Source organism: Raphanus sativus, chromosome 9 (genome assembly GCF_000801105.2).
Source record: "Raphanus sativus cultivar WK10039 chromosome 9, ASM80110v3, whole genome shotgun sequence".
NCBI lineage: Eukaryota > Viridiplantae > Streptophyta > Magnoliopsida > Brassicales > Brassicaceae > Raphanus > Raphanus sativus.
Genome location: NC_079519.1, coordinates 17,570,675 through 17,629,704, shown reverse-complemented (window position 1 = coordinate 17,629,704; position 59,030 = coordinate 17,570,675). Strand labels below are relative to the sequence as shown.

At 38.8% G+C, this 59,030-nt stretch overlaps 5 protein-coding genes across 5 annotated transcripts; 2 read left to right on the top strand and 3 right to left on the bottom strand.

Annotated features, from left to right (window-relative positions):
- The first annotated feature begins 2,412 nt into the window (after nt 1–2,412).
- LOC108824199 (protein WHAT'S THIS FACTOR 1 homolog, chloroplastic) lies at nt 2,413–4,002 on the top strand. Its single transcript, XM_018597572.2, has one exon. The coding sequence runs from the start codon at nt 2,457–2,459 to the stop codon at nt 3,678–3,680; it is 1,224 nt and encodes a 407-aa protein (XP_018453074.1). The 5' UTR covers nt 2,413–2,456; the 3' UTR covers nt 3,681–4,002.
- Nucleotides 4,003–7,977: 3,975 nt separating this feature from the next.
- Nucleotides 7,978–10,867, bottom strand: LOC108828289 (cryptochrome-1). Its single transcript, XM_018601927.2, is given in 5 exon segments — nt 7,978–8,237; nt 8,397–9,894; nt 9,980–10,045; nt 10,048–10,197; nt 10,355–10,867. Coding segments are annotated over 5 exon segments (2,049 nt in total). The 5' UTR covers nt 10,686–10,867; the 3' UTR covers nt 7,978–8,233.
- Nucleotides 10,868–22,373: 11,506 nt separating this feature from the next.
- On the bottom strand, nt 22,374–25,538 carry LOC108824849 (uncharacterized). The gene is made up of 2 exons (XM_018598225.2): nt 25,265–25,538; nt 22,374–25,174 (listed from the first exon to the last, which is right to left on the bottom strand). Exons 1-2 carry the CDS (start codon nt 25,536–25,538, stop codon nt 22,374–22,376), a joined length of 3,075 nt encoding a protein of 1,024 aa, XP_018453727.2.
- Nucleotides 25,539–39,360: 13,822 nt separating this feature from the next.
- Nucleotides 39,361–40,613, bottom strand: LOC108826924 (probable long-chain-alcohol O-fatty-acyltransferase 7). Its single transcript, XM_018600269.2, has one exon. The coding sequence runs from the start codon at nt 40,475–40,477 to the stop codon at nt 39,437–39,439; it is 1,041 nt and encodes a 346-aa protein (XP_018455771.1). The 5' UTR covers nt 40,478–40,613; the 3' UTR covers nt 39,361–39,436.
- A 13,074-nt stretch (nt 40,614–53,687) lies between these two features.
- Nucleotides 53,688–56,142, top strand: LOC108829766 (deaminated glutathione amidase, chloroplastic/cytosolic). Its single transcript, XM_018603365.2, has 9 exons — nt 53,688–53,883; nt 54,467–54,603; nt 54,694–54,819; nt 54,925–54,983; nt 55,136–55,248; nt 55,336–55,428; nt 55,502–55,604; nt 55,685–55,767; nt 55,884–56,142. Exons 1-9 carry the CDS (start codon nt 53,725–53,727, stop codon nt 55,905–55,907), a joined length of 897 nt encoding a protein of 298 aa, XP_018458867.2. The 5' UTR covers nt 53,688–53,724; the 3' UTR covers nt 55,908–56,142.
- The last annotated feature ends 2,888 nt before the right edge of the window (nt 56,143–59,030 follow it).

The following is a 59,030-nucleotide window of genomic DNA, read 5'->3' as shown; positions in this document are numbered from 1 at the left end:
AGAATACATTTTAGAAAACACATTCCGCGAAATTTAGAATACTTAATAAAAGTAGAAGATGCATCGAGACAAAAAGTAGATAGCTTTAGGATTAGTAGAATGCGCATTCCACTTATTTAAAAATTTAGTAAATAGTAGAATGTACATTTTAAAAATAGTAGATGAACGTGTTTATTTTATAAATCGTTTTCTACTATACCATTTTCCGTAGAAGTCACATTCTACTTTTAGTAGAACGTATTTTCAAATTTTAATTTATCAACTTTTGGAAAAATAAAAAAATACCAGCTTGTGTATATAGGTGTTTTATTAATTGTTTATATTTTTAATATTTTTTTATTCACAAAACTATTTATTTCATTAGTTTTCAGGAATAAAAAGGGTAAAAAAGAGAAAAATTGGACAAAAAATGATTTATACCAAAGGGACAACACCCTTGTTTTTTTGTTTTCTATTGGCAATTTTCCCTTGATTTAAATTAGCTAATAAATTTCTTATGCAATAATTAAAATATTTTAGTTCACATATCAGTCCAATTAATTTAAAATTTATAAAACAACAAAATTCTATCATTTATGAGCCCAACAATTTCTTCTCATGAGAATCTAATTAAATCAAATAGAAGGTGATTACATTGTGATTACAATTTAACTGATTGTTTATGTTTTAAAAAAAACGGATTGTTTATTCATTGATATTTTCCAAATTTCCAAAATTTGTAAGTTCTTTACAACAATAATCAAATAATTTTATATATTTATAAGTTATACACATAGATAATTTGCGCGTAGCACGGACATTGACCTAGTCATAATAAAAATTCTACTTTAATAGTATATATATTGTATAAATATTTTATATTCTTTATTGTGAAATTTAGTACTTATTATTATTATAGTTTCATATCTATATTATTAAAAGAGGAGTATCATTTAAAATTTTCCCTTAATTTTTACACTTATTTACACTACCATGCCACTAACATTAAATAATATTTCATATTTTAATGTTTTGTCTTTTCCACTTAGATTAATGTGTTTTCCAAAATTAAATTTGAATTAAATATAAAATTAAATAATATTTCTTATTTTAATGCTTTGTCTTTTCCACTTAGATTAATGTGCTTTCTAAAATTAAATTTGAATTAAATACACTTTTTAACTTCTAAATTAAATCAATGTCAAATTCAAAAAAAAAAAAATCATTTTTATTGGACAAACAATTCATGGAAATTATAATATCAACTCTTCATTTAACAAATCTGAACAAAAAAAAAATTACCAAATTTGAACCGAAACTAGATAATATCCAGACGGAATTACCATTTTGGTATCTAGAGAACCATAATCAAATCTTATCCGAACAAAATATTTCGGATATTCGAATGTATTGTAAATAATATTTATATATTTCAATATGTTAGCTATTTTCGAGTTAATATCCAAGATATAAGTTATTTTAAGTTGTTTAAAATATTTGAAATATAAAAAATAATCAAAAGTAAACATCTAAAGTAAATAAAAAATAATCAAAACACCAAAAATACTTAAAATATATATTTATTTTTTATCCAAATATTCAAGTTAAACCTATTTTAAATTTTTAATTTAGGTATTTTAGCTTATAGTACTCAAATTTACTTGTTATATTTTTTTAGATTTAAAGAAATTTTGAAAATTTAAAAATAATTTAAACGGGTTATCAAACCCGCAAAGATCTCTATCAAACTGGAACCAAAGTTTATAAATATCCGAATAGAGATAAATTTTTAAACTCGGAAATCTCAAACTCAAATAGATTTTAGCCGAATTCGAGTGAATACCCAGATACACACTCCTAACTTAGTCAATATAAAACGATCAAATACTACAAAGACATTATTTAGTATAAATAAATAAAAACTAAAATTGAAAATTGATATCCGTACGGTCGCGGATCAAGATATAGTAATAGTTTATTTAATATTCTAAGTGAAAATTTGAATTATTAATAAATATTTAGCGAGTTTTGTTAATTAATAATTCAAGTTAAAGATTTAAAATGTAAATATTAAATTCGTTTAAAAAATCAATATGGAGATGTTGGCGCTGTTCGTTTGCTGGTCGCTAGCGTCAGCGACCAGAATCAGCGACCAGCGACTACGACTTAATGTCGCTGATAGTGTTCGTTTGAAGGTCGCGCGTTCAATTGCAGCGACTGTTTTTTTTTAAAAAAAAATTTGATCGCACGATTTTGATTCCACCGTTAGAATTTCTAGCGTCCAAAATTTTTAATTGCTGGTCGCTAGCGTTTGGTCGCTGCGACCGGTCGCTGAACCCGCGACCAGTAAACGAACAACGTTCAATCGCTGAAGTTGGTGGCTGATGCTAGCGACCAGCAAACTAACAGGGCCGTTCTTAGTCCCATAATATAATACTCAGCTGCTATTTCGATTATCAAAGCTTTAATTCACAGAAATGGCTTGTCTCCGTCTCTTGTCAAGAACCCTAAAATCAGACAAGCCAATACTCGGACCACTTGCCAAACTCTCCTGGCCTTTCCCAAATCCAAACCCTAGTTTCACAACCCGACCTTTCTCCACCTCATTCCTCATCACCAAAACGCCAGACAAGTTCAAAAAGAAGCGGAAGAAACCCGAATCCGCCAGAACCAAACCCGTCCAACACGACTCGACCCGGCTCCAACATTTCGAATCCCTCGTCACGCGCGACGCCCGTTTCCGATTCCTAACCCGATCCAAAGAGTTCATCACGAAGCAGCCGGATCGGATCCTCCGCCTCGACGACGCGGGCAAGCTCTACCGCGAGCTAGGGTTCCCACGCGGCCGTAAGGTGACTCGTTTCATCCCTAGACACCCTCTCGTCTTTCAGACGTATCGACACAGCGACGGGAAGATGTGGTTAGGGTTTTCGGATCTCATGGAGGATTTGTTAGAGGAAGAGAGAGACTTAATGGATTCGATGGAGCTTGATAGAGTTAATCGTGTACGGAAGCTCTTGATGATGACCAAAGATAAACGGATCTTACTTAGCAAGATCCATCACACTAGATTGATTTTTGGGATTCCAGATGATTTCAGAGACCGGGTCGGGAAATACCCGGATTATTTCCGGGTCGTGACGGGTCAAGATGGGAACCGGATTCTTGAGTTGGTGAATTGGGACCCGAATCTTTCGGTGAGTGAGCTCGAAAGAACATTCATGGTGGACGAAGATAAAGCGAGGAGAGCGTTTAAGTTTCCGTTGAAACATGGTAAAGAACTGGAGCTGGGAGAGAAAGATACGAGGAAGTTGAACCAGTTGAACACGTTACCTTTGGTTTCGCCTTATTCCGATGGTTGGAAGCTGGACGTGTGGACATTGGAAGCAGAGAAGTACCGTGTAGGGATCGTGCACGAGTTCTTGAGCTTGACGTTAGAGAAAAGAGCTTCGATTCATCACATTGTGGAGTTCAAAGACGAGTTTAGCTTGACTAGACAGACTTACCAGATGCTTAAGAAGCAGCCCTCAACCTTTTACTTGGCTGGTACGGAGATGAACTGGACCGTGTTTTTGAAAGATGGTTACAACGGGGATGGTGTTTTGATCAGTAAAGATCCGCAGGTTTTGTTTAATGAAAAGCTATATAAGTTTGCAGATATGCAGCAGATGGACAATGATTCTCGCCCAATAAAAAGATAAATCCTTTTAGCAGAAGGACATTTATAGTCCCTCTACAATGTGACATTGGTGGCATAAAAACTAGTGGCTTGATTCATGGAAGGTGGAAGCAGTGATGTGGGCAATCTTGTGCATGGCCCGGCCTTGAAGCCCTCTGATTGATAAACTTACTCCTGCTATTTGTTAAGCTCTGATATACGACTTTGGTTACAAGCTCTGATCGAGTCATCGAGGTGATTAGTTGTATCTTTCATTTTCTAGATTAGTGAAATCAATGTTGAGACGAAAGGGGGAGACACTATGGATAAATCTTTTAGGACAGTAATAAGTTTTAAAATCTGGACATGTTGCTGCTATACAAACGAAAAAATCTAGAAAGCACAATCCTAAAAAGCGTGTTTTTGCCAGCAAACCTGAATTAATGGTGACCAGGGATTAATAGAAGCGAAATGAAATCGGGTGACCGGAGAGGAAGAAGAAAAATAACCGGTCGAATTATAATCGTGATATTGTCGGACTATCAAACGAACCGATGTATAGCCAGTAAAGAACCGGTGTAACTTTAAAACTAAACTAGATTCTGATAATTTTTTCTGTTGTTTTTTCAATATAAAAGATTGATAATTCTTCGTTTTATTATATAAACTGTGACATTATCAAGTTTTAATTATACGGGTTTGTTATAGTGTGTACATTATGACGAAATTTAAAATGCGCCACAGCCGTTTTATGTTTGTAAATAAATTAAACAATAGTTTTATCCAGTATTTTGAAATCCGACCCGGACCCGCAGTTGAACCGGAAAACCCAGTGACCCAAAATAAATTCGGGTACAAAACCAAAAATTTAAAAACCCGCAAAAACCCGCTCAAACCCACTAAAACCCAAAACCCGGTACCAGTCGAACTATCGGTTGAACCAGTAGAATATTTTTTTAGTTGTATTGTATATCAAATGAAAATAAAAATATAAAAAGTTAGTTAAGTATTCTAAATGTTTATTAAACATAAAATATATACATATCCAAACTATTATTTTATGTTTTAAATATATTTAGAAAGTAGTAACTTTAGTTTTATGTATTTTTATTTTTTTTATTTTATTAGTTAATATATTATTATATAATAAAATTAATTCATTTAGTAACATGTGGTTCACCCGCGGTTTACTGCAGTCGACTCAATGATCCAGTAACCCGGTAAATTGTCCGGTTCAGTGTTCGGGTCAGTTTTCAAAACATTGTTATCCGAAATTTTTATTTGGGCTATTATATAATTTTAAAGATTTATAATTTATATAAAATATTGCTAAACATATAAACTGGCCAATAATATTTTTGATTAAGTCTTATCCCGTGTATTTACAAAATTTCAATCTCTAATATCAACTTATTAAAATTATTGCAGACTTTAATTTGTGGTATTGATATTAAAAAGTTTATGAAATTTGAATTTGATTATATAAAAACATAACCCATTTAATTAGTTAGCAAGCCCATCTAAATGTTGAAATAGGCCCACAAAATCGAAAGACCATAATGCCATTAATGAATTTTTAGTTTGTTCATTTCATTAATGACATTTTTGGAAAATTTAAAATATTCATTAAGGGTATAATTCAGGAATGATCCTGTTTTAATGGTATTGATTTTAAAACCTACTCACATCACTTTATTAATCATCATTCCCCCAAATGCTTTTTTTTTGTGGTTGGGTGATTTCATTCCACCAAGTGATGTGAGATAGGTCAAAGCAGTTGGGTGATTTCATCCCGCAAAACTGTCCAGTAACCGTTCTCGTTTGTTCTCTACTTTGACCAAAATAGAAAACCGTCATCCTGAGCTCAAATGCATTGCCAGCGCGAATTTTTCAAACTCCGCCAATAACCATTCCTGCCAATTTGACTTAGGCAAAAACTTGCGCTTAAAGCTGATTGTCTGAGCTAACAAGTCAATCATCTTTGTCTAAATCAGACCATCCTCATTGTTTGGATTAACTCATCCCAATTCGGCTGACAATCTCATTTTAACTGATTTCCAACAATAATTGTCCAGCCAACCAGCTCAACCACCATATCTCAATCCGACAACACCTCTCTGAAACCCGACATAACTACTATGACGGATATGGTATGAAATATCAATGGGCTTTATCAAGGGTCTTCCAAAATCAGAAGGGGTTGACATGATTTTGGTCGTGGTGGACCGTCTAAGCAAGTAAACCCTTTTTTTTTTGGATTTGAGATATCTGTATCCAGCTACTACGGTTGATGAGAAATTCATCAGAGAGGTTGTAACATTCCATGGTTATCATATTTCTATCATCTCAGATAGAGATGGAGTCTTTTTGAGTAAAATTTTACGTCAGTATTTCAGACATGCGGGTACCAAGCTGAAGTTTAACACAATCTATCATCTTCAACGCGATGGCCAAACATAGGTGGTTGACAGACGTTGGAATCTTACCTTAGATGCTTCACATCAACTCATCCTAAACGTTGGTATAAGTTCATCTCAGACAGAATTCTGATACGATTCCAGTTTTCATACATCAATCAACACAACACCGTTTAAATTGGTCTATGGAAGAGATCTACTGAGTCTTATCTGGTATGAGGAAAGCTCTACAGATAATACTTAGTTGGAAGGGATGCTTAAGATGAAAGATGATATACTACGAGATGATAAAGGTCATTTCTTGAAAGCTCATGATAATTAATATGAAAAACAACGCCGATAAGACGAGATGCGAAATGACATTCCAAGTGGGTGCAATGGTTTATCTCAAACTAAGACCATTTTGTCAAATAACACTTTCAAAGTCATTTTGTCAGAAATTAGTGACCAAGTTCTATGGACCTTTTAAAGTTCTTGAGAAGATTGGTCAGGTGGCATATTGATTGGAAATTCAAGAGAGTTGCAGGATACATCGGTGTTTCATGTTTCCCAATTAAAACATGTACTGGGCAAGGAATATGTTGTCACAACTTTACCTATTCTGTTGGAGGATTCAGCCAGAACATATACAAGGCACTCGTTATGATGCATAAGGTCATCTTGAGGCCTTGGTTCAATGGAAGAGCTTGCCTATTCATGAGAGTGCATGGATTAGGGTGAAGGTTATTGCGAGGGATTACCCTGAGTTTGAGCTTGAGGACAAGCTAAGTCTCACCGGGTGGGGGAGGGGGGGGGGGGGGGGTGGGTGCTGGAGATGCTATTATCGCAAAAGACTGAAGAGGAAGAACATGGGAGTTGACGTGGAAGAAGTTCAAGAAGAAGTTGATCAACAGCTCTCTTAAGAAACGGTTATGGCCGTTAGAAAATTTGTTAGAGTCGAGTAGCTCTTGAATCTGTATTGAACTATAAATAATAACCTTAGAGTTGTAATTGAGAGGGCTTGTTTCAGTATTCATTGGGTTAATGGGTTTATCTCGTTCTATTGACGAGTTAAGAGCAGTGATACATTTTGAGTATCATATTCCTTATCACAGCAAATCGCCTTTGGATTGGTGTCTTCAGTGGCGGAGGCAGGATTATTACTCACAGGGGTCAAAATATTTTTTCTTAGAAAACTGCATATAAATATTAGTGAACTGCCTTTGAATTAAAATGTGATAGGGGTCAAAAAAATTATTTGATTGGGGTCAGTTTAAGCAAATGGTAAAAGTAATGGTATATTTTTAAAGTTTTATGTGGGTCATTTGACCATCTCCTTGATAAGCTGTCTCCGCCACTGGGTTCTTTTGAGGATCAGTTACTGGTTATATCTTTGTTGCACATAAACAAGAATGGTTCATGGAGATTTTCTGTCAAAACAAGATCAGAGCAGCCACCATAAATGCTCGTTGAACACTCTTTTGTAGTATCTGGAACAACTTGTGATTGTGTGTGTAACGAATCTGCAATTGCATGATCGCCAAAACCTCGTCCATGTTTGTAATCTTCTATTTTATGGTTTTGTATTAGGCAGCTTTACTGGTATTTTCTCAAATATATGTTGGCTTGAAAATGCATTGACAAACTTCTAACTATTCAAATTGTAGCTAGAATAGGCACAACTGTGTCAATACCGTGACCTCCAAAAGAAAATGCATTCACAAACTTCTAATTAATTACCCAATGATAGAACGATGTCGAGATTGTCTGATTTGGGCTCCTTAATCCCCAAGAGTGTGTGGTCTCAATAACTGATATTCGCATACTGAAAGAGAAGTGTTCTACATACACTTACAAGCTATTAGTTAATCATAAATATACAATACTAGATGTTTTTTAAAATGATTATGAATCGGCATGAGTTTTTTTGACTATAACCAAAACTTGAAAGCCAAGAAGTATGAGATTTGGTCTATTACCACAATCGAGATACTATACAGTATTTTATTACAAGATGAAACCCGATACATAACAAGATGTACATCAGATAAAGCTCCTACAAAGTTTCACTGCAGCTCCATGACCGGAAATACATTAATTACATAACAAATGTATACTTGGTTTACAAGTCCACCCACGTTTAACTGAAGTTACCGCCCTTATGAAGTTCCTCTCCTTGTGCACCTTCAGTTGTGCCTTGTTACCTGTAAAGTCAGACAGACCACATCAAGTTTTCTCGACATTAAAATCCACACTACTTGGTTTAACAAGTGTTACCAGGTACCAAACATGTCACATATCATGTTACTTGAATAATATTAGGAAGATCGAAAATATAAAAGTGAGATTTGCAAGTTACATACCCGGTTTGTGAAAGCCGTCTCCAGTTAACTATTTCATGGTGGTTCTGCAAGTAGCTAGATGTTGTACTTCCTCCTCCAATCCCATTCTCTTCACTAGCAAATTGTTCAGAGTACCCTGACCACTCAGGGACTATGCCTCCGTCCCTCTCTCTTCTTCTGCTGCTGGAAGATTCTGCTGTCGAGTCTTCAGTGCTTTCTGCAACAATTCTAATATTGAATTCTGGAATCATAGCAGTGACTTGGTTCGAAACCGGATCTGCTCTTGCCTGCTGCTGCTGCTGCTGAGCTTGGTTGGTGTTGACCATGTTTCTCGGAACCTCTGCTCTGCTATCTCCAACTGAATTTCTTACATTCAGAGACGACTCTTCATCCTCTTCAGGTCTGATCAAAGAAGTAGTAATGCTTGGAACCATTTGATCCTCATATCTCCTGACTGGGTTGAGTCTGGTTGGTTCAGTCTCTTCCATCGTGATGTCTCTAGGGAACTCGATAGGAGCTTCCTCAAACTCAGTAGAGTCTCCAAGTCCTTCCTCGGATCCGTTCTCTATCGCAGCTCTTGCGGCAGCTTCTAGTTGCCACATCTGTGAAAGCGCTTCGTGAAGCCGTGCTTTTGCTTCATCTAATCCAACAATTGGTCGAGGATAGTTTGATCCGAGCTCAATACCAGCAGCTTGAAGCACGGACTCAGGTGCGTTCCACGGATGATGTATCCACTCTGTGGGGAGTCTTGAAAGTTCTGGGAGCCATCTCCTTACGTATTCACCGTTTGGATCAAACTTGTATCCTTCGAACTGAGGGTTATCTATGCGGTCAAACTCCCGGCTATCCGGGAGAGTACCGGTAATGTACTGCCAGCCAAGAGCATCGCTCTCTAAATCTGCATCAAGAAGTGTGTCCCAGAAGTACTTCATCCCCCATCTCCACGGCAGTTGAAGCACTTTCACAAAGAAGCTTGAAACAACTACTCTTATGCGATCGTGCAACCAACCAGTAGCCCATAACTCTCTCATCCCGGCGTCGACCAAGGGGTACCCGGTCCGGCCTTGCCTCCACGCCTTGAAGTAGTTCTCATCAACAGCCCAAGGGAAGAACTTAAGATGGCCGAGAAGTGGTCTTTCATGAGAGTAGGGATGGTTGAAGCTTATGTACCTAGAGTATTCCCTGAGACCAATAGACTTGAGGAAAAGATTCACGCTCTCTTCCCCGGCTTGGTTTCCTTCGTTTGCCCATGCAACCTGTTTGATCCGAAGAAGATGGAACACTTTTCTCACACTCACTTCCCCGAAATGCAAGTGTGGAGAAAGGAAAGAGGTTGTGGCACTATCAGCTTTTCTCCGGTTCTTGGAGTATTCAATCAATGGTCCGTTTATGAAGGTTGTGAGAGCCTTGTCAGCATTACTCCAACCGGGAGACCAGGCACGAGCTAGAAGTGCATTGCTTCCTTTCTCTGATTCATCTTCGAAGATCAATGTATCCGCAACACACTTGGACACATCACCTGCAACATTAAAAAAGAGTGAATCAAAAGTGGATAAGATATATTTCAGATAGTCACAAGTGTGTGGTGGAGAACAAAAAAAAACCAGAAATGATCTTCTTGGGTGGGAGAAGAGGAGACTCAGGGTCATAAGGCATGCTAAGGCATCTTTCCAAAAGGCAGCAAACATTGAGAAAGGACGTCCTAATTCATCAGTCACTTCCCATGGCTCGTAAAGCAAATCTGCGTTGAATGATTTAACCGCTATCCCTTCCGCTGTCAGAGCGTCCTTGGCACGATGATCACGGACCAAGGATAAGGGATCTGTAATATCAAAACTTTTATCTAAATTTTCATTTTTTGGTTATTTTCTACAAAATACAGAACAAGAGATTATTTCAGTCACAAAAATGAAATCTTTTAAGCAAACCATTAATCTAGATTTTAAAACCAAGAGAGGGAAGGGAGATGGAACACAGACCATACAAATGGTTGAAGAAGATCTGAGAAGCACCGGTGGATTTAACAACTTCAAGAAGAGAAGCAACACTATCAGTAGATCTCTTGGTGATGAGACAAGTACCAAGGCTTCTAAGAGAAGAATCAAGCTGAGCCAAACTGTTCTTGAGCCACCACCTTGAAACCCTACCAGGCTGATAGTGTCCTTCTTCCTCTGGTGCCCATACAAACACAGCAATTACAGGTCCAGCTCTTACAGCTGCAGCTAAAGCTGGATTGTCTTCAACTCTTAGATCTCTTCTAAACCATACAATACTACACCCACCACCACCACTTGAACATGTATTAGACATCTCTCAAAGCTAAGGCTCTTATGGCTGCAGGAAACTGAATTTTTTTTAATTCAATCTCTGCAGAAGAATCGAAACCCTTTGGTGTATATTTTTGATGAGAAAAAAGCTTATCTTATCGAATATCTTTGTGTGAGTGCCCCTCTGGCAAAATGCAACTATACTTTTGGAAATTATTCACCAAAAAGATTTTTTCCAAATTTTGGACTGAAATAATGACCAACAAGAAAGCAATATAAGCGTTATTTTTATTGCTGCTAAAAAACGTTATTTTGTTAAATTTTTAGTATTCCTCTTTGTATTTAATATTACGTTACAGATATAATTATAAATATGAATTAATAAAAACTAAACTAATTTCAGTTTCAAAAAAAACTAAACTAATTATCTAAATTATTTTGTAGAGAAAAAAACAAAAAACTTGGAGGTTGATAGAGAAAGAGAGAAGCGAATAAGATTGGACATTAGGAAAAATGATTCAATTCACACGACGAGATTTCTTAGAATTATTTTCCACCACAAGTTTTATTATTATTTGTATTTGGGTTGTATTTCTCCCACTTGAATTATTATCCCTATCCAATGGAAATCAAATCAACTGTGACTCACAAATTTTCCATTCACTTCATCTATAAATTTCCCATTTTCTATATTCAAAAATAACAAAAAGAATCTTACACCTTTTGGTCTCTTTTTTTTTTTGGGCAAAACACCTTTTGGTCTCTAGAATCAATTCTAATCAATTTATAAGAAGCATGTAGTATATATAATAAATAGTTTACTGACTCCAACGCATGGATGGAAGCATTGTTGGTTAATCTATATGAACCCTCATAATTTAAAAATCAATATTGTTAACAAGTACCCTTGTTCAGAAACTCGCTAAGCGCTACGCGTGCGGCACACAAAGGCTTAGCGATTTATTGGAAAATCGGAAAAAGTTCAGGGAATACGCGGGGAGGAATTTTTCATACTTTTGTATGTAAAATATCAGATTTTGTACATATAATACAAATATTATATAATAAATATTTATTAAAGATACATTACTGATACTAAAATTCATAGAATGCTTACAATATCTATATGCTAATAACATCAACCTTTCTCTATGCAAATAACAATAAACACGTCTATATAATAAACTTTGCATAGAATACTAAGCGTGTTATCCTGGTCTAGTGGTCTGTTTCTTCTGAAAGATTCTTGCATGTCGGTGGTTCGAGCATGGGAATGTGCATTTTTGACATTTTATTATTTTTTCTGTAATGAAAGTAAAATGACCAATACACCCTCATCCTCAACCTTGCGATTTTCCAGACCTATACACGCGGCCGTCTTTAAGTTTTCTGCGATTTCACCATCTTAAGAAGCAATTCTTGTGGGATTCAACTTCATATAGAAGATCTATAAGGTATAATCTGATTTCTAACTAAAAGCTTTGATATTTTCAAAGTTTTTCAGATTTGGACAAATCGGTTTTACAAAATTAATCGGCGGTTTCTCTATATCTTCGGATAACGCGTTCATTATACGGCTCAACGCCTAGACACACCGATCACCTCCATTTCGCCACGGTGACCTTCCGATTTACGTTTAACCGGACGAGTAATCGGCAACTAGGCCGAGTTTTAGAACAAGGACAAGTACATGTAGTAATAACAATATTTTATTTTATTTTTTAACTATTAAGGATAATGATGATATATGTACCGAGGATTGTTCTGAAATTTTATTGGCAGATTAGGATATGAGAGAGAATGACGTATTAGCAAAGTGGACGAGGGATGGATATGGTTGGCCCTCCTCGGCTCCTCGCCTTTTAGACATTTTGTTTTACTTCTATTTATTAATATTGTAGGTTATCTATAAATTTGCTTCTTCTTTTCAATTCTTTTTCTAGGGAGGTGGGGGATCATTATGAAAGAGTTACACGCAGTTACAAGTCAAAATAAGTTACTAAGATCATTACTAAGATCATCTTAGACGGTTTACTTTATTTTTTACTCTAAAACAGAGTATCATTGAAATTGATAAACAAAAAATAATAATTTACTCTATATTTGGAGTAAATCTATTTTCACTCTATTTTAGAGTGAAAAAAGAATATCATGAGAGTAAAATAGAGTAGGATTAGAGTTGCCTAAAACAATCTCTAATGGTTTACTCCATTTTCTACTCTAAAATATAGTGGCTCTATAATAAAGTTGGAGTTTGCTTCAAGGGTACTCTATTTTAGAGTAGAAAATAAAATAATGAACAAAAAAATAATTTACTCTATATTTGGAATAAACATATTTTCACTCTATTATAGAGTGAAAAATAGAGTATTATTAGAGCATTTTTACCCTAAATTCTATTTTAAAATGAAAAATAGAGTAGAATTAGAAATATCTTTAAGAGGGTGGTATACTGAAAAGTTCTATTTATATCTTTTTGTTATTAGTTATTGATTTTTCTATTTATTATTTCTTCACTAAAATGTTTGAACTCTATCTATCTTACTAAAAGAAATACGAAAATAATCATGCATTTTCGTGATATATTACATAATCTAACACTGAAGTTTTAACTATCCTTAGATTTTTAATTGTATTTTTTGGATATTACTTACAATTATATTGTTTTAATAGAATGCACAATCACACATATGAATATCTTATACTAAATGATATATATATATATATATATATATATATATATATATATATATTTTTCTGTTAAATAATATTAAAATTATAGTTGTTATTAAAATATATTATCACTAAATATTAATTTAGCTTTGGTTCTAAGAAATTATAAAATATTTACATTATCAAATAAGTTAAAATATTGAAGAAATAATTAATCAAAGAGGAAATCCTTCTGTATAGAGCATGACATTTCCATTCCGCTTCTATATTCCAGCTTCCGACATCTGGATTGTAAGGTATTCTATCTCCAGACCGAAAAATAAAACTTTTAGATGATTGAGTTTTTCTGTATCTTAAAATATTGACTGATATAACATAAGTCTTGTCTAAGGATGAATATTAAAAGGACTCCAAACCCCTAAAATAGACAATGGGTGACTTGAAACACTTTCAACTAAGAGGCATGCAACTAGAACTAGAGTTTATGCACCAATATATTCTATTATTGTTCTTAAAATCACTAAAACGATTTTAAACACTTATTTTGATCTATTTGATTATAGTGCTTCATGTTTCGTAGTAGCACAATGAATCTTGCATTATTTTACCCAACAGTTTTTGCTAGAAGGAAGAGGATAACCAAGACTCTGTGACAATGGCCGGAAGTGAGAATGATTGATCCATGGCCACAATGACCGACACCGACTTGCAAGTTCAGTTTAAAGCCTTAAAAAGACCAGTCACCAAGATGAATTCTGCCAGGGGAAACAACACCAGCCACGTAGGTTTCCATCTCAGAATTTTGAACTCCGAAAGAAAGAATGGAAGGATATTCTAAACAATTGGAACATGTTGTGCAAAGGCTATCGCAACTTGAAGCAGAAAACCTAGTCCTGAGGGGAGATAGCTCAGTCCTCAGCACAACATGAAGAACAAATGCAGGCATCACACCCGTGTTTAACCTATGTAAACTGTTAGAACCGAGTTCGGTCGAAACTAGTAAAGAGAAGACGAAGAACTCGTCTGTGGGTCTAACAAAGACGTTTTATAGATGGAGATATCAGGAACTAGTTACAGAGTAAGTATAAAGAAAGAGACAAAGCGGAGCTCGAAGAGCTAGCCGGGAAACGATACAAGATAGCGGATAGAGAGGAGTAAAACCCTAGATCTAGCCGCCTTGTGAGTGTGTAAAAGTGTGGATCCCCCTCATGTCGTTTCCCCTTCCCTTTTATAGGCTGTCTCTGCCTGTTCGCCCTAGTGTTCACCAACCTGGATGGGCTCCTATCGATGGGTCGGCTAAATCGGCTTAGTCTTCTGGTCGCGTAGTCGACTAGAAGCGGCTTACTTGGGCCGTTCTCTCGGCCCATTTCTATACCCTAGTCCCTTAGATCGACGGGCCATGTGTCGCTGTTCGCCAGGCCTAGGAAGGGATGCGATCCTCCTCCTACAGTAAGTCCCCCCCCCAGTTCGTTTGTGGTTAGTAGTAACCTGAGCCTGACGGACTGTTATGTTATAGAGGTTTGGCGAATCCGTGATCACTAGTCTGGAGGTCGCTGAGCGTTGTCCCATTCATAGATTTTGTCACCACATTCGACCCGGACTTGGAAGGAGGGGGGGGGTACTCGCGCATTCGGCTTGTTTAGTCGCGGACTCCGCTGCTTCCAAAAAGTGATTTTTCTCGCGATGTTTTACCGCCTCCCAAGGGCAAGTTTTCTCGCTTGTTCGCCCTATTTAGTCGCTTATGTTTAGCTGGTGCGTCAAGGATGAGTTTTACTCGCCGACTTTATTTTAGTCATCTAGTTGCTCGCCCTTCTATCCGCGATTTTATTCGCGGGTATCCTCTCGTTTTGTCGCGAAGTTTCATCGAACCTTCATAGGTAGATTTACTCGCGTGTCTTGCTTGGTTCGTCGCGTTGCTCTGGCCAGAACTCCGGACGCGAGTTTACTCGCTGGCTTGCTCATCTGGCCGCGGTTTTCCTCGGTTTGTCGCGATGCTCCCACAGGGCTTCGTAAAGCGCGATTTTACTCGCTGGTGCGCCGGTCTGGTCCCCTTCAAGATGTGAATCTACTCGCCAGATGCGACATTTCCTTGCGTCCTCAAGATGCGACTTTACTCGCCGGTTCGGCCTACCAGGTCGTGGTATAGCTTCGCGACCTCGAGGTGTGAGTTTAGTCGCCTGTTTCACCTATCTGGTCGCATCTTTCAACGCTGCCTTCCGAGGCGAGTCTAGTCGCTGAGTTCGCCTCGATTTAAGAACAATTTTACTCGCCGGTTTTGGTCTGGTCCCCTTCAAGATGTGAATCTACTCGCCAGATGCGACATTTCCTTGTGTCCTCAAGATGCGATTTTACTCGCCGGTTCGGCCTACCAGGTCGTGGTATAGCTTCGCGACCTCGAGGTGCGAGTTTAGTCGCCTGTTTCACCTATCTGGTCGTGACCTTCGACGCTGCCTTCCGAGGCGAGTTTAGTCGCTGAGTTCGCCTCGATTTAAGAACAATTTTACTCGCCGGTTTTGGTTCTTCGCGCTGTCGACGTGTGATTCCAGGAGTCGATCTTAGTCGCCGTTCCTCTCCTTTAGTCAAAATGCCTCTTTACTCGCTGAGTTTTGGCCGTCATATCTTGTTTTTAGCCGAGTAAAAGCACCTTTTGAGCTTTCACGAGAGAGGTTTTAGTCGCTGACTAACCGGTTCGGCTCCGGTTCGACCGCTTTCAGGTTTGCGGTTTGATCTCGATCTAATTGATCCTCCTGACCGTTGGTTTAGTTCCGGTTTGATCAATCCCTAATCTCCGATTTAACTGGTTAATCAGACCGTCGCGAGTTAAGAAATAGGGATCAGAGGCCTGATTAGGGCCCATTTAGGCCCTACTAGACTTAATGATGGTGCTTTGGGAGTTGTGCTCCTCCTTTGCTATAAGTAGGCAGCTTTGCTCTTCTTTTCTCATTCTTCTCTGCAGTCTCAGGTATCCCCTTTTGCTCTCCCTTCTCTCTACTTTTTGTTTACTTTCTCTCTCTAAGTTCGTCGGTAGGGCGTAGCTTGTTTGTTTGCGTAATTGCGATGTCGTCTGGAAAAAGGCTATCGCGAGAGGAGAAGGGGAAGGCCGTCGTCGGCGCTTCCGACATGAGACAAGCGGGGACGCCGGACGACTTACCCGCGAGCGATTCGCCGTGTCGCGATGTCTCGGGGAACGCGACCGACGAGTCTTCGAGCAGGAGTCCGACAGTCGGTGACTCGCGTGGAAGAGAGAGTGCAGAGAGAGCTCGAGGGAACGTCGGTTCGTCTCGCGAAGGTACCGCGAACGACGGACTCGAGGCGCAGGCACGCGCTTATAGGGTTCCGATCAAGCGACTTCGCAAAAAGAGCGTAGATCCTCCGGAATATAGACCTACGCGTTATCACTCCGGCGATTCTTTCGAGGTGCTCCCGGCGATTCCTCGCGACACATTACGCGACCCTGGGATCGAGGGACAGTCTTGGAGGAACGTGTTTCCGAGCTTCTCCACCCATAGCAGTGTAAAACATCTTTTGAAGAGTTGTGGAGCCGGTGGAGTGACTTATCTTATTCCCTCTGTGAAACAAAGGCCCTGGTCGCCGCCCGTGGGGTATCAATGTGTTTACGAATCCTACTTTGGTGTCGACACGAAGCTTTGGTTCCCCATCCCTCGTCTGATTACAGAGTACGTGCTCCGTCGGGGAGTCGCAATTACTCAGTTCTTGAATGGATCGTTTCGGATCGCCGTTGCTTTGATGGTCATGGCAGCTGAAGTTGGCATCCCGATGAGTGTGAGGACTTTTGAGGAGTTGACCTTCTTGAGGCCCATGCCTCACGGTTTGCATTCGATAAATATGCGCCCTTCCTACAATGTCTTAACCGGGCATCCCAATAAGACGAAAGATTGGCAGCGATATTACTTTTATGTTAAGTCAGATGAGCACGCGTTTGATGAGCCACCGAAAGATGACTTCCCGATTCTTTGGGATCGTGAAATTGGTAGATAGTAGCTTACTCGCGTTTTCTCGACTCCCTTTGGTATTAACATACTGATTTGTTTCTTTTATGCAGTTCGTCATCCAAATACGATTGCGTATCCAGAGAACTTTTTTGAGCACGCTCAAGCTATTGCTACGCTCAGCCATCGTCGGTGGGCTGAACTTAGCGCTGATTGGATACGTCGCCGCCAGGATCGCGTAGCGAGAGGTACTTGACCTTCTACCTCCCTTATCGGTTACTCGTGCTTTTCTTTTGACAACTCATCGGATTTTTTTTGTTGCAGAGATTTGGCGGTCTGGTTTGCCTTGCGTAGTTATTCCCGGGAAGAAACGTCTGTCGTTATTCACGAGGAAGCAGCAGAAGCTGGTTAACAAAGCGAAGAAGATGAAGCAGACTCCCGATCTGAGCGCTATCCTGAAGGGACAGCTGAAATCGCTGGGTAAGAAGAAGTCTGTTCCCGCAACTGATAGTGAGTCGGCGGATGCTCAGGGTGACGATCCTCCCCGAGTTGCCACTCCGGTTGCAAACGATGACGGTCCTGTTGATGGGGAGTCTACCTGTCCCGATGACGAACCTTCTGAAGTGCATGATGGAACGGCGCAGCAGAAGTCGTCAAAAAAGAAGAAGGGGAAGAAGAGGTCTCGCGAAGCTCCTTCTGGGAAAGAAACTGAGGACTCGAACGCGAGTAGAGAGGATCCTGTTGAGCCTATTGCAAAGGATCCTTCAGAGGAGCGTCCCAAGAAAAAGAGAAAAGAACCGGCCGCCGCGACCGAGCAGAGCTTTTCTCGCCAGGAGGATCCTCCACTCGAGGGTGTCACTCCCAACGACCCCGAAGACACTTTCGCGCGTAATGAAAGAGAGGGGGACGAGTTTGTTCCTGCTCCCGATGATGCTCCCGACGCCGCTGTTTCAAAGCAGAAGAAGGTTTCCAAGAAGAGAGCCGCTGTTTCGCGAAGTGCGCCGCCGAGTGGAGGAGCCGGCGGGAATGCTTCCGTGGGAGGACTCCAGATGAATTTTCCCGATTTGGTGAACTTCTCTTACAACGAGAACACTCTCTTGATCTCTAATCCGATCAAATGCGCCGAGTTGACGCGACAAGTGAGGAGCGGTCCCACTGCTCTTCCACCAGTTGATAAACTCTTCTTCAAGGACGAGTACATTGAGGCTGCTCATATCAGAAAACTGGTAACTTCCTCTCCTAGGATCCACCTTGGTTTGTTGCTTTTTGTTACTTAGGTTGTTTTCTTCTTTTTTTTGTTTTGCAGAGCGACGGGGTTATGAATCGCATGGTGGAGAGGTACGAAGCCGAACTGAGGCATACTCAGGCATTGCTGGGAGTCTCCGAGAATTCGGCTCGTGCCGCGGAGGCGGAGGTTGCTCGCGTTCGCAGGATGCACGAAATCGCGGCAGCCAAAGCCGTTGAAGACAAGGAGATCCTTCGTGTGAAGTTTGAGAGTTTGCAAACGAAGTTGCTGAACTCTCGGTCTGCTGCCAAGAACCTTGGTCGCGAGAAGATTTCCTTAGAGAGAGAAAAGAAAGAGTTGACAGAAGAGAGGGACGCCGCGGTTACCAAACTTATTTCTGAGAGAAAGAGGCTCAGGGATTCTCGTGTCTACGAGGTGACTCTCGAGAGAGCTAGGGTTGAGACAGCCATGGTCGTGAAAGCGCAACGTCGTTTTGACAACATTCGAGATTACTCTGTTCGTCGTGACGAGTTCGAGGAAGCTCACAACTTGTTTGGGCAGGCGTCTGGAACGCGGAAGTGCTTTGATGGAGCTAAAGAGGAGGGTTTTGAAATTCCTCAAGAGTTGATTGACCTGTACAAGACTCAGGAGGATCTTTACAAGGCAAAGATGGATGAGCTTAAGATCGGTGACATTCCTGAATCCGATCTTTCTCTTTCCCCGCTTATCCTTTCTTCGACGTTTGTGAGTGAAGAGGTTCTCGCCGGCCTGGACAAGTATGGGACTAACGATAGCTTTATCGATCCGGAGACCTTGGTCAGGATGCAATCTCCCGACGATTCTTTCGACACCATGATGAAGGAGCGCAGTAAGGGTTCTGGTGTCGCGACGCAAGGGGCGACTGAGGAGCCGGGTGATGTCCAAGGGAATCCGATGGAGAAGGAGGCGCCGGACGGGGGGGATGCAGCTATCGAAAAGGAACTCTCGACTGCGGAGCCGGCTGGATCGCAGGACCCCGCGGGGCAGGGAGAAGACACAGCTTGCTGAACCCTTATGTTTGTTGTATGCTTAAATACTCTACTTTCTCTGTTGTCGTTGTTTCTTTTCTTTAGGTAAATTCCTTTTGCTTGTCTTTTCTGGTCCTTGAGGTTCTGTGTAGCCTCTATTGTTGTAATATTTCGAACTTATTATGCTTCGGCTTTTACTGGATATCTTCGGCTTTATCGTCTTCTTTGATGACTCTCGGACCAGTGACTTGATGGGTTTCTTCTAAGTAGTAAAGAGTAACTTGCCTTTGGGTGTTAGTCTTCAAGTTTGTTGGCTCTGGTTTTACTCGCGGATTTTTTAGCTCCAGGAGGCGGTTATGGTCGCGGGCTTTATGGCCTTCAAAAGCAGTTTTTTACTCGCTGCTTTTGATCGTTAGATCGCGACCTCCCTTCCTTCTTTCAAGATGCGATTTTACTCGCGGATTTTTTGCTCCGGGAGGTGGTTATGGTCGCGGGCTTTGTAGCCTTCAAAAGCAGTTTTTACTCGCTGATTTTGATCGTTAGATCGCGACGTCTTCGTTTTGAGTCGTGGTGTCGCTGACAAACGCGCACTCTTTAGCCATTCGCGGGAGAGAGGTTTTATTCGCCGGGTTGGACCGTCGGGTCGTGCCCTTTTCTCTCTTTTTTTTTTTTGTTTTTTTTTTTTTTTGGTTATAGCTGCGCCGGTTAAGGCTGCCTACGTATCTCCGAAGAGAATCAAGCCATCCGTAGTTCGCTTGGGTCGAGTAAGAGTGACGCGGAGGGTGCACTTACTCGACTCCTTTTTTTTTTTTTTTTTTTTTTTTTTTTTTAGAACAATAGAGCAAGAGTGGCTCATGATGCGCACTTGCACGATTGTCCGGTTAGTGAGGCTCGTTCATCGCCTGTTATGTCGCAACGGAGCTAGGCGGAGTAACGCTTAAGATGCATGGAATTCCATGCTCGAGGAACTGCGTCACCGGTTGAAGTTTCGAGACGATAAACCACAGGGTTTACTACTTGTGTGATTCTGTATGGCCCCTCCCAATTAGTTCCAAGCTTGCCAGCCTTCCACTCCTTAGTGTTCTCAAAGACTTTTCGAAGAACGAGATCACCTTGTTCAAGAGGGCGCGACTTCACCTTCTTGTTATAGTAGCTCTCAATCTGATGTTGGTAATTCTGGATTCGGAGCAGGGCTTGATCACGGTGTTCTTCGATTGCATCAAGGGCGTCGAGTAGCATACTTTGGTTGAGCTCGACGTTCTGGGGCATTCGGGACCTGCGGAGGCTAGTGACATTGACTTCTGCGGGAGCCATCGCTTCAACGCCGTAGGCCATGGAGAATGGAGTGCACTTGGTTGCGGAACGTGGCGTTGTGCGGTGAGACCAGAGGACGCCGTCCAACTCGTCGGCCCAGCAACCCTTTTTTAAGTCGAGTCGTTTCTTCAATCCATCAATGATTGTACGGTTAGACGACTCAGCTTGGCCGTTACTCTGCGGATATCGCGGTGTCGCGGTGTTCAGGCGGATCCTCCACTTATCGCAGAAGCTGATGTGAGATGAACTGCGATCCGTTATCCGTCACAATCTCGTAAGGGAGGCCGTGGCGGCAGATTATGTTGCGCCAGACGAACTTTTGAACTTCCTTGTCGGTAATGTTGGCGAACGCTTCTGCTTCGATCCATTTGGTGAAATAATCGGTGAGGACAAGGACGAAACGCTTCTGTCGTTAATTCGGCATTGGTCCGATGATATCCATTGCCCAACGCATGAAAGGATACGGTGCTGTAAGGGTGCGAAGCTGCTCGGTGGGACAGTGGATCGTGGGCGCGTGTCTTTGACACTTGTCGCAGCGTTTAGCGTAAGATTCGCAGTCTGTGTTGAGAGTAGGCCAGTAGAAGCCTTGACTTCGAACTTTAAGTGCTAGAGCTCGTCCTCCGGAATGATTACCTGCCGCGCCTTCGTGATTTTCAGCCATGACCAGTCGCGTTTCGTCACCTGAAATGCATTTCAGGAGGACCTTGTTGGCGTTCCAACGGTGTAGTTCGCCGTCGATGACGACGTAATGGGCACTGCGGGCCTTCAGTCTTCGCGCTAGCCACTTATCATCTGGAAGGTTGCCGTGTGCTAGGTAGTTGATCAAATCGGTACGCCAATCGGGGGTCTCGTCTGATGAGGGATCGGTGTCCATATCGGCTGTAACAGCTACCCCAGAGACAGAGGAGGTACTCGCGCCTTGTGCCGTTATGTTGGGGCTCTCGATCCGATGAATGGGAATTGTCCGCTTGATCTGATCGTGTAGCTTGCTCCCAAGGGCTGCTAGAGCATCAGCGCAGACGTTCTCTCTTCTCGGGACTTTGGTAAGTTCGAAAAATTCGAAGTCTTTCGTGAGGTCCTGAACAAGCTTGAGGTAGGCGTCCATCCTCGCATTGTGAGCATCGTACTCGCCGTTATATTGACTGGCGACGAGCTGAGAGTCGCAGTAGGCACTGAGGCGTTTGGCTCTGACGGTTTTGGCGAGACGTAATCCTGCGAGGAGGGACTCGTACTCAGCCTCGTTGTTGGAAGCGGGAAAGCCGAAACTGAAAGACTGTCTTATCAGTTCGCCGGTTGGGGATTGAAGCTGAACGCCGGCGCCGGATCCTTTATTGGTTGAGGAGCCGTCGACGTGCAGAATCCAATTGCGAGATGACACGGCCAGATCCTGCTCGAGTTCGGGTGTGAGTTCGATCAGGAAGTCAGCGAGGACCTGGGACTTGGCTGCTGTTCGGTTCTTGTATACGATGTCGTGCTCGCTGAGCTCCATCGCCCATTTCGTTAGCCGCCGAGAGTGGTTGGCGTTCTGCATGATTGTTCGGAGAGGTTGATTGGAGAGAACTTCAACCGTGTGAGACTGAAAGTACGGGCGGAGTTTCCTCGCTGAGTGTACCACTGCAAGCGCCATTTTCTCGAGGGTGGGATAGCGGGTTTCGGCTTCGGTCATGCTTGCTCGTGTAGAAGATCGGTTTTTGCTCCCCCCGATCTTCGCGTATGAGCACGCTGCTGACGGCGATAGGTGTGACGGCAATATAGAGGGTGAGAATGTCACCAGCTTCTGGTTTCGAGAGTACTGGAGGAGTAGTCAGATATTGCTTGAGTTGGCCAAAGGCCTCCTCGCATTTGTCGTCCCAAATGAATCGTTTGTTTCCGCGCAACAATTCAAAGAAGGGAAGGCACTTATCGGTAGATCGCGAGATGAACCTGTTGAGCGCTGCTATTCGGCCAGTGAGGCGTTGCACTTCTCGGCTGTTCTTGGGGCTTGGGAGATCGAGGATCGCCGATATCTGTTTGGGATTAGCTTCGATACCCCTCTGAGTGACGATGTATCCAAGGAATTCGCCGGACATAACGCCGAACGTGCATTTAGCCGGGTTCAGTTTCATGCCATACTCGTTGAGTGTTGTGAAGCAGTCTTTGAGGTGCGTGAGATGATCCTCGGCTCGGAGCGACTTGACCAGCATGTCGTCGATGTAGACTTCCATCGTCGAACCTAGCTTGTCAGCGAACATGCGGTTGACAAGGCGCTGGTAGGTGGCTCCCGCGTTTTTAAGACCGAAGGGCATTACCTTGTAGCAGTAGGTTCCTCGATCTGTTATGAACGCCGTCTTCTCGCGGTCCATGAACGTCAAGAGGGCGTTTCCGGCAGTCGACTCGACTAAACGGTCTATGTGTGGGAGAGGGAAGCTATCTTTTGGGCAAGCCTTGTTCAGATCCGTGAAGTCGACACAGACTCTCCACTTTCCGTTCTTCTTTTTGACGACGACAGGGTTAGCGAGCCAGTCGGGGTATTTGACTTCCATGATTGAGTCGGCGGCGAGCAGGCGGTCCACCTCGTCGTTGACTGCCTTTGATCGTTCAGGTCCTAGTTTCCGGCGCTTTTGGCGGATAGGCTTAAAGGTGGGATCGACGTTTAACTCATGAGAGGTAATTGCTGGGTCGATCCCTTTCATGTCGGATGTAGTCCAGGCGAAGGTGGAGACATTCTGACGGAGAAACTCGGTGAGTTGCTGCCGCATATCGTCCGGCAGGGATGCTCCGATGCGGATCACTTTGCTATGGTCAGCGACGTCGAGGGATACGTCGATGACCTCTTCTTGCTGGGGAAACGCCTTCTGTAAGGGGTTTGAGACGGTGTTAACATGCGAGGTTTGTCGCTGAAGTTTTATGGTTGCGATTAACAGGTCTCGAGCGGCTTGCTGATCGCCCCGCAACGTTCGGATTTTGCCTTCTGGTCCCGGGAACTTGACGCACTGATGGTAAGTCGATGGGATCGCTTGCATCGAATGCAGCCAAGGCGTGCCTAGGATCGCATTATAGGGGGCCTTAGAGTCGACGACCGAGAATTTCACGGTCCGTGTTGTGCCGCATGCGTACACCGGAAGGCGGATTGTGCCGATCATGGCTTCGGAGGAACCGGTGAAGCCTGTAAGGGAGCGGGATGACGGTTTCATACTTCCCGTATCGACGCCCATCTTATCGAGTGTGTCTCGAAAGATCAGATCGACCGAGCTGCCAGTGTCGATGAGGATTTTGGTGACCTGACAGTCGCCGATTCCGAGTTCGACGAGGAGGGGGTCGTTGTGTGGCATGTGGATGCCAAGGGCGTCGTCAGGCGAGTAAGTGATTTGATGATCGTTCTCGGGTTTTGTCGGCCACTTACGCGAGGAAGTTGCCTGGCGACGGTAGTCTTTAATGGATCTGACGGAATCACCGCAGGGTGGGGATCCTCCCATAATAACGTTGATGACGGTGTCTTTGCCTTGGTCAGGATGCTGAGTTCTAGAGACGTTGAGCTTTTGTCGAAGATCGGAGTACAGGGGGCGATCGAGCTGGCTTCGCAAATCTGGTTTCCTGGAATTGAGCTTTTCTCGCAGATCCACGGGGCGGGTCTTCACGGGGCTTGGGTTATTTAGTCGGCGAGTCTTTGAGGAGTTGATCTTCTCGCGGAGATCGGGGGCATGATTGACCGCGTCTGTCGCTGGTTTCTCCTTCCGCTTGAGGATGTTCCGTAGATCGCCAAGTGATGGGCGGCTCAGCTGAGCGCGCAGGTCTAGAGGAGAAACTTGTTCAGGTTCGTCGCTTGGGGAGTCCGGTTGCGTTAGGACGACGTTGATGCGTCTTCTCGCTCTCGGAAGTTCATGATCGCCAGTGCCCTTGGCGGGTCTCGTGAAGACAGTCTCGACTCGTTGCCGGTTTCTCGGTGATTCCTCGTCGCTAGACGAGTTACCCTTTTCCGGGGATGCTGGAGCTGCTTCTTTGGGCGTTGCTCGCCTCTCTTGCTGAGGGGCTTTACCTTGCGACTTGCTGGTTTTCCTGTCTTTGTTCTTGCTCCAACTCGCCGGTCCTCGGGCCCTAGGTTTCGGGGGTTCGATTTCGAGTTTTCCGTTCTCGACAGAGGAAAGAAATTGCTCGAAGAGCGTCTTACATTCCCTGGTGTTATGCGACTTAGCGTTGTGGTAATCGCACCATTTCTCGGCTCCCGGGGGCCGAGAGCTCACTGCTGCTGAAGAATCCGGCGGTTTTCCGTCGGTTTCGCGGTTGTAAACGTTCCATCTTTTCTCGCGCACAACAGTCGTTGACGCCGGGGAGATTTCTTCGTCAACAGCGTACACGAAATTCTTCTTTTGGGCTGCTCGGTCGCCTGATGAGTGTTGTCATGGCTCATGTCGACTATCTGCGTTCTTCGCGCCGGTTTTGTCGGCTGTTGCAGCTTTAGACGCGTTTAGCTTGCCTATCAGGGCCTTCGTGTCCTCTTCCATGCGGATAAAGTTATGAGAACGCGCGATGGCGTCAGAAAGAGACGTCGTGGGGTTCCTGTAGAGGTCATCGCGGAAAACCGAGTGGACATACAACGTGTTTTTAAGCGCGGCGACCGCGACGCTGTCGGGTAGGACGACCTTCGAGACTATGGCTTTGAACTTCTCCATGAAGCTGCGCAGGCTTTGGTCTTTTCCTTGGGCAAGGTTGAAGAGATCAGATACCGTCGCGTCTTCTTGAGTGAACATGATGTAGTTCTTCAGGAAAACGGACGACAGGTCGTGGAAATCTTTAATAGAGTTCTCAGCGAGGCCCGTGAACCAAGTAAGGGCCGGTCCTTTCAAGCTTTCAACAAAAAGTTGACAGTAGCTGGCGTCGCGTTCTTCGTCGGAGAAGTTTGCACGGCGCACTGCGATGTTGAAAGACGTGATGTGAGTCGTCGGGTCGGTGAGACCTTCGTACGTCGGTAGTCGGAGCTTCTCGATATGTCGTAGTCTGACGCCGGTTATCGCCGGGGAGAATGGTGTTCGGAGGGTGTTTGCCAGAACACGTTCTATCTGCGGCGCAGAGGTGGTGACGCAGTGTATCTTGGAGTTGATATCTAGGAGCGACTGTTTGAGCGCTGCTACTTCGCGAGCCATCTGTAGATCTGGATTCGCAGGGGTGAAAGGCGCGGCGTCCGGGTTAAGAGTACTGGGAGGAGCGCCGTGACTTGTCGGGTTAGCAACTATGTCACTTGCGAACAGTTGCCTGCGGATGGTGTCGGTGGCTGCGTCTGGAGCACCTGCGAGAGGAGCGAGTAGTGCTGCGATTGCGGCGATTTGCTCGGTAGCTGCTTTTTGGGCGGCGTCTTGTCGGGCAAAGCGCTCCATGATGGTATCAACAAATGCGGGGGCTATCGGGATAGCCGTGACTGGGGTTGGACCCGGCGCGTCGTGTTCGTCGCCGGAAGTGGAACCTTCGGGGTTCTGACTCATCTTTGCTAATGTTACTTTGCTAGCCCCACGGTGGGCGCCAACTGTTAGAACCGAGTTCGGTCGAAACTAGTAAAGAGAAGACGAAGAACTCGTCTGTGGGTCTAACAAAGACGTTTTATAGATGGAGATATCAGGAACTAGTTACAGAGTAAGTGTAAAGAAAGAGACAAAGCGGAGCTCGAAGAGCTAGCCGGGAAACGATACAAAATAGCGGATAGAGAGGAGTAAAACCCTAGATCTAGCCGCCTTGTGAGTGTGTAAAAGTGTGGATCCCCCTCATGTCGTTTCCCCCTTCCCTTTTATAGGCTGTCTCTGCCTGTTCGCCCTAGTGTTCACCGACCTGGATGGGCTCCTATCGATGGGTCGGCTAAATGGGCTTTAGTCTTCTGGTCGCGTAGTCGACTAGAAGCGGCTTACTTGGGCCGTTCTCTCGGCCCATTTCTATACCCTAGTCCCTTAGATCGACGGGCCATGTGTCGCTGTTCGCCAGGCCTAGGAAGGGATGCGATCCTCCTCCTACATAAACCCTGGATACTCCAACTAGAGTTGGAAACATGAACCTGAAAACTTTCACATGCAACAAAGAGCCAATTGTGAGTGCTACAGCTGTAAACATATATCATGCCACCTTACCAATGGATGACAATGACACGACTAGATACCCAGACACAAAGATACATGAGGTGGCATTAGCCGAGGAATCGGCAGAGATGACTTACATAGAAGAAGTCTTCTCAAAGAAGTTAAAGGCAGTATGTTAGTTGATCGAACGACTCTGAAGCATTCTCCACCGATCCGGAAGAGCGCCCTCGATTCCTACGCAACCCCTTTCGCAGAGGAAAACGACATGATCAAGATGTGAATAAAAGTTTGTTTTTCAGAATAAGAATGTATGACAAGACTAGTGATCTGAATAAACACGTGGCCTAGTATAGACAGAAGATGCTTACAACAACAATCCAAAAGGAGATCGGAGAAGCTATTACTCGTAAAGTTTTAGATCAACTCTTATAGAACCTGCACTGCAATGGTATATCAACATGTCTAATGGGTCAATACCCTCTTTGGTGGTTTTGACCAATAGAGCAATTCATGAGCAGTACAAACCTGGAAAGGGCGGCTGATAATCTATATGAGATCCTGCAACAAAACGCTGATCTCATGCGTAGCTATATAGCTATTCATCCATGATGCCTTCAAGAGAGGCATGCTACTCATGGTGATTTATACAAGGTGTTAATACCAGTGCAAAACCATGAATGATATTCTATCTCGTGCATGGGCACAAGTGAAATGGGAGGCGGATACATCATCTTAAATGAAGCTGTCACAAAAGAAAAATCTAGAGTCATAAGGAATGAGAAATGCAGAAAAGATGATAAAAGCTATAATAAGTCAGACAAAGCAGTAGAAGGAAAGAACAATGGGAGACATCATCATTGACCCATAGAAAAAGTTGAAATGGTAAATCTAAGATATGACCTACCAAAGAAAGAAATTACTTTAGCAAGAAACCGGTCCCATGAGTAAAATGTCATATACCCAAAAACATACTTGGAGAAGATCACCAGGTATAGTCCTGGTAATATTAGAGAAACCACCTTCAGGAAGAGGACTTTTGTCCAGAGGGGACACATGAGTTTTCAAGTTGGCCAATACCTTCATCAGGCTAACAAGAGACTTAGAGCTATCAGGATATTTTTTTCAAGATCTGGTAGCCATCACCACTCTTTCTGATTTTGTGTTTGGTCCCGATCGAGGTCCCTAGTAATCACCACCTCATCCTCAGAGATGGTTCCGCTCAAGGATCCTTTCTTAATACATCATCTACATGAATTTCTTGTAAGAAGCAAGAGCATCGACTTCTGTAATTCATGGCATGTTCCCCGAAAGCAAACCAGAGAAGCAAATGATGAAATCCCTAGTGAAAAAATAAGCATGCATAAAGATCAAAACTTACCTAAAAGACTTCTGCGCTCTAATACCTTTTGGCTCACTAAAAAAAGGAATATGCCGCAGCTTGAGAGGAAATTTCACTACTTGGGGAATGGATTTTTTTAATCTTTAATGGCAATAGGATCGAGACTTTAACAGAGGCAAAACAAACAAGTCAGTCGACAACTATCACTAATAAGACAGAAGTGCATCCATGTACCTACCAGCAAAACTCCATAAGATAGTAAACCAAGTAGATTCATAAAGGCATATTTTTAAATCCACTTATTTTGTAAAGCATGAACCTTTATGTCTATTTTTGGAAATTTTCTACGATGGCAAATGTAAGACCCGACCCTGGAATTCTCATTCCAACCGAACCGCGGACTTACCTAATTTTTATTTCTTTGATTCCGATTTTAAGTCCAATATTTTTCTAAGTATATTTCAAGGTTTTGAGGATCATTCATTCATGTATAAACAATCAGAAACGAATAGGGGCAAATCGACATTTTATAACTAATAAACATGTGATCCATACAAAGTATTCAGTTGCATACTAGCCAAACATAAGTCAATCAGTTTGCACAATAGGCTATCAAGAGTTCATTCCTACACGGATCTACCCAAACACCACACATCCTTCCACGGCTAGAGTCCTCATGGTTCCTTAGCTTTACCATAGTCCAAGTCAGTGCCTGAGACCATATTTAGATCTCTATCTAATAAAACCAAAAAAATTATATAAATTCCCACATCGTATTACATCTAATGTGATCTAACCCATCGCTTCACACCATAGAGAATCCAACCATGGTTAAGTCCGGCCATGGGCCATGGACATCATTCCTGAACCGGCCAAGGCCTTGATTCAGTGTTACCATGTCTGAATCATCAGACTCGATCATAAACAAGAAGAATAGAAGCCAGACAGTATGTAAAATGGAGATGGGTGAAACCGCTAAAACAAACCGGACCATACACACGAACGGATCAACCGCCAGCTATGTCCGATGGTTCATGGTCCACACCACTCACCTTAGGCGTACGCTCCCCTGGGGCCACGTCCTTCTCATTCTCCTTCTCCTTAGCCTTCTGCCTCGTATCCATCTTCACACGCCTTACTCTCCCACGGACTGGTTCTTGCCGGAAAGAATAAAACACCACCACACACGGTTGGTCTCGTACCGCCGGTCTCCCTTTCTCTCTTTCTTTCTCTCACAATTTTCCAGAGTTTTCCCTAAGGAAATTGATGCCCATTTCGATCCCAAAGCCTTGTATTTATAGAGAAAGGCGCGCCCAACCGCCCATGGGCAAATCGGATGACCGGATGGCCGAACAGGTGATAATTGTTCCCTTTGCACCCTTTCGCCTATAAATCACCTCTAACTGCCCCTTTGCCAGTTAACTGAATCGACAACAAGACCAAATATCATTTCCCAAATCCTTGGTCCGTTCGTTGTGCACGCGGTCCCATCGTCCACCATGGATGGTCGGTACGGTCTGGTAAGCGCTAGGACCCGACCACATTGGTTCGAACCCAAATACTCCACCAGGCTGAGATAATCTAACCACCAGCTTCCCCAGCTGAGTGAGCTAGTCCACCAGCTCCAGTGAGCTGACCAACACTTAGTGAGCTACCTTCAAGCTTGACCTAGCTGAATGAGCTTGACCTGGACCTCGTCCAGCTTCCGGATCACTCTTCCAGCTACATTTTCTTTCATCCGTCTCATTCTGGTTAAGTTTCAGTTGCCTGACGCCCTTAACCATCCTTTTGGACCATGATATGCTTGTCTTTAGCTCAAGTGAGCGTCTCTTTGCACTATGGTCCGTCCGGACGATCACTTCTAGGATCGGAGACTGTGGGAACCGAAATTCACACCGTCGATTTTAATGAATAAAAATGGAGGAAAGCCAAGTTAACCCGACTTTCCCTGAAGGTCCGGATTCTCTGCGATAGCCAACGACAAGTGACCGAACAAATGCGGAAAATATAGAAAGATAACAAAATGAGTTTTACGGAAAGTAGATCTATATTTCGAATTTGCGTAAGAGCATTGCGATTATTACAAAAGACTGTAAGAGCTTCGGCTGCGAGAACGGACAACGATATTCCTAGTTCTAGCCGCCTAAGACCTTAAACCTAATTGAGTCGCAGCTCGATAACAAAAGACGAAAACCATACGAACAAGGTTTTGTTAAGATTTGGGACTGGACCTTATTAAAGGCTGCATACGTACCCCTTTCGAGGATCAAGTCGGACGTAGTTCAGTTAGAAAGAATTGAACGAGAGATCGAACAGCATGTGCTGGTTCGTCTAGTATGAGCGTTGGTCATAGAAACATGCATGTCGAGAATAATTCGTAGGGTTTCTATGTGCGGAACTCTAAGTAAAAGAATTGTTAGATCCTTCCGAGAGGAACAGAGGTCTGCGGACAAGATACAAATAGATCAAGAGGCGGCTAGACGTTCTAGGTCCTTCCTTGCTTGTCTAACCACGTAAGTTCTAAGTTCTCTAAGCTTGCAGGAGTTCTCTAAGTCTAAAATCTCGGATCCCTTTTTCTTCTGCTCCAGCCTCCTTATATACATGTCTAGGTCGGTGGCCCTTTTACTCTTTCGCCTTTGGGCCCAAGTTTATCTCTTTTCGGGAATATTCCATTTTTCGTCGATCTCCATAATTATCTTCGGACTTTTACATTTATCTTCGGAAACTTGACATTTATCCTATTTTTGGGAAATAGGATAAACCGTCATAGCTTTATTGAGCCTGAATCCTTAAAACCGTAAGTGAGTCCGTAGGCACGTTTTAGGCCCTTGGCCGTTTATACGATTTCTCAGAAAATTTTTCTTTCTCGTAAAATAAACCGTATTGTTTAAAGAATCGATTTTCAAGTCAATCGTTTTTGTTTTACACGATATACTTTACGAGAAAACAAACCTTCTCAGTTTTAGTCGTAAAACTTCGACGATAATTTCGATCGAGACGAATCGAGAGACACTAGGTCCGTAGCTGGGACGACACGACCATAAGAAAGACACGTGAATTGATCTAAGTTGGTCAGGCCGGGATTAGGTCGAGTACGCCCGCATCGGGCAACCGTAACCGCGTGATGGTTGCGTGCCCTCGGAACCGCGTGATGGTTGCGTGCGCCGGGCGCCCGGAACCGCGTGATGGTTGTGTGCGCCGGGTACCCGGAACTGCGTGTTGGTTGCGTGCGCCGGGCGCCCGGAACCGCGTGATGGTTGCGTGCGCCGGGCGCCCGGAACCGCGTGATGGTTGCGTGCGCCAGGCGCCCGGAACCGCGTGATGGTTGCGTGCGTCTTGTTTCTTTCGTAAATTCTCAACGGAAACTCCGATTGAGGCAAAACAAAAGCCAATTGATCTAGACTCAAAGGAGAACAAAGTAGCTTGTTCTAGGTCATGTGGCCATGGGCGAGCTGGCCCGCATGATGGTTGCACTTGCCGGGCGAGTGCAACCGAGACAGTGACTTTGTTCTCTTCGTAGAATCTCAACTGAAATTCCGATTGAGGCGAAACGAAAATCATTTTGATCTAGACTCAAAGGAGAACAAAGGAGCTTGCCCTAGGTCAGGTGGCCATGGGCGAGCTGACCCGCGTGATGGTTGCACTCGCCGGGCTAGTGCAACCGAGACAGTAACTTTGTTCTCTTCGTAGAATTTAAACGGAAATTCCGATTGAGGCAAAACGAAAGCTATTTTGATCTAGACTCAAAGGAGAACAAAGTGAGCTTGTCCTTGGGCGAACTGGGAAGACTGAGCTCACCCCATGGCAAGTTGACCTGGTAAGACCAAGCTCCGACCTCCTTTCGTTTTGCCCTTTGTTTCCCGAGAGTTGTTCGTTGAATAGATTGGATATTCTAATTTGCGAACGACGTCGTATGAAATTCTTTCAAATTGTACAAGACTTTTTATTCCGAGAAATACTTTTCGGGGACTTTCAGACATTGATTCCGTCATGACTGATTTTGACCCCAACAGAGACATGACAGCATAACCACTTCTCAAGTGGAGGAAGAATCTGTCCTCGCCAACGCTTAAAAGAGCCAGGTAGTACGATAAAAGGATTTCATTCACCGAAGTTAAAATATCAAACTCTACGAAGTTCTGGATCGCTATGAGTGTCCTCAGTGTAAGAAGGTATATATGGGCAAGCGAGATTTTAAAATAGTTAGAAATTTTGGCTACCATCACATGGATCCTATCCATGAAACCGGCCTTAAAGAACACCTCGTACACTGTTACCTCCTCCACTTTGGTGTCGATCAACACATGGTCTTTTGTGAAAATCCAACTTATTTTTTTTCAACTCCAATTATCTTCAAGCTCCAAAGTGTTCCAGAATTTTCAACCTTGTCCAAAACACATCTAAACCTACAATGACTCATAAAGACTCAAAATATATATAAAAGAATCTAAAGGAGGACTTATATTATGGTCAAAAATCCTTAAAACTATAAATATCAAATATCAAAAAATTTACCATCCAGTCCGGCTATGCATTATTTATACCAGAAGACTCTAATCAAATACGTGGTTGTGTGCCCACAAGGGCATGCCTTTTGATTAAATACGTTAATCAAATCATGAGTCAGTTTAGCCAATTTGGCCACAGAGGCCTCATGCTCAACGAGCTAAAAAGACCTCGGTCTTTTAATGGTCATGTGCTTTTGTGACAGAGCATCTTCAATAAGGTTGATAAACGGATCAGGCCATAACATCTTTGGTAGCCTTGGAGGAAACGTCTTGCTCCTTGAGCCATAAGGAACTTGCTGCAAAGGTATGATTAATGTCATTCAATAATCACAAGTTCTTTTCCGACTTCCAACATGAACTTGGAATATAAATGGAAAACTGTTGAGGATTTTTTAAACCAGGAGAACATCCTCCTGGATAAAGTAGAACACCTATCTCTCGCCTCCTGCTACTGGCTCTCGGGTCGCACGTTCTTCCTATTACCTCTGAGCTGAAAAGGAAAACTTATATATAAAAGAAAATCTTTACAGATCTCACTCTATGGTCGTAAATAAACTAAATCTCGCATAGGGCTACATATAAAAAGGAATTCAATACCCTAAAAGAGGGGGGGGGGGGGTGGGGAGGTGGAGGCAACCTGAAACACTTTTGACTAAGAAAAAACGCAACTAGAATTAGAGTTATACACCAATACGTTATGCTCTTGCTCCTAAGATCTACAAAACACTAATTTTGATCTCTTTGATTGCCTCGATTGATTTTCACGTACTATCACTAAGAACTTTACATTATTTTAGCCTTACAAATACCATTTCACCAACAATTGTTTTATTAAAATTTAACATGCAGTGTTAGGGGGAAATAAAGTAGGTTTCTTGTAATACTACGGAAACAAGAAGTTAATGAAGTAAAGCCAAAGGAATAGATCAAAGAAAATGTTTTGTTGATCAATAGCGCATGAGTACAATGTATTGGTTCAAAACCCCTATTTTTAGCTGCATGGTTTTATAGTGAAATGTGAATAATTTTTGATCCCCCTCATTACGATTAGGTGTCCGTTTATAGGTCATGTACTAAAAATCTAGGTTAGATCCTTCAATATCCTGAGAATTTTCCTCTAGTAGAAGTTTTAAGTTTTATTCGGAGGCAAGAGGAAAACGTGAACAAAAAATCGTTTAAGAAGACAAAGAAGTTCAGTGTCTGATCTAAGCAGGAGGATTTGATTTGTAGATTAATTATCCATAACAGCTTTCCCCTTATCTTCCAGATTCATGTTTGAAATCAGGAGAAAACTTGTGCCTTTCAGTCGACCAGGATCATAACTTCACAACAAGTTTTTGGATGGTGTGAGGATCATGACGTCACTTCTTGGAGTTTATACGGGTTATTGCAGCCTTAACCGTATGGATCGGGAGGTGATGCGTCATGACGAAGTCAGATGATGATAGAAGAGACTGGGATGTCTTAAGTCGCTTGGCACATAGTTGTGTATAATCATGTGATATTGATGGACTTGTGGTTCTGGAATCGCATTACAATGATCCACAAATTCGTTTTGTGGCACATAAACTAAGTGATGTGTGGCCTTGCACATGGACTTGCAGTTTATAGGAGTCGTATGGTCTAAATGGCGCATAACCGGACCAGATGGTAGACTTTTCGATATGCTTCGTGAGAATTGTGTCATCCTACTTAGAATCAGGAGATCGTAGCCTATCAGTAGGTAAACTTGTGGAATGCTACAATGGGCAGAGACCTTGGTCCGATTGTTGATGATCTTATAATATAGCTCGAACCGCTAGGGAGGATCATCTTTAAAATTTGTTATCATGTCGTATAGGAAGCACCCCAACCCGGAAATCTTTGAAACACACATGAAAATTTCTAAATAAAAGATCAAGTCAAATTTTATCAGACGAACATGATAAATACTGCAACTTTATAAATGAAACACAAGACTAAGTATTAAAACATGTAGTTTACAGTAAAAATATCTTTTACAAAACTTCTCAACATTACCCAAGTTCAAAACACCTTTGCCCCGATGGTCTTTATAGCCTTGCGCTCCAGTCCACACAATCATACCTGCATTGCAAAAGAGGCATGAGTATCCAAAATTACTCAGTGAGGACGCTCAAAACCTCCCACATGCAACTCAATAATCAAGTAATCAAATTCCACGTTCCAATCTAACAACCTAGCAGTCATTTTCTATCAACCTAACAATTTGTTTCCATCATTACTTAGCTATTTTTCATGTTACTTATCAGTGTTCATGCATCTGAAACTAACAACCTAACATCCTGCTCACCACTTGCTCTACTTGTCCTGTTTGTCGATCAACCTCCTGCCGAAGCCAAACCTGCGACCTTAGCAAAACCTGCCGCCGTAGCCAAACTTACGGTCATAGCCAAACCTAATGCTGTAGCCGTATCTGTGACCTGTCGGTCCATTTTGATATGTAGCCAACCTGCGGTCGAAGCAAACCTGCGGCTAAAGCCAACATGTGACCCAAAGATTCATAGCAGCCAAAGCCAATATATGCTTGACCCGGGGGCCAGATGAAGGCATTGCAGAGGAAGTTCTCCGTGGCATATATTATAATTCTGCCTTCTTCAGCCGTTTGGAGACTTCCTTATAGAACATTTCTGTTATAATTAGTGAATTTCAGCTGTTACTGGTTTTTTTAATATGAGCTTTCAAGTGCTTCTTCTGTGGTTGTTGTTTTATATAGAGAGAAAATCATGTAGATTAGTTGAGAGATAAAGAGTCTAATATCTCTTTGGGGTCAAACAAATCTCAATGTTCTCTTCAAATTTCTTACTACTTTTTTAATCTCTTTCCACTATTTTTCTATATTTTTTTACTGATTGTTTTTCTGTTGTCTCTTATTTCATTCATAAATAAAAATAGCTCCATGTGGACCTCACATCTTCCTCTATTCAAAATTTTCGACCAATGAAATTATTACATTTCCACTTAACCATTTCTAATTAATAATATCATTTAAATTGTGTGTCAATCAAATCGTAGAATTAGTCTAGAAGTATCACTAGACTTGTAATCAACCATTTTGGGGTCAAAATCAGTCATGGCAAAATCAACGGCTAAATTCTTCTGAGGAATTGTGCCTTAAGCAAATATTAAATAGAAATGTCAAAGAAACAATATGGCATAAGTCAAATCAATTTGCATAAGGATACAAGAACAAAATTCACATATATCATCCTGGACAAAGAATAAAAGAATTTATATCCAAGCATGAAAAGATCAGAAAAACGTTCTTTGGAAGGTTTTTGCGATAAATGATGAGTTTATGAAACAATCTTTCGTCAAAAAAAATTGGAAAGTTTTTGCGGAAAAACATCATGGTATAATCTATGAGAAAATCTTCTGTAAAAAATATTCGGAAAATGCTTACGGAAAAAGCTCTTGCAAAACAAACGAAATAGTACACGAAGATATCAACAAAGGGAACGAAACACTGCTTGACCTTGGCTCCAGATCGCCAACGGCGACGACCAAAATTCCTTCTCCTAGGCGAACAAGCTTCTCCACCTCTAGGTCGCCAACGGGTGACCAGATCATGCTCCCTCGTCACCAGGTTGCCAATGGGCGACCAAACCACGCTCCCTCGTCCCCTGGTTGGCTTGTGGCGACCACCTCGGCCCCACCTCCTCTCCCAAGTCGCCACAAGGCGACCACGACGTTCCTAGGTCGCCACAAGGCGACCATGATATACCATGAATTTGACCCGATTTTAGCCATGATATATAGGAGTTTTAAGATAGATTTAATGCATTTTGGAGTTTAGATAGCATATTTACAGGTTCGTGAGCAATTGGAGGAAATATGGTGATTTTGGAGTATTTTATAGCATTTTAGAGATTTCACCTAGAGAGACATACCGATCGATACACACTCAGTGATATCGATCGATAGTAAACACGCAGAAACCCAGTTTGGTCACAGCCGACTTGAAGCCCAAGATTCCATCTAATTACCAAGATGCTCCTGACGAGTTTTAACCTAATATTTATATCTTGCCTAAGTGTTTTGAGGCAGAGACACAGTTTAGAGAGAGTTTTTACACCAAAGTCTTACAAAGTTGTGAGAGAGAGAGTTACTATTGAGAGTTTTCTTGAACACCAATACTTTCTATTCATCTATCTATTCTATGCAATTTTATTTAATGGTTATGATGTTTTGCTTAGCTATGTCTGAGTAAACACATTGTTAGATTTATGATTCAAATAGTTTTTGAGGGATTAGCCCCAACTATGAATACTTGAGTTGTGATATTCATCTTAGAAGATTGTTCTTAATTCTTGTGTAGGAGTAGTTAACCTATACATGATAATAGTGGATTTATCCTTGGATATATCTACTCTAAGTTAGGATTTACTAGGCGCAAGCGAAAGCATGGTCTAGCAAACTCCTAGTGAACTGTTATCAACCCGCGCTTAAAGCTTACTAGAGGCGCATCGATCGATTCTCCTATAGAGATATCGATTGATTGATGCAAGGCTATGTCGATCGATATGTTCGACAGAACATCGATCGATGCCTTCCTGATTATGACATGTGCATGTAGTGAATCATTCAATCTAGTAATAGATAACCCAGAAAACGACAGTGGTACGAGTTACCGTTGGGTTCTTTAATATCATGCAAGCATCTCACATCAGCATTCATATCATTATAATCCTCATAACCTGAATAGAAATCGTAAGTCTAACGTCTTCATCATATCTGTTAAACCCCCAAATCAACCAATTGAGCAATTGTCTTGTACACAGTTTTAAGTTTACTTGCTATTTACTTCTTTGAAATCTCCAACCTAGGTTAGTTACAATAAGATCTAGTGTGTTCCCTAACTCCTCGTGGATTTGATCCCTAAGTACTATAACTTGACCTCTTTTGATGAGAGTAAGGTTGTTCAGGGTAATTTGAGCACGTATCAGACCACGACTCTCCAGGTAGCCACAAGGCATCCACGATGCTCTCAGGTTGCCAAAAGGCGACCACAATGCTTCCTGGTCGCTACAAGGCGACCACTACGCCCCCATGTTGCCACAAGGCGACCACGACGCTCCCAGGTCGAAACAAGGTGACCACGACGCTCCTCTTCCTCTCCCAAGTTTCCACAAGGCGACCACGACGCTCCCAGGTTGCCATAATGCGACCACGATGCTCCCAGGTTGCCACAAGGAGACCACGACGCTCCTCCTCCTCACCCAAGTTGCCACAAGGCGACCACGACACCACGGCCTCCACTCGTCTCATTCTCATAGCTCTCTCCTTCGAGTCTGAACCGAACTATCTCTTGTTTTGTCTTGATTGGAGTTACCGTTGAAATTTTACGATGAAAATAACAAAGACTTGTTTTCTTGTAATCTTGAATCAATCGTATGAAACTATAACAGTTAACTTAACACTATTGTTATCTCGACTATACGCCTGGTTTTCGTTATTTTGTAGAAACAACATCGTACCAAAGATGTCCGAAAGAAATCTTCAAAACATTTAAGTCAAAAAACGGTCCGACAAGGTCTAAACGCGACCAATGCCCACTTACGATTTTTAGACGAGAATTAGCCTAAATTACAATGACGGTTTAATTGATATGAAGATAAATGTCAAGTTCCCAGGATAATCATGAATCAAAGGATAAGCTAGATTTCAGCAAAGAGATAGACTCGAATCAGAGGCAAAAAAGAAAGACGGCCGACCTTGGAAGCATATATAAAAGGAAGCAAGGCAAGAAGGGCAAGGGATGATTTTTATCTCTTAGAATTTTTTGCAATTAGAAACTTTAGACTTTATTCTCAACAAGCTTGGTTTTTATGACTGGCACTCGATTACTAAAAATGCAGTTTGATTTCTTGTTTCACTCTATTAATTGAACTATTTTCGGCTTAATCTTCGAAATGGGTATGTAGGTAGCCTTCCGCAAGGTTCAGTCCGAAATCAACAAAACATTTTTCGTGTCTTCTTCGTCTTTTGTTATCGAACTGCGACTCAATTAGGTTTAAGATTTTAGATGGTTAGAACTAAAAAAAACTCGTTAACAGCTTTTGCAGTTGAAAATTCTATAATCTTTTGTAATGATCACAAGGCTCTTACGCGGATTCAAAATAAAGATCTAGTTTTTGAATTTTGTTTTGTTATTTTTCTATATTTTCTGCATTTATTTGGTCATTGCTCTTGCAGAATATCTGAACCTCAAGAAAAGTAAGGTATTCTTTGTTTTCCTTAATTCATTGAAATCTACAGTGCAAAATTTGGTTTCACAAACCACAAATTCTATAAATTCATACGAAATAAAAACGATATTTCAAACTTGTTATTTTGATTGTTGAAGTACTAAACTATAAAATCGTGAAAAAGAAATGGAATGGAAATGGGGATAAATTCCTAATCACGTCTCACCAGTTATTCTCTCAATGACGTCCAAGTTTGTCTACCGAGGCCCGAGCTACGGTAACAGAAAATCTTGAGCCGATATAACAAAACCAACTCTGAACGTGACTGACTCGCTAGATCCAGACTTAACAGAAAATCCAAGATGTCCATAATTATTACTTTTCAAATAAATCCATAGTTGTTCTTTAAACGCTTTTTGTAACTATTGTTCTTAGAAGCTTGTTCAGTTAATTTGTAATAATGTGATACATTTTTGTATGTTTTTATTCAAAATTTTAAGAAACAATTTGATTAAAATAACAATAACTATTAAGTTAGTTCAATGAAATAACCTGCGTCTTAAGGTACAAAAAAATTAACTTGCGTCTTAGGAAATCAAGTAGCAATGAGGCTTCATTGAAGCATTTCTCCGTCACGTTGCTACGAATCCAAGGAGGAAAAAACAGCCACCAAGTGGTCACAACCACAAAACCCACCGTTAGCAGCCGTGATAACATCTGACTCACCACCCACCTCTGTGCAAACGTAGTCCTTTTCACCGCCACTTCCACAACTGTGCAAACTCCATGTAGCACAAAGAACAAAGCGAGTTCCCCTGTAGGCATCTCACCGATTATATAGAAGAAAAGCACTTCGTGAAACACACCAGAGACTATGAAAGTCACCAAAACACTAATTAACATAGCAGAATCATCTGAAAACATTAGGCGTTTGCAGAAACGCCGCACAGGAGTGTAGACGCTTTCCCGGAGACTTGCAGAGACTAGGAGGTTCCATCGGCGTCCCCAGAAGTCTTGAAGAGACGTGGCTAAGTATGGTTCCTTAAAATGTGGCTCTAGGTTGCATTTAAGAATGTGAGTCAACAAAATCCTTAAGATCGTTAGGGAAACCTCAAGTATAACATATAAAAACGGTGGATAGAGACCCAATAGCAGAATGGGAGGTAGCGTTTTGTAGTGAAATAAATGTAACAATACACCAAAGAGTACAACTTTAGTTGCGAAAATCCATGTGCGCAATTGATCTTGAGGTTTAGGGTTCTTTTGACGCTGGATGGGTAGACAGGTGAAGCAGATGAATAACAAGATATTTGAGGGTAATGGAAAAAGAGGACCTCGATCAAAGGAAAAGAGGATGAGTTTCAAATCGGCAAGTATTAGCAAAATCGATGCGGGGGAAGAGAAAAGTGGAAAGGACAAGAACAGAGGAAGAACAAGAAACAAAACACATACAGGGAGAATAGAGACTAAACGGAAAATCCCGGATTTGATTCTAGGTGGCAAGAAGTAACAATAAGATACCGACATTATTGTTAAAACCCCTACTTTCACCAAGCTATTCAGTTCTTCCTCCATACCTCAGATTTTTTTTCTGATTTTCTAGGTTTTGCAATGCGAGAAATTTTTTTTTTTTTTGATAAGTTTTGCAATGAGAGATGTTTAACATGGTGTTGGTGTGTAGCAAAGTAATCCGGATTGAGTGAAGAGGTAACGAGGGCACGTGATTTTACAGGTTGACGAAGATGTTTGCTTGTACGTTCTTGTTTCTGAGGCTACCTCTTACTTGCGTCTTTTGCTTCGTCGTCTTAACTCTCACGTCTTTGAAAACATCTAATGTCTGTAGAAAATATGTAAAGTTGTAACAAACATATTATCTTTTATCTTCTGTAGAATTTTAATAAACCTTGAAGGTATATATATAAACCCGATATACAAACGTAGACAGCTGCTCCGTATTTTCGACATTAGAAATCGCATATCCTCATTCAGAGACTCTTCCGCCATCTTCTTCAGCAAAGCCATGCAACTGTGGATGTCATCTTCCTGATCGTAACTCTCGATCTTGCTTGCATGAGAGATGCCACTGAGATCTCGTGGTTAGTTTCCTCCTGCTATTTACTAAGATTCATTGATATCATTTGAATAATTGGGGACTGGTTAGTGTACGATTTATCCTCTGGTTAGTGTCAACACTTAGTAGGTAGTAGTATAATAGTTTAGGTACTGAATAAAGAAAAAATAATTTTAGTTTGTAGAACAGTCTCTTAAAATGTATCGAAAATAACCTTGCCAAAAGCATATAAAATAAACAAAAACATATGATTATCTAGAAAGAAACTTCAAGTTGTCCTGGATAATTAAAACTCAAAGCTTTCTTGAAGCATTGCATATCATTTTTACTGTTGCAGGCCTTTTCAAGTATGTTATGAGAATCAACCTGCTCGAATAATTCTCCCAAAGAGGTTGAGATTCCCTTCAAACCTGGTCAGCTGCTTCTTCAGGTAACCGTAATGTAATCTACCTGTTTGTTAGGGATGAAAAATCTCAGTGAAAAGTTACATTGTGTACATGTGTAATGTAATCTACCTGTTTGTTTTCAGGGCTCAACTGGTGTACCTGCAGAAGTGTAAATAGCTTGCATGAGGTTAGTATTCTCTTTACAATCTAAACTATAGAAGCAAGAAAGATACTTTTACCATCAAATGCAGTGAACAGAGGTTAGTATTCTCTTTACAATCTAAACTATAGAAGACTATATAACTTGTAATGAATGTGTTGTCCATGTTGGTTGCATCTTCTAGGATCGAACTTCTGGTTTATTATCATAACACAATTCCATTAGAATTAGACAATTTAGATTATTAACTGCTCTTTATTAGTTGCAAACTTGTAAATATTGTATAAAGGATTTCAACCTAATCAATTGAACATAAGAATAAAGACAAAAACTGAGTAAGCATAAGACAAAGAAATTCATAAAGAGCAGAGGCTTGAAATTACCATGATTCAAACAAATTGGACAACAAATTTTAAAAAGGTTTAATGAAACCACAAAACGAACTAAAATCCAGAAATTGAAAAAAAAAGAAAACAGAAAACTCATAGCACTAATGCAAACATAAGCCTATGCACTGACGTTCCATAATGCCAAGTATCAATCTAGCCACTTTTTCGAACTTCTCCTTCTTGACCTTTATAGTTAACACTGACCTTGTAACATAGGTCTGATCAAAAGCCTCATCCAAATTAATGATTGGAGTCCTTGTGCGCTTGGCTGGTGTCAGATCATTAGACTCAGAATGCTGAGATGAACTACTCTGTAATATCAGAGACCCCTGTATTAGAAAAATGCAAAGCAATCAGCTACTGAGTGTATACATAATCCATCAATATAGGTATTATTATAAAGAAAAATTATCATAGAACCTCAGATACATCACAACCATAGTAATTTTTTTTTGTTTTGCTTACGTATCTCAGATTTTTGCTCTGGTTTGCAATATGACAAAATGACTCACATTCCCTTGTCTTATATAGGAAGAAACAGAGTCATTATGAGAAAATATTCGTATCATAATGCATTTAAGACGTTCGATTTAGCTTGTCAATCACTCATAAATCATCGCATAGAAAACAACATTTACCATATATATGTCAATGATTTTATATTACATATAAATGTAGTATTAATCAGTTGAATCACCTTAAATTTTACCATATGTAAGGAATACATTGCATTTTAAAGAAGTAAAATAGTCAAAACTATATATATACTAACCTAAAATAATTATGGCAGCATCTGTCGTAATTAAATGATGTATACCACCAGTAATTAGGCTAGATACATTCTTATTTTATAGAGCATAAACCGGCATAAAATAGTTTACCAAATTCAAATGGGTTCGTGTGAATTGAACAATTTTGGTTTGCGATAGTAACTTAAATACTTCACGTAGTTCGAATTTAACTGAGTTCATGGCATATAGAAGAGTGTTGTTCAAAAAAAAAAAAGGCATATAGAAGAGTTGCATTTTCCATATTTCTGGAACATAAATAGATCCTAAGTTTATAGCAGTTCATGTGGTTGGCAAAAATGGTTAAATGGTCTTTTAACCTATGCGGACACTGTGTTTTGATTATTGAAATATGTATATGTGTATAGTACACAATTGAATTGCATAAAGCGGCACTGAATCTGCCTAAGTAATTAGGCTAGATACATTCCACAATCAAATTGCATAAACAGGCACTGAATTGTTTATGATCAGAGAACCTGGTTTAAATGCTACCATTCCGGTTTCCGACTCTTCTTCATCGAATTGTTTATAAAGTAATTGTTCTTTCTTAGAACGTTTGTCTATTTGTTTGTTAGGTTAAGTTAGGCCAAATGTGAGAAAAAACATTGTTAAGTAAATGTTATTTTAAGTACTTTTGTCTATTTGTTTGTATTACGTATGGCTGTGATAGAAGTTATTATTTTGTCTAGTTTTATCGTATGAGGGAGAGTAGGCCCCTATGTAAAATTTGATATAATTTAATGTTAAAAGGAAGACCAACAATATATTTAGATGGGAATGTCATTTCTAGTAAATGTAAGCTGAGAGTGAATATGCGACTGCCACCTCAGCATGACAGCTTCGTAAATAATCTACCTTCCAAAGGTTGTTTTTTCAATTTGCTCATTGATTAATAAGAAAGAGAATTTATGTAGTCTCTTTCTCACATCCAGTCTAAAGATGTATAGTGATGTCAACAATTTTTTACAAATGTAAGTCCATATCATATCATCTCCGGGCCACTTAATTATATATATTTTTAACAGAAAAATTCGATAAAACTGAAATAATATCCAATTCCCCTTTATTATTTTAACATATACAATATTAGTTTTCACTACTTTCCACTATATATACGTATTTATAAAAAAACCGACTGACTTAAGATGAGTTAGTTTTTAGTTTTAATAAGAATACTAGGATAAGATCTGCGCATTGCGCAAAGTAAATTTATATGAAAACTATTTAAGAAATATTGTATGGAAAAATAAATTTATATTCTTGATCGAATTAATATTTTTGTCCATTAAACAATTTTTAAAAAACTTTTTTGTTAATTACATAATTTGTTTACAGATGAGCTGTTCCCATTTTAAGAAATATTCTAGATCGAAAAATTACTTATCGCATAAAAACTTAACGTTTAGGCCGAATAATTTTAGGCGTACTATTTGGTTACAATGAAAATATGTCAGCTCCATTTTATATCATGATTTAGTAAATTAAAAATTAGTTTTGGTTATTGAAAGATTACGTTCACTTGACAATCCTATCTATCTTCAATATTTTTCTCTTTTTGTCGTTTTTTTATTTTGGTTATTACTCGATATAAATATTGATTTTTGTATTTATTCTCATTTTGTTCTTTTGTTTTTTACCTAAGATTTATGAAATGTTTAAGATTTAAAATTATTAAAGAGAAACATACTTAGGTTAAGATATGCGCCTTGTGCAGAATAAATATTTTATATTCATTACTAATTTTATGTTTTTCTGCATATTATGAAATAATAAAATAATAATTATATATGAAATAACTAAAAATCAGTTACTATTATGTAATAAATTGGCATGCCCATATAAATCAAACGATCGCTTGTTTCTTCGCAATCATTTTAGGGTAATAAGTCAAAACAATCAATCTTATCATCGTATATGATATAAAATTAAATTTAAAATAGATATATAATATACTTTTAATATGGATATTTATTAAATGAGGTTTCTACTCATATGATTTTATGATTGTTTGCATATTTTTTGTAACAAAATTTTACACCAAAGATTTTGTTTAATGTGGAATGTTTAGTGGTTTCAATAATTTATAATCATTTAAAGAAAACAATGAAGATTTCAAAATTAAAATATTAACTTCAGTCGAGAATGGTTGTGGTGCATTAGATCCACTTGCCTCAGATTGATCATAGTCAGTCTAATTTTGAGCATATGTAACTTGTTCATCTTCAAAAATCATATTGTGCAATATGATACATGACCTCGTTATAATAGCCAAATCGGAAATGTCTCACATGCGAGCTGGTTCACGAATGATTTTAAATTGAGCCTGCAAGACTCCGAATGCATGTTCGATGTCCTTCCGGCAACCCTCTTAAACTTATGCAAATAACTAATCTGGTTCACTTTGAGGAAGCCTAATTGATTTGATGTAAGTATGATACGAAGGATAGATAATTACAGCTAGATAATACGCCATATTATATGGAAGTTGGTTGACGAAGAAGTTCACTTTTGGAGTATTTCCTTGTTCAACATCATCGAATACCGATGAACGATCCAAAACGTTTATATCATTTAATGTGTCTGGACATCCGAAAAAGCATGCCAGATCCATAGATCATGGGATGCGACTGCTTCAAGAATAACAGTGGTGGTTCCTTTATCTCCCCGAGTAATATCTTGAATTACTAAACAAATTGTCTTTGCTTTTTTGTATCTTTCTGTTAAGAAACCTAACCATGTATATAATATACAATTGATCAGTCTGGGAAGGAAGGCGTTGAGATGGAAGGCGTAGAGATGGCTGGGAATCTAACCGACCTGTTTATAATTTAATAGTTACAACATGGATATCAATACCTCAAAGGTATGTCTTTTTTGTACTTGTACGTTTGTTAAACTTGGGTTAAATTCAATTTCGGTGTCACTGAAATTTACAAACAGATTAATCATTTTATATTTTGTTTGAATTCAGGAATAGCCAAGGTCTTTTGTACATCAAGTGAAACATTTCCACAATGTCGTAAGATAAGTGTAATTACTCATTTACATAGACAATATACTTTTAAATTTGTTTGTTATTCGTCTAACCTAGTGTATTTTTCTAAAACTGAAAACGTGAAACAGGATAGTAATGTTTTCTTCTCTTTTGTTGTGATTATAGGCCAGGGACACACATAAAGTGATAAGGAACGTATAAGAAGGCTGAGAAAGGATATAACGAAGTATACATGGTAAGCACGGCTATTGTTGTTATACTCAAAACTCTTAAATTTGTTTAATCTAAGCTACGTTAGACTCATTCAGAAATAATTTAGATTTACATGTAATTAGAAACTGTGAGCTTCAGGAATATCAAGATGTTGTCATCAAGAAATACTCTACAACAAATCTGAACAAAGATAAGTGCTGTACTGAATTCTATCTATACACTATTGTATATACATGCATTGTTTCCTCATGATTCATTAATAAACAATATATAATAATGATACATTGTTGACAGCAGTAATTTTTATTTTCCAGAAAAATACATAAGATATGATAAACAAAAAAGGAGAGATGGGGAAAATAGCAGTTAATGCTTTAACTTCCATTCACCAACACCACATTGCATCTCAAATCGTTGCAGTAGTGGCTATTTGCAAATTGCATGTATTTTGACACCCTAAAAATGACAAAACATTGGCCGACTTAGATCATATAGAAAAAGTATCAAAGTAACGACAGAGAGTAGGTGTTACTTACATTTTTATCGGCTAACACCATCTCAAGACATGCACCAAACTGATGACTGAATGAAACCCATGTATGAATCACTTTAACAGCAACTCTCCAGCCAGATTTGAAGGGCTTAATCTCACTTAAAGTGCTCAATTTGATTATTGAATCCATTTGAGATGATGACGATAAAAAGCTTTGATATTTGAATGGTTAGGTATGGTGTGATGGAGAGTGATATTTATATACTTGTCCACGACGGGAAAATTAATAATTAGAATATATATAAAAACACTGATATTTAGGAATATTATAGGATTTATATACTTTAAAATAATTTAAGTTAAAAATAAAAAGCCCTATTGGTGTTTTCGAATGGTTTAAGTTGTTATGCTTAGATAGTGTATCATAATGTCGTTCTGATTTTATACCTGATTTTATTAGAGTAATATAGTTAAATTTAATTGAAAACCAAAATGCATTTGGAATATACGTTCATGTTTTTATGGTTCACTTTGTAAATCAGATATATATAAAAAATGGCTTATCCCATCTCAAGGGCAACTCGGTGGAGGAGGACTATTTCTCTTTTTCCAAAGATTTCCTTCATAACTTCTTCACATGTAATAAGCCTCTCTCCAAAGACCAATCATGTAGACAAATTACCATAAATGTACGTCAACGGAAGAAAGAGTAAACTAGTAGAAAATGATTAGCAATAAATTTATGACTAATAAATGACTTACTTTCATAGGTAAGTTTTGCCCTTTCATTTTGATTTTCACCGACCACATAAGCTTTTGATCCGATAGTGAAGTCAGAACGGCATAGAAACTGATACTCAGAGATGTTCTTAGCCCCAACGGTGAGCAGCAGTGTTACATCACTAGTTGGTGGCCTGCGGTTCATGACACTCACAAGCTCAGTGGTGTTGGTTATTTTTCACCGGTGATATCTGTCCACTAGGGAACAACATCCAGTCAGGCATCCCGTAGGTTATCACCAACGGACTGAACTCTCTGAGAACATAATGTTCCCTCACAGCTGCTTCAACCCTCTCGAAAGTCTCAGGAGATTCCATGAACATGGTGAACCCGTAATCAGCAGGGGTGGGGACGAAATGCTAGTGGAGCCTTTCATTTTTCTTCCAAACCCCTCTCCACAGACGAAATATGCGACCCATCTTCTGGCAATTATTAGCAAAAACATATTAGATATAGATGCAAACTCTCACCATAATTGAAAAGACAAATTAAATATAGAACAATAGTTATGATAAAGACAAAATTAAGAAGGTAATCGGTTTTGATCGCTGACCTTGAAGAAAAGCTTCTGCAAACTTAAGACTTTCTTCGATTGTACCTCTACTTTGACCGACTGTGTGTTCCTGAAATGATAAAACTGGGCAACTCACTTTTATAAAGGCTCAGAGGATGAAGAACGATACAATATATCGATTATACAATCTTCTGTATGTATAGGACGGAAATCTTTAGTTGGATTTTGTAGGAGATGCGCCGTATGCGTCAGCGATTTGGTAGAGAGAGAGATGAGGCGTGCTTATACTATAGTAAAATCAGTTACCAACGTAATCTTATAAAATCCAAAAGCAATCTTTACAGTGAACCACCAAATCCTTTCTGTCAGACCTAAACCCTACGTCACCCTAATCTCAGGAACTCGAGTCGACGAGCCACTTGGGTAGTATCGTCTTATCTCTTGCGTTCGATGGTGACAAGTTGGGCCAACTTCTCTCTCTTTCCTATTTACTTAATTACACAAGAATTCTTTGTTTTTGGCCCAAATAGCTTTAGAATTTTCTAGTTTAGATATTATAAGATAATGTAGTTTGGATTTTATACCAGTGCAAATCCATAATATTGTTTTTTTTAAATGCTGTTTAAAATAATTTATTTAATCTGTGTGTATATGTGAATATATGTTCAATTAGTTTTTTTGATAAAATATGATAATTTTGTATATAAAAGCAAATAAAAACGTGGTATTTGAATAATAATAAAAACATACGTATATATAGTGTTTTTATGATACAGCTCGAAGAGAATTGAATTCATTCATATATATTTGCATGTCAATAGGATTATATTTTCATGTTCAATATATTTACTGAATATAATGTTTAACATATAGAAAATTAGGGTAACAAGAGCTGGGGAGATGCAGGGTTAAAAAGGTGTCGAATCTCTACATTCTATAAACATATATAGTCACAATAGTATCAATATTTAAAGTAGAACCGAACATTACAGAAACCACAATATAGTTGTTAATGGTTAATAAACTAATTCAAATAAAAAAGAAATTCCAAAGATGATTAGATAAAAAACAAAAATAAAATAAAATATTAAATGAAAACAATAGCCTATAAATAAGTCAGTGGCACATGATGGTAAATACTGTTGAAACAGAAGGACACTTCAAAAAATTTCTTCTGTTTTAATAGTAGATATACAGAAAATTGGTATCAATACACCTAAATGGGCTCTTAATTTGCAATCCACCATCACTTATTTCCTCTCAAATTTCATTTCCATTTTGCCCTTCTGCCGTGGACCCACATGTTCAATAGATGTGCCAGTTCATGCATCAGACAAGTGGTATTTTCTGATTTTTCTCTGACTCTGCTTTTCTCTGACTCTCCCTCTCTCTTCTACTCTTCTAGCTCTCTCTTTACTTTCCACGTGAATCAATTTCAGTTTCTCTTTCTCTCTCTCTCTCTCTCTCTCTCTCTCTCTTATGTTTATTTCTTGTGGCTTGTGTTGTTTTTAATCTTTCTTTTTTTCTTATATTCTATTTTTCATCCTTTTTTCTTATATTTTAATTCATTGTAAAACTTCACATACTCCATAGATCACCAAAATTTTTCATTTTTTATATCAATACACTACTTTAAGTTTTGAATCAATACTCTTTACAATCACAATTATGAGTATATTATATAAAAATTTTGGTGTAGTAAAACTAGCGCGATCAAGAAAAAAAATTTGACAGCTGAAAAAATATGGCTAACCGAAAACACTTCTTTTATTTGGTTTGCTGATTTTTCGTCTTTGAATGAGCTCATAAAAATATCTCTGGCAGTCGAAATTTGGATAACATTTATGCTAGTCGAAATTTTATCACTTTACCAGTTAATTTTTATGTTCTAGAGAATCCTCAATTTTATATTGATGTATGTGGTTCATCTTTTGTTAGATGTTACAAAAAAAGTACCATTAATAGATTAAGTGTTTTGTAAAATATTACAAAATACATACTGTTAGCTGATAAATAGTTTGTTAATTGTTATATGATTTGATAGGTTTTTTGTTAGCTAATATCTATGTTAGTTGGAATTTTATCAATTACCCGATTTTTGTTGTGTTTTAGCAAATCATCAATCTTACATTGATGTATGTGGTTGATCTTTTGTTAAATGTTACAAATAAGGTTTTACTAATAGATAAGTGTTTTGTAAGATGTTACAAAATACATATTGTTAGCTGATAAATTGTTTGTTAATTGTTATATGATTTGGTAGTTTGTTTGTTATCTGATAACTTGTATGATACATCGTTTCTTAGTTGGTATAATGTGTTGATAAATGGTTGGGAAGACGTTACAAGATAATTGTTGTTAGCTGACAAATAATTTGTTATATGATACCTAATTTGTTATATGATACATGCTTTGTTATCTTATACATGATTTAATATCGAAGAGTGAGTATCTACTGTTATATATTTTATTGATTCATTAAACACTTTATATTTGTTATGAAATACATGTTTTGTTAGATGTTATAAATAAGAGTGTCATTAATTGATAAATAGTTGGTAAATATGTTACAAAATAGTTCTTGTTAGTTGATAAATGATTTTTTAAAACTGATACATGATTTGTTAGTTGATACATTGTTTGTTAGTTGATACTGATACAATAATAGAAGGGTAATTCACTGTGAGTATGATTGAGAATATATGACAAATAAATGTAGTGTGTTTAAAGAATAAAACATATATAATAGTAAATACTCATTTTTTGATACAAAATACAATGTCTCTTTACATTAAACTGTTAATTTTATACATTATCGAACATAATATGATTCATATATTCATTTTAAAATCGACTGATTTATAATTAGAAAAAATACCATTTAACAGATAATATATTCTCTAAGCGCTAAAATAAATGTTATACGGTATTAGATATTAACATTTGTATTATCATTTAATATGATATACAATTGTGACCTCATTGAAAATCGCAATATGGACAAAATTGATGTGGTCCCTACTTGCAGACCTATCTCTGCGAAAAGAGCCCTACGAAATCATCTGCCACTCTTCTCCTCTGCCACTTTTAGTACTTTTCTGTTTCCTCTCTCTTCATCAAGGATAAAATCATCATCATATAGCCTTAAAGTGTAAACAATCTATCTTATTAAAACTCAAGTACAAAATCAGAGTGTTTGGAGACTTGAATAGGAGAATTAAAAAAAATTGTAGTGTTTGGAAACTTGAATAGTAATCTTAATGAAATTTGTTTGGATACATGCATAGTAGTACCTATTAATTGTATTTCCATATTTCACTTAGTTTAACAATTTAATTAATTATATTACCTTAATAATAATTTACATCATTAATTATATTACCATAATAATAATAAAAGTGCATATTTTTATTTATTAGCTAATCAATATTAACTTTGTGCCAATTATAAAATCAAAAATGTTAAATAATTAGGTTTTACGTATGATTAAACATTTGGTTTAGTTTATTTCACTAAAATATTTTTATTTTAGTTTCAATCGGTGGAAAATTATGTACCCAAAAACATAGTTCAAAGATATGTTTTGTGAATAAAATAATAACTTAAATTAATATAATTAAAATATGTTACATTTATTGCCACTTAATTTTTCACTCCATATAATTATTTTACTTGATAAAAAAACTCTTTATATTTCACTTAATTTAGCCAAACACAAAGAAATAGTTTTTTTATTAATTTATAAAATCATTTATACATGAACATTATCTGACCATTTAGATACATGTTGTTCCTTTCGGGTATCGTTTTTTTTGTTTTGAACCAAGTCTCGCTTGAATATTATAAGCTTACATATGGATTTTGAGTTGGGTCATTCTGGATCTGGATGAATTCGGTTCTGATGTATAGGAACCTAAAATATCTAAATAACCAATGTATCTAAAACGAGTTCGGATATTTGTAACAAAAATAGCCATATAACCTGATTCGGTCCAGGTCTTTTGAATATCGTTAGTTATATTATGATACATCTAAAATATATAACACTAATTTATGAAAAATAAATATCGATGTATAAAAAACTCTTACTATTTCACTTAATTTAGCCAACCACATTGAAAGAGTTTTTTTTATTAATTTATAAAATCAGTTAGACATGAACATTATATGTCCACTTAGGTACATGTTGTTTTTTTTGGGTATCTTTTTTTTGTTTTGAAACTAAGTCCCGCTTGAATATTATAAACTTATGTGTGCATTTTGTGTTGAGTCATTATGGATCTGGATGAATTCGGTTCTGATGTATAGGAACCTAAACATATCTAAATAACCAATGTATCTAAAACGAGTTCAGATATTTGTAACAAAAATAGCCGTATAACCTGATTCGGTCTAGGTCTTTTGAATATCGTTAGTTATATTATGATACATCTAAAATATATAACACTAATTATGAAAAATAAATATCGATGTATAAAATATATTTCAGGGGCCAATTTAACAAAATATTAGTTGGTTCAGTTGCAATAATATATTTAAAATCTATATGAACTAAAAAATCAATATAAAAGTACTGTACACTTGTATTTAAAATCATATCTTTTAACAACAAACTACACAAATATGTTGATTTGTATACAAATTTAAATTACAATGTAAATATTTAATTAATATAGAGATATGTCACATTGTTTAAACAAAATATCAATGTAAAAGTATTGTACAATTGCGTTCTAAAATCATTTATTTTAACAACAAGTCAAATAAATATGTTGATTGGAGAGTGAATAAAACAAAACCAGAAAACACATAGTTTACCAGAGACACTCTATGTATCGAATTTATTATAAATAAAGTTTTACTAAGATAAATACATTCAATAATTATAAATAATATATTTTATAAAAGTAAAAAATAATATCCGCGCTTTCGAAGCGCAGATAAAAATCTAGTCTATCTTATTAAAGTAGAAATACCTTTTTAGTTTGGTTTGGAAATATGAATTGAAGAGTTATAAAAATTAAAATGTTGTTTAAACACAAATATAATATCTATCTTGGTCTTTTAGAATTAAACTGTTACTATAAAATTGGGTCATATTTTCTATTATGAACCATTTTGATAACTATATTATCTATTGGGCCATTGTAATTATTGGTTGTTTATTATAATTATTGGTAAAAATAACTATAATAAAATATATTTTTCTCAAACAAGATTTGTTGTACATTAATACGATAGATATGTCATTATTAATTTAAAATTTAAAATTTTCTACATTATAGTTACAATATCATATAAACTATAAACAATCAAACTGTTAATATAAAATTGGTTCACATTAATTAATTTGTTAATATGATCCATTTTGATAACTACATTATTTATTGGACCATTGTAGTTATTGGTTATTTATTATACTTATTGGTATATATAGTTTATATATAATACATACGTAAAAATATATTTCTCTCAAACAAGATTTGTTGTCCACTAATATGATAGACATGTCAGTATTAGTTTAAAAATTACATTTTCTATATTATGGTTACAATATCACATAAACAATGCAATATATATATATATATATACACTAAGGTATTAGTATTTTTTCATGTTATAAGTACATTAAATATAATAACAATCATATGATATCGAAGAACGTGGACCATACTTTATAAATCCAATAATTTCAAAATTGGTACAAATTGATAATATTTTTACAAATTAAAATAAACGACTGGACGGGTCAAGATCTAGTTTCACATTAAAATTGAAGAAGGATAATCTCCTAATTTATGCTTCATTTAGGTGTATTCCCCTAAATGACTCATTGATATATTGTGTATTTGTATCAACTTTTAACAATATGGATAAATTTCAGTTGTTAAAAAAAAAACTACATCCAAAATCATAGAAGACTAAATTAATTTTTTTTACACCTACCGTTCAAGTCATCAACATTATCCAGGTGTATAATGTTTCATTTTATCAAATCGTCTTTCATCCAATATCAAAGTACAGGTGCGGATGAACACTTGCTGTGCTTCTGTCGACTTGACCAAAGCTTCTCTGCCCACCCAAATTCCCATGGCTACCGTCAAGAAGACGGTTCGCGTCGCGGCTGTTCAGATGACATCCGTGAATGATCTGATGGCTAATTTCAGAACCTGCTCTCGCCTCGTCCAAGTAAATCAATCCTCCCTATCTCTCTACTATATTCATATCCTGACTAAAATAAACGCCTTCCCCAGTTGATTGTTTGCTTACATAAAATTTTTATGATAATCATTTGCTTGATTATGTTACCAGTTGACTTATCATAAATTTTTTTATGATAATCGTTTGTGCATATGACATAGATAAAGTGTAGAATTCCATAACAGTCTTCTGAGAATGTTCAAGTGAAGAAAGAAAATGGATAGTTATCAAGTGTTGTTGTTAGCTTTAACTAGAAAAAATACCAAAGCAAAGCTTAGAAGTCAAAGAAACGAATGAGGCTTGTCACAGAACTAGTACTCGATTGATCTAATTGCATAGACACTTAATTGAACAGAGTTCTTGATGAGTAATCATTAAGCACTAAAATGAGTAGGTTAGCTGTGACATTTCATATACTTTAAATAGTGTAATGATGTTTCCAAATGCGTGAAGAACTGGTATACCATTTAATCACCAATATATCAGAACCTGACTTCTTCTACTGCATGGTAAAATTTGCAATTCTAGTTAATATCTAACTCTAGGATTTACTTTATGTGTTTGACAAAAGGAAGCAGCATTGGCTGGTGCTAAGCTGATTTGCTTCCCTGAGAACTTCTCCTATATGGGCGAGAAATCAGGAGACAGCGTGAAAATCGCTGAATCATTAGACGGGCCAGTGATGCAACGGTATTGCTCTCTCGCCAGGTATGTAATGATGATGCTCTTAGTGTAAGTTCGCTTAAGATGAATTAAGACAGTTGCTTGAATATAGCCTTTGTAACATGTTTTTTGCAGGGATTCAAATATATGGTTGTCTCTTGGAGGCTTCCAAGAAAGATTTGATGATACCCATTTGTATAATACACATGTTGTGATCGATGATACTGGGATGATCCAAAGCACTTATCAGAAAATGCATTTGTAACTATTTTTGACCATCCTTTGGTTTTCGTAACAATATTTTTACTTCTCTAACTGTTTCAGTTGTGTTGGGTAAAATCAGTAACAACTTATGTTTTATGAAAGGTTTGATGTTGATGTTCCTGGTGGAAGCTCATACAAAGAAAGCAACTTTACGGTTCCAGGTAAACTCTCCATCTTGTTATCTTTCTTTATCAGATTTTTTTGTGGAGCATTCCTGCGAGACTTTTATAAGTACCAACCACCAAGATCAATGATCAATAACACTTAAGAACTGATGTATTCCAGATGAATCATTAATCGTGTATTTTCTTAGGGACGAATATTGTTTCCGTAGACAGTCCCATTGGGCGCTTAGGCCTTACTGTATGCTACGATTTGAGGTTTCCTAAGATTTATCAGCAACTGAGGTTCGACCAGAAAGCTCAGGTAACCTTCTATGTAATTCGGTTATCACACTAGCAACTGAGGTTGGACCAGAACAACGATGTGATAAAAACTGAGTTTCTTTTGTAGGTTATACTAGTACCGTCAGCTTTCACCACGGTCACTGGGGAGGCACACTGGGAGATTCTTCTCCGAGCCCGAGCTATTGAAACACAGTGTTATGTATGTGGATTACGCTCTTTCTTTGACCATTCTGTCACATTTGATCTTTATTGATCTTTGTTCAATTGCCTAGGTAATAGCTGCTTCTCAAGCTGGAAAACATAATGAGAAAAGAGAGAGTTATGGGGACACACTGATCATTGACCCATGGGGATCTGTGGTTGGAAGATTACCTGGTGAGGATCTTGTTCTGATTTGTTACAACTCTTTCTGATATCTTATGGATGCAATGTGATACATCTGTTGCTGCCATCAGATCGTTTTTCGACTGGCATTACCGTGGCAGATATTGATTTTTCGCTGCTCGAGTCAGTGAGAACTAAAATGCCAATTGATAAGGTAAAAACACACACACACTTGACAAAACCAGAATGAATGAGATAGAATAACTCTGTTTTGGTGGACCAAATGGGAACAAAAAATATCTTATATTTCAATGTTCTTTGGTCTTGCAGCAACGGGTCTCCATAGATCTCTGATTAACCCTGATAGGCCTACATAAAGAGACATTCTGTAAGGAAAGAAGATCAAGAAGAGCACAGAGATGAGGTCATGAATGTTGTCTAGTCACAAAAAGATTGTTTGAGGTCTACATGCATAAGTATTGTGAGTAGAATAGAAGGAGAATAAAATTGAGATTGGCTTCGATGAGTTTGGATTAATTGCTCTTACACAAGAGGGTTCTTTATCCACCAATGTCCATGAAATTCAAGATCTGTCGTTGTAGGTAGTAGGCCTGGCGTTTGGGGGGCGTCAAAGTCCTATTCGGATTTTACTAATTATTGGGTCTGGTTCGGTTCAGTTTCTATGGTTCGGTTTGGATTGTAACCAATGTTTGAAATCTTTTAAAACTGTTGTAATCTGTGTGAAATGTGGAGAGTGAATTGTGAGGAATGTTGTGTGTATTTCTCATTAGCCAACACCACATTATATAGTGGTTTGTAGAAGGGTTTACAAATGCTTTACAAGGAAGTAAATCTACACATTAACTACTTTTGACTACATTGATGTCATACATGAAGACTTGGTCAAGGTGATGATAACGAGGTTGACTGAGTCTTCTATCTCGGACCGGTTTGTAGATGAACCAATGTAGACCGGATGTAAACCTCCTTGCACTTCCTCTTGTACTTGTTGAACTTGTCTAGTACTTGGTTAAGTACTTGGTTATTGTCCATCCACACAATGGATATTATAACACTCCCCCTTGGATGCCATAACCATATGAGTTCATAATATGCTTAATGTTGCCTCATTAAAACCTTACTAGGAAAACCCATTGGGATAAAACCATAGTTAAGAAAAAAGAGTACAACACATACTACTCCCCCTGATTTGAACATCACTTGCTGAATAGATGTTCATGGATTCTTACTTGAACAATCTTGTATTGTTCGGACATATCATGTCTCTTAGAATCCTGATGGTACTTTAGAAAATGTACCTCTTTAATATCGACCACCTTAGTACTTTAGATAAAATGTACTATTTTATACTCTGGTCGTTTGATTATGGTCCTTGACCAAATCACTCTTATATGCATTTCCATAATATTGGTCGGCTAGTACTTTAGATCCTTTATATAATATGGATTATCATTATATCAAGTATGAGCTACTTAGCTCTTTAGGACTTATGGACATGCCTTAGCTTTATGAGTATAATATTATTTGCCATAGACAACTTTAAACATAGGTCATTTCGGTGAGATCATGATCCTTATTTACATATGTCCATAGATGATCTATGATTGATCTGAGACATTGGCAATCTTAGTGTGCCGGCAATTCGTACACATATATATATGGACGATTGGACTGATCTAGGCCGGACATGGTCATGACATAGAATTGATCTAATTGATCCTCAAATTTATGTCTAATGACATCCATGATCTACAGCTTCATCATGGACCAAATCTTATAATATGGTCGGACCTGTTTGGTCGCATATGGACACATAATGCGGTCCTACACTTTTTTTTTTTGTTCAAAGATGAACTTTGATCTTATAACTTTTCTTTATGATAGCTTATTCATTCATACCACAGCTTGGTTGGTTCATGCTGAGAATTTTGACCAACCATAAGTATTACCAAAATTTGGCTAATTTGTGGTGATGGTCTATAACCTTTCTAAGGTTTAATGAGTAACCATTTAACCTATCTTAGGCTGGTTAGTATAACACAAGGAATTTAAAATTCCTCTATGGACTGATTTGAATTGTTCTTATAGAACCTTTTCATTTGCTTACATGTAGCAATTTAATTCAGTCCATGGACAGCTTTAGAAAAATGCTGTTCATGAGAACTTCTTTTCTCATCTTATGATTCTGAGCTCAGTATATTTTGGTAAACCTTTTAGGTACCAATAATATTATTATCATCCAGTGAGTCATATATTACTACATCTTTTGAATTTCTTCCAGACACTATATGTAGTGACATATGTAGTATTATCCACCACTTTGGATTATATAGACCTCCCTTGGTCTGTCTCACGATTTTATCCTTCTTTCAGGATTTATCTATTCACTGGGCATCATATGGCGTTTATATATTCATGGCCAATTCAATACGCCTTTATCTGTCACTTTTAGAAACCCCACGTTTCTTTCTTTATTCATTATTATGAGTACTCTTGCGTGGGTTCATGATCCTCGATTCATTATTCATGTGCTATATGTTTGCGCTTTTTCTATTAATGTATGTGTCGACACATTATATATATATATGGTTCCTTCCATTTCCAGACATCAAATAATTAATTGAGATCTCATTATCAATGTCTATGTCTTCAGTACCAAGAGGCTCAGCGTCCCGAACCCCATTAGTAGGTACCTTAGGCATAGCCATTCCGGCCTTGTCTGGAAAAATCTATGACCTCGGTTTCCTTTTGCACCTTTCTTTAATTTCCGAGGTTCCTTTTAGAACATATATTCGGTCTTATATTAGACTCTGTAGCAACTTGGTTGTGTCTTTAAGACATCAAAACCGTGTGGTGCTAAGCTGGAATGACATAGTCATTATTTCTCGGGTCAATGTGTCTGGCATTTTATTTTGCTATCACTTTTAGCATATGGACGTCTATAAATCTTTTCTAGTCGGAGGATCTTTGCCAAGACAATGATGGTTGATACCATTCTTTACCAGCTTACTACTTCTCCTTTTAAATGTTGGATATTGGGATTCATAAACTCTATGTAATCCTTGTTCCTTGGCCTCTGATTAAATCACCCATTTTGGCTCAAGGTTTCTTTTAATCTTATGGAGAAAGTATATTCATAATATATATCCAACATATATTCCCCAATCCTCCTTATGAGATTCTAAGATCATCTGATCTTTAGATGGCACATATATTTGTGGTGGATTCAATATTAATATCTTAATATGATATATGTCTGGATTCATGATCCGTATTAGTCTGAGGTGGGAATATTTATTATCACTTATATGGTCTGATATAATATCTATGACCTGATGCAAGTTAATCTTTTATAACTCATGGTGTCCCCAAACATATGGACTTTTGAACCTTATAGGTAATGGTCATAATATCATAAATTCAACCAATATGAAATATGGTTGTGGGCCATGTTTC

Excerpts from the sequence above, each read along its gene's own strand:
- LOC108824199 (XM_018597572.2), top strand. The coding sequence starts at position 2,457 with ATGGCTTGTCTCCGTCTCTTGTCAAGAACCCTAAAATCAGACAAGCCA.
- LOC108824849 (XM_018598225.2), bottom strand. The coding sequence starts at position 25,538 with ATGTTCACTCAAGAAGACGCGACGGTATCTGATCTCTTCAACCTTGCC. Across the intron at positions 25,175-25,264 it reads GGACACGAAGGCCCTGATAG|GCGACCGAGCAGCCCAAAAG; the intron begins GCAAGCTAAACG and ends AACACTCATCAG.
- LOC108826924 (XM_018600269.2), bottom strand. The coding sequence starts at position 40,477 with ATGGAGGAAGAACTGAATAGCTTGGTGAAAGTAGGGGTTTTAACAATA.
- LOC108829766 (XM_018603365.2), top strand. The coding sequence starts at position 53,725 with ATGAACACTTGCTGTGCTTCTGTCGACTTGACCAAAGCTTCTCTGCCC. Across the intron at positions 55,249-55,335 it reads GGTTCGACCAGAAAGCTCAG|GTTATACTAGTACCGTCAGC; the intron begins GTAACCTTCTAT and ends TTTCTTTTGTAG. Across the intron at positions 55,768-55,883 it reads CTAAAATGCCAATTGATAAG|CAACGGGTCTCCATAGATCT; the intron begins GTAAAAACACAC and ends TTGGTCTTGCAG.